This window comes from Leuresthes tenuis, unplaced genomic scaffold, assembly GCF_036924035.1.
Source record: "Leuresthes tenuis unplaced genomic scaffold, fLeuTen1.0.hap1 SCAF_7, whole genome shotgun sequence".
Classification (NCBI taxonomy): domain Eukaryota; kingdom Metazoa; phylum Chordata; class Actinopteri; order Atheriniformes; family Atherinopsidae; genus Leuresthes; species Leuresthes tenuis.
The window spans coordinates 12,971,873-13,043,961 of NW_027325361.1; the positions used below are offsets into that span (position 1 = coordinate 12,971,873).

General features: G+C 38.2%; 2 protein-coding genes across 2 annotated transcripts; one reads left to right on the forward strand and one right to left on the reverse strand.

Moving 5' to 3' along the window:
- Positions 1 to 26,154: 26,154 nt before the first annotated feature.
- Positions 26,155 to 29,932, reverse strand: hykk.2 (hydroxylysine kinase, tandem duplicate 2). The gene is made up of 4 exons (XM_072389351.1): positions 29,628 to 29,932; positions 28,678 to 28,820; positions 28,276 to 28,456; positions 26,155 to 28,022 (listed from the first exon to the last, which is right to left on the reverse strand). Exons 1-4 carry the CDS (start codon positions 29,929 to 29,931, stop codon positions 27,580 to 27,582), a joined length of 1,071 nt encoding a protein of 356 aa, XP_072245452.1. The 5' UTR covers position 29,932; the 3' UTR covers positions 26,155 to 27,579.
- A 25,289-nt stretch (positions 29,933 to 55,221) lies between these two features.
- nmur1a (neuromedin U receptor 1a) lies at positions 55,222 to 59,927 on the forward strand. The gene is made up of 2 exons (XM_072388678.1): positions 55,222 to 56,140; positions 58,907 to 59,927. Exons 1-2 carry the CDS (start codon positions 55,222 to 55,224, stop codon positions 59,290 to 59,292), a joined length of 1,305 nt encoding a protein of 434 aa, XP_072244779.1. The 3' UTR covers positions 59,293 to 59,927.
- The last annotated feature ends 12,162 nt before the right edge of the window (positions 59,928 to 72,089 follow it).

The window sequence follows — 72,089 nt, forward strand, 5'->3', positions numbered from 1 at the left end:
GTCAGCACATTTATTTAGAAGAGCAGACTGTTTCACTGAAACAACTTCGAGGGTGCTGTTCCTCTGGAATTAAAAGACATCAGCAGCCAAGCAGAGCAGAGTGCTCACTGAATCTTTTCATTTAAACTCCATTCTAAACTCCAGAGTTGACCATACCAATGCCTTTACTGTACTAAAGCAGTTCTTCCCACTTAGATTTTCTGTTGTGTGGGTGCTGAGGAATACAAAGTATTTGTACAATAATGTAAGACAAAAACTATCCATGTTTGCCAAATTACTGTGTCTATAACATCCTAATGTGCACTATTTTGGAGCCTGCTGATGACACAATAAAAACTAAAAAAAAACATGATATCATAATATATATTTTTAATAATACCAGTATCAGATGGTGGTGGAATTTCCAGACCAGACAGATTTTATGGAATGCCTTGATTTATTACTCAGAGTCCTATAAGTCCTCTGCTGAGTGTAGAGCACTACAGAAATCACGATTTCACATCTGAAAACAATGCAAAGATAGATATGGAAAGGAAAGTTTAACTGCAATTACATGATTAATATTTCAACTATTTTTAGGCACTTACTGCCAATCATTCCATGCCAGTTGGTGTCTGAGCCCCTCTTGATATCTGACTCCTCTGTGCTACCCAAGTTTGAAATGTATTGGTATGAATGTAACACTGCTTTTATGCTCCATTTGAACTTGTAACTGTCTGGCTGAGGTAATGCAGAAACTGTTCAGCTGCTGTCTCCACTTCAGAGCCCATCGTGCACTCCAACTCTCATAACAAGCCTTATTACATCAAGGTTTCCCTCTTGAAATGAGTGATCGCTTATCAGCAGGGGATCGCTTAAGATTGGAGTAAATGGGCAGCAAGCTGAAGGCATACCTCCATATGAACAGGAGATACTTGAAAAAAACACCCGAGTAGGAGAGGAGAAAGATGAGAAGATATGAGAGAAAAATAAATTAAGAAACATCGGAGGATAAAATAACAAGATAAAAAGAAATAAAGCAAGAAGACAGGGCATGGTCACTGGTCTTCTTTCCTTTCTTTGAGTTTATGGTCAAATGATGACAGCTACCAAGCTTGTGAACCACAATCCATCAGTAATATGATTTGTAAGTAAGGGAGAGGATAGCTTCTGGGCAACAAGCACACATTTGCAGACTGCAGCTTAGTCCAGCCAAGCTCAGCTAATATTGCCTGCCTTTCTGAGTCCTGGTGCTGTTTATAGGCAGGGAGTCTGGAGACCGGAGCTGTCAGTGCCTTGCCTACGATGCCAGGATCTCTTCCCTTCTTTTGCCCACCCGCAATATCCCTGGATTCCAGCTCCCTATCCACCATCTCCGCTGCCTCAGCCTCCCCAGCCAGCAAGCCGGCACGGCTCCTCAAGCCCCTGTTTTGACAAGCTCTTTAGACATAATGTCACAGGAAACCCCCAGCCTGCCAAAAATGCTAACTAACCATAACACTAATTAGTCAGCGGGAGAATGGGGCTGGAAATGGTAGTTTGAACAGTGAGCCATACTGGTGGCGGCCATTGTGGGGAGACTTGGATCAGATCCTGATTGACAGAGGGAAAAGAGACCATGAAGAAATAGGGGGAGGGTGGAGGGGGCAGATAAATGCAGGGCCAGAGTGAAATTTCATGGAGTCCATTTCCCCAGTTCACAGACAACAAGGTGGCGAGCAGGGCTTTCAGGGGGTGGTTTGAGTTTCACATTATCTGTCCCCGGTGTGCTCCATGCAAACTTATCTCTTAAGACCATCAGTGTCAGCGAGGTCACGTCTCGCATACGTGTTTAATGGTTTCATCACTCATGTTCCTTCGACATTTTATAAGACAAATAAAGTCTTTTCTCTTGTTACTCAGAGGTTTCTTTTTTCCTGACACAGTAGGATCTTTTTGGCCAAAATGTTAGACCTGTCAAAGAAGATGGCTAGAATATCAAAATGATTTAATCGTGGGCAAATAGTTGTTAAATGACCATTTTTTCATGGCAGTTGGATGGCATTTAGTCTTCCAAATGGAAAAAGTATTTATGTGAAATGTAAAAGATGGAAATTAAGTGACATAGACTAAGCAGAGAATCAAGCAACTGGTTCAACTTTTTTTCCAGAATGATAGAGCAGGATGTAAGTTTACGGAGTGCAATATTCTGCAAAACTCTTGAAGCAAAAAAACCGGAAGAAAAAGAGCATTTGTACTTTATTGCTTATCGAAAATAAGCTGATAGTAGAGGAGTCATGAGAATGGCCTGCAGTTGCTCTCAGAATAACAAACACATCTTCGTAGCAGATTAATGACAATCTGATTGGACCCTGGAACACATACTCAGGACAGTGGGGCAACCATCTTTGTTTCCAAAATGGTGTCTTCAAGCTTCCAGAAAGTAATGTAGCTCACCAAGAGAATTTTCTCCCTCCAAAGTCATCTTCACCGGTAAACTGACTTACAGTATTTGCTTAGATTGGCTCACTGCAGCCAGTGATGGAATGGAGACTAAAAACAATGCAGTAAATGAACTCTGTTATATTTGTCTCACAGCATGCCAAAAATAAACCAGAATACATTTTGCATAAAAATGTCATGTGAAAATATACACAGTTCAGTGAGTCCCATTAGTTTTCCCAAAATGAAATCCATCACATCCAGCGATTCACAAAGTGCAGACTTAGTCATGCAAGAAGGACCAGTAATAGCCAGCAGAGACTGTGTGTGTGGTTTCTTGTCACACTTTATCCATCAGAGTCCAACTTAGAGAAAACATGATCAAGCAAGAGATTTTATGTGCTTAATGTTTAAAGCTAGGGGAGGTTTGTGCTTGCGGTGGGGTTAAACATCATGCAACCGCTACTGGAGTTTATTGTTAATGGCACCATCTGGGTTTCCAAAATGAGACATAGCGCCTTCCTGTTACTCATCTAGTAGGATCATGAGTGTCTCCCTTTAACTCTAAATTTGAATATAAGAACCAATATATAAACTGTCTCAATCCAAAGTGTGAGTAAGGCGCCTCAGTAAAGCAAGAACAGCTACAGTACTGTCCAGAGGTGCTGAGCAGCCCCTCATTTCTTTACTGTTTGCTTCAAAGGAGCCACACTTTCTGAAGGTCCTTTAATGTTTTTCTTTTGATTTTGACTGTTTTTTCCTTCAGTTTTAGTCAAGTGCCTGACAACTTTTAAAGGAATGTGGAGATTTTTTGTTGTTGTTCGTTTTGTTTTTCTTTCGAATCAGGTTAATTAGTGACTCTAAATTGTCCCAAGGAGTGAGTGGGAGCATAGCCCCGAGGCCCTGTGATAGACTGGTGACCCTGCCCCTCACCTAATGACAGCTGGGATAGGCTCCAGCCTCCCTGCAACCCTGAGTTAGATTAAGCGGGTACAGAAAATGGATGGATGGACCATGCATTGTCAAGAGTAGTGTCTGGATCTCATACTTTCTCAGCTTATTTGATGATGAATTAACAATAACTACATAAATAACATGATAAAAAAAAATTATACAGGCTAAATGGCTTGATCCAAGCTTGCGCTGTAATCAGTTCCACCCACTGTCACAGACTAAGCTGTCACTCATGTCTTAGTATGTCTATACTCACGTATAGCATGTTTAAAGTTGCTATAACTTCTATTAAGTGTGGCAGGTTGTGAAGTTGCTATATTTGTTGGAACATTTTTACTTAATGAGCCTCGTGACATTAACATCTAACAGCAGGCTACTGATATTATCATATAAGCAGAGAGGAAACATACCATCAACTAAAAAACATGTAAAACTGTTCACTGAAATTTGTGAGCATTAAAGTAAACCCGGTTCATTATTCAATCATGAATGCACTGCAACAATACAGCACACATTAGAGCTCATGTTACTTTTCTTACACCACACATTCTGTATGGGATGCCTGAGAAAAGCTAGTTTCTTTAGTTAAAAGATTTCAAAAGATTTTTTTCCCTGCAACCAAACTGCTGTTCACCGATGTGGAGCATTAAATCATTAAAACATTGCTCTAGTTTCAGTTTACCTAAAACCCCAAATCCCAGGATGGGTTCAAAAAGAAGCAATTGAAAAAATGGTATTGGACAATGTTGAGATTGGGTGTTTTAGTATTGATTGAAAGAGCATTCTCTTAACAGAATGTTCCTTTTTTTACAGCTTTGGAAAGCAAAGCTCTTTAAAGAGAAATACACCACATTGAAGAAGTGGAATCATTAAGACCGTAGAAAGTAATATCCTTTAACAGTATCCAAAAATTCTAGTAAGTATTCTGTATGTATTTCAACTCCTCTTATTTGTGTATTGTATCAATCAAGAGCTTCAATGGTTCAGGCTGGCTCAGTCCCATTTGAGCGGCAATGTGATGTGAAAAGAGTGTAATCATATCTCTGCTTAGTTACTCTCGCAGCTTCTGTGTCTTATCCTTAAGAGATTGAAAGACAAGAATTTGGAGCAGATGGTCCTCTTGTGTTATCTGAATAACAGACTTTGTCAGGAGTAATATTATACTTGGAGGTAAATTGAAGGAAATTTTTTGAAGCTATTCCCATGGATCCCTCCTCTATCACTGACACAGGGTAAACAGATATGAGACTAAACTTGCGTGCCAAATTATACTATCAGCTACGTATAATGTAGGAGTATCTTTCCTTTCCTTTTACTGACTTAGTGCTGCATTCATTCAAACAAGATTAAGATATTTGGTATTAGTGTGACACTAAAAAACACTGCAGATGTGGTAGACCTTGATTTGCACTGGGTTTGATCTGATACCACTGCTCCTACTACATACAGTCCTTTTCACCCTTCCCATCTCTTTAGCCCTATGCTACATGCCAAAATTAAAAAAGCCTCTCAAGCTTCTGTCATGAATAAAGAATTGAGCTTTGTCTCTCTCCGGGTTTGCTTCCATAGAAGTCATCTGTTATGCAAACTGTCAGTTTGTATGACTACTGCAAAACCCTGACGTGCCACTAATGCCACTAGTTTGAATAATTTAAACTAGCACAGGTCAAAACTGCGCTTGTTGAGAGGTCACATCCTCAAGCTATGCTCCTCGAGGACATGGCATAAAGCAAAGTGGCATCACTTCATCTGAGCTGAGAAACAACCCACTGTGTTGTTTCCTCTGTAATTTGAACCACATGAGAATGGAGCCAAAGGATTAAACCTATGGCTAAGGGTCATCCCCAGAGTGCATTATTACTGGAAAAGGTTAACAGCACAACAAAGAAAATCTTTCATGTAAGGCAAGAAACAAATAGAGCCTCAAAGAGCGGGGCAAAGTTACACCACTGGACAGGATTAAAGCATGAGTGCCTCTGGGTCCATTGTCTGTTTTGAAAATGGACCAGTAAGCAATTCTCTTGCAAACCAAATATAAAATTTCCAGTGTGTGTCAAATGCAAAGGACAAGGGAAAACATAAAAGGATACTTTGTTTTAAATTGGCAAAATGATGCTCAGTTTCACTGCACATATTGATGTAGAATTTGACACTGAGTTCATTCTGTTAATTTCAAAACATCAGAGCAAATTTTCTATTGAAGTCAGTAAACAAAAAATATGACCTATCTCTAAATTAGATCCAAGAAGAAGCTGATCCCTTCCTGGAAAAAAGTAAGTCACAAACACAAATTAATTAGTTGCATCAAAACATTCACGAGCTTTCTATTCTTTTGCTGTTTGAGAAGCCTGAAAGAACTTGATGTATCTCTATGGGTCATTCACTGATGTTTTATAAATGCTGCTATCTGATTTTTGGGTATGCAAGTAAAAATTATCTTGCAGATATCATCTTGGGGCAGAAGCATAAAATTGTGTGCAGATTTATGATTGAAACTGTGTGTAAGCACAAAGGCAGAAATGTGCATTTGCATTCTTTACGCCCGATTTATAAATCTCTTATATAAATCTCAATCATTGAGAAACCATGCATGTGTACAAACATGATCTCCACTCCCATTTCTGGCCATGAACGGAAGCAGACACTTCTCTTTGTTGTCATTTGCATTTCTAGACATGATTTGCACAACAACTAAATAAACAAAGAATAAGTGCAGTCATGCCAAGTACAAAACTTGTGAGTGAAGCAGGGAAAAGTAATCCGTTATATTTGGTGATATTAGTTCTGTAATCATGAACAGAACAATAACTAAATAAAAGAAGACAAAATATATCAGCTCTATAAGTTAAGAACAAAGGCCCCTGCAGGGTCTTAAAAAAGGTCAAAGGAGGCCTATGAGAAAAACTTGTGCCAGAAAATTCAAGACGATCTCTAAATAGTTTTTTCTTTTAAAAGTCTTATTAGCGAGATCTTCCTCAACCATTACAAGTGACACACAGCTGCAGTTCCTCATACTGAGGGAAGTTCTGTGATATGATCGGTTTTGTTTTATGGGAAATTATGTGGTCTCCCTTCATATCAGGATTAAATTGCTATGAAATTGTGCAAACGCAAGGTCTGAAAAATGCATGAGGTGCATACATTCTTTCAGCATATACTTCCCTTACAAATACAAGCCTGAGAGCAGGGAAAGGTGTATACATGGTTCTTGTATGTATGCATTGTTTATGCGTCTGGCCTCTGGAGACAGGCCACATTCCACTGATGTGATGCAGACAGAGACATGAGGCTGAAGGCCTTTGTACACCAATAGTTACTATTGAAATGTATTATTACTTCTGTTGCTTTTGTAAACGTTTTTAATTCATCTTCTGACAAAGATTGAAACACACAGACAGCTTGAACAGCGTGTCAGATGTGTTATATTAATCTTTCTGTTTGTATAATACAACACAAATATTTTGAAGGACACTGTATCCGTGTATTTCCACTTCTCCTTGCTGGCTCCCTGTCCACTTCGAACATATGTGTCCCACATTCTTACACCACATTTTCTCCAAGGCTTGAACTGACATTACACAAAACAAGGGAAATAATAAATATTGGTTTGAGATTTTCCAAGAGCAGAATCACTACTGTCTAAACTTTAGTGAATCCTTTGTCCCGTGATCAGTAGCCTACCTACCATTTCCAATTCCAAGCTGTTTCACAATAATTCAAAGCAGCCTGCAAGCATGATGTGCATTAAGAGACTGCATGAGAAAAAAAGTTACACTGACAAACATTTAATGATGACAGTTTGACAAAATGCAACAAAATCAGACATTTAAAGTGCATGTAATCTTGTTAGTCTGACTGAAACTGTACCAAAGTGAATTTTTCAAAGTCAAATTTCTCCCACGTGTACACTTTTAATGGGACTTAAAATGGCCTAGGTTATACACCACTTGGCAATAATTTTCTGCCAACTAAATTATTTATAAAATGTTTTTATATGTGATCTTAAATGTAAACCAGAAAAAGGCTAGTGCTAACTCGCTGAAAAGAGGAGTAGTGGAGTCAGACATCTGGGGTAAGGACAGTAGTCCAGTTAAATAGCTACAACCAGAGCTCGAATTAAGTGTGTATGTAAATGTTCTGGCTGATTCCACAACAAACAACAAAGAATAATAAGAGACATTTAAAAAAATCTATCACGTCACTATTAATTCTAATGATGTTCTTTGACAGTATAAGTATAGACTCAAGCATGCGTATTCATACACCCATGCAAACTGCGTACAGGAGCGGACGTGATGAGATTTAATGATCCCAGTGAAGAATTTTTAAATGCACAGCAAATAAGTAAACACTACACACAAGCAGTCACATGTAAACATAGGACTTAGGGCCGTTTGTCTGCTACATATCCAGCAGGCCAACAGACGCCTCTGTGTCCTCACAGTAAAACCAGTTTATACAGTCTCTGATTTATGAGTGTGCTGCATGCAGCCAAAACAACACCTCTGACCTCTTTTCCCACACTATCTATCAGCAGATGCTGTGTGAAGATTTTTTTTTTTTTCATAGCTGGAGCAATAACAGTCGACCCAAGTCACATTGTGCTTGCAAAATCATTTTGAGGGATGTTTTTACAAACCTAGTTGCTAGCGGAGTAAGATTTTATGCGTACCACCACACAAACAGAGCCACACTGCCCTGTTGAGTTAAAGACCATTCATTATGCTTTATTACTTGTAAGTTACTGGACACAGTCTTGATTGTTTTGATGCATTAAAGCATGTTGGTCATGTAAGATCAACAACCAAGTTGTTGCTTTTTAAGTAACTATAAGACTTGAATTTTTAAAAAAAGAGAAGCTTACACTGTGTAATGAAACTGGTCAGAGTGGGAGAATGGAGTTGAGTCTGACTACCTGGAGGAGGCAAACTCACAAAGAGAAACTGGCAGTGACGCAAGAACAAAACAAGCTCACACAGAGAAGGTTAGAGAGCACATGTCGGAAAAATGCAAGTTATTACTAAGAGAAATATAAACACAGACATGGGTCTAACAGTTACAAGACCCAACTGGTCTCATAAAACAGAGTTTCATATGTTTAGTAAGTCATATAAAAGAAGTTACAATAGGCATAAAAGATATGGCAAACTAACAAATTCCAGTATGAGCATGTCTGACCTGCTCCAGTATGATATGAAGCCCCACAACACTGCAAACACTGTTCAGGAAATGCTCACCAAAGAGCCGTCTGCATTGACAAGCTGCCAAACTTCCCATGTTCTGCTCCGATCACTTTGTTTCACAGAACAATTAGGAATCGTTGAGATATCCCTGGATCTATGTACCACTCACAGACATTTGAGTGTTTTCTTGTGCTTTTGTTTGGTTTAAATGAAATCATGACCCACGTTGTGACATCATTGATCTGACTGCATGTGTTGTCATTTATTGTAAGTAAATCCTTTCAAAACACTAACGCAGTATCAGATCACTTGCTATGATAAGGCAGTTTTTGGAGTTCAGAAGATGCTATGAAACCCTAAGCAACTGATCTGGGCTGTGTTCTACAGGGGAACCTCACAGATCTCACAAGGAGTTCTGATGCTGGCTGAATAGAAAGGTGGAGGAGGCCAAAAACAGACTTCAGAGGGATTTTGCATCTTTGAGATGGGTATGAAGGACCATCAAGGGCCATGCTGACCCCCTCACTCCTTCCAAGATATTCACAGTTTAGATGCTTTCTGCTCCCACTCACATACTCTTTCTCTCCTGATCTCTTGCCATCTTTTCCCCTTTGTTGGCGAGTTCCTTCCATCTCCATCTACACAGCTATTTATTCTCAGACTATCTATCTGTAAACACATATGATTTCATAATCACACATGCACACAGCCAAACATCACACAATTCCATCAGGACTCCTATCATAAACATGTGCTCTGGATGGAACCTGCGTAGATCGCCAAATTAATACAGAAGAGAATCAAAATATTATGTTCCCATTATGGGCAGTGAAAAACTAATGAACAACACCAGAGATGACAGAGTGTTAATTCGGTTTTATCAATCTTGCCAGCAGCTGGGAAACAAAAATCAACCTCACGTCACCTCAATTTCTCCCCTCAAAGAGTGAACAGATTTTCCGGAATTACTGGAAATTACATGTTGAATTAAACTTCCATTTAATCTTAAAATATAGGGACTGTGACAGAGACTAAATATTATGGAGTGTCAGCAAAAGCTCTCTTTAGGCTTAACTACTCCTGCAACCCTGCATAATCATACCATCCTTTATTGTTTCGGTAAAATAGCTTTTTCCTCCCCATCAGCTTTTCTCTGAATTTCTCAACTTGCCTTTTAATGGACTGCATTTGTCAAACGGGCAAAAGATAAACACGCTTTTCAAGAAAACATCATGACGCTTCTGCCCTCAAAACTTTTTTTTCTCTTCTATTTCCATATAATGACTTCAGTTTCTCTGCAGCAAATCTCCCAGTACGGCTCATGGGCGGTTGTCCAAACTGACAATCTGTATATCCAACTGTCCAACATGCATTTATGCAGTGGTCACGCACACACACACCATCATGCATGCTGACCCATCTTCACTTGCAGTGAGCCAGATTTACACACCGAGTGAAAGTACTCATGCTGACCCACCCACACAGCCTCCTACCTTACTTTCAGTACACACACACACACACATTATGCTGAGCATGTTGAACTGTGCGTAACTCTTGTGTGTGCAGTTTCTTCTACTGAATTGCCCACATCTCATATTCAAAGTCTTCTGAATCACAAAGCATGTTTGCATACACTCTGATAATGCAGTATTGACCTCAGGAAGGCGATACCTCCCTTTCTTTACACTCATACACACACACGCATCCACACACTTACACTTAACCCCATGACATAAACCAGATACTAGAACGGCTGGAGGAGAATAAAAAGAAAAGCTTGTTTTTTAGCAAAGAGAAATGCAGCTGTCTCAACACAACACATAACAAAGCTTGAATGAAGTGCCTGAAACTAATCAGAGCAACAAACACCAGCAAAGTCCTTCCACTTCGAATCTTCTCGTTAATTCGATTACCCGTCCTGAGCATGCACAAGGTAACAATGGTGGGGAAAGCTCCCTTTTAACAGGAAGAAACCTCCAGCAGAAACAGACTCAGGTGGGGCAGATATCTGCGTTGACCGGAGACACAAAGAGCATTCACTGAAGAATGTAAAAGTGCAGATGTGTTTTTTGAGTGAGAAGTGAGACAATCACATATAGTCCAAGAGGATCAATTAGAAAACAAATGTTTAATTTAATTATCAAAAGAAACTAGAACAATCTGTCATAATTATCAACATGTAGAAGATGCCGGCATGCTTATGGCACTGATTCTTCTTTACGTTTTTTCCTTGTATCTAATGTGTCAATGCTGTCTTCTCACCTGACAGGCTTTAAATCTGCTACCTTGTTGTAATAGTAAAAAAAAAAAAAAAAAATCTGTCATTATTCATTAGCACTTTCTTTTCTTTCTTTTGGTCAAAACTGTTATACTATTCCTTCTAAAATTCTTATCAAAGTGCTATTTCTGTGACTGGAATTTTGCATGGCTGACACTGCACAGCTTCCAGGCCAGATAACTTTGCATTGCTTTGTTGAACTTTCTTGTATTAGCAAAGACTCTCCCGTAGACAAAACTATCTCCACAGCACTGTGTCAATGCTGGAGAATAGTGTGGCTGGTCCCATTATCATCTCTGGTATAGGACAAAAAGTCTCTTAACTTGCAAGGCAGTTGAAGAGCTGCCATCCTGCCAGACTTCAAGCAGCATATTTTTGGTCAAAACCCACGAGGTCAAACTGGCAGCAGGCACTTTTAGCTGTGAGTCAGTTAAAAATAGTGATGGGCCAGGTTTGCTTGTGTCTGTATTAGAGAGAAACAAGAAAGTCTTCCCAAATTTTTTCTTGCATCAATCCATATGGCTTGGTGCAACTGCAAAACAGTATCAAGATCAATTTGTATTAATGGAGCTGTTTGGCAAAGAAAAAGAGGGAATATTTTTGAATATTTTCTTTGCACATACAAGATACTTACTCAGACAAAAGTAACCAATCATCAATTTTCAGCTCATTCTTTGCTAAGTTTTGAAATATTGCTTCTGGTGTCAAAGGATATTTCCAAAACAGTAGCAGAAACTAAGTTAACTGTTTAAAATGCATGGCCATTAACAGGCTAATAGGAAAAGTAAAGATCTGGTGAGTCAGACATGGCACTCTCACTCAAATGAATAACAGTGCCTTTTTCACTAGGGCTTACTTTTAAAATAATACTTTACATAAATATGAATACTTTCCTTACCACAGTGAGGAAAGTCAGATTACTGATGACTAATAATTTTTTACGGTTATACAGTTAGTCTATACACGTTGTCTAGATGTGACAAATTGACAATCACAGCCAGTTACTGATAAATTTCTCCTTCACAGGGAAAATTAATTTCTTGAGATGGCAATAAAGCTTTGCCTCTGACCCTCTGCTGTATTATTTCAGAATGAGAATATATGTTGCCCACTCTATTCTCCTCCTACGTAGTCTGCTAAAAACATCAGAGACAAGGTAGTTAATGACCTGAAATCCTGGAGGGTGCAACATGATACAGCTGTCTTTCACTCTTTCCCTTTTTCCTGCCCTGATTTTGCCCTTGCTTGTATCAGATGTATTTCTCCTGCGATCTCACACTTTCCTTGCAGTTTGGGTGTGTTGTGTTTAGGGGCTCTGCTCTCGGCACTTTGAGCATAGAAAGCCACTCAAATTGAGCTGTGCTAGCAAGATGTCAGCGTCAGACAGCAGAAATTAGCAGTGCTTGAAGGGATATATATCCAGCCTGTGATGGGGTGTATTTTTCTTCTGCACCTCTCGCTTCCATGAAGCCCTTAACGTCACTCATCATCCCACCAAATACAAGAAAGGAAGCATACATTAGGCAAGGAGTGAACAAAATCTGGACAGCTTATCCTCCATCAACAAGAAGCAAAGTGCTGCTATTAAATGTAACCTGTGGCACACTTTTAATTGTGAATATGTTGTGTTGGCTGGAAAGCCTCAAGTGTCTAGCACCTCTACCATCACTCAGTATCTCCAGTGGCACATATGATCACACCCATCAGTGATGAAGCAAGGGGGGGGGGGGCATTCTGAAGAATCTCATTAGCTAACTAATGAATATGTGGTCAAATAAAATCTTTGAACCTTAACTTTGTCTTCAAAGACACCAGCAGCAACAAACATAATATTTCATCTCTCTGTTCCATAAGAAATAATATCATATAATATATCACATAAAATGTCAAAATGCTACGGACATCAGATACCAGCAGTAGATTACAAAGGCCTTGCCTGGAAAAGACTATTTTCCATAGACACAGATATTGCCAAAGTGGGAACATGTTTGGAATCTAAAGTAATTTGTGTGTACTGTGTGTACAGACCTGAAATTTTCAAGACATCACCTTTAGGAGCTGTATGTGAGAATATCTGGATCAGTGGGACTGGACCTTGTATGGACTACATCTCTCCAGCTGGCAGTACAAAAGTCTGCATGATAACTGACCCCATGTGTGGTCAGAACAAATAATTGTATGGAGGATTCACAGGGATCGATGGCGAGTGCAGATAACATTTCTATTTATGACGCTAAACTGTAAGAATACAAGCACAGGATGGAGAAGAAAAGGAGTCATTAAACACGAACATGCAAACTTCTGTTGGTAAATGGCAAAACAGAAACTGTCAGATAAATTCACTCTATGGCAAGACTTAATGACTTGAAACGATTACAAACTAGAAAAATGACAGCAGCATACTTTTTGCATGGTGTGCTGCTTTTTGATCATTCGTGACAATAGTTTGCACCCCATAGAATTCCTCAATGAAAAGGAACATGCATGTGAGCTCATCCACCTTTCTGCACTGTTTTTTGTTAAACATGTTGGGTTTTTTTTATTGAGAATAATACTTGGACTGTGACTGATAGCATTTCACAAGTCTGCAACAAAGACAAGTTCAGACAAGAATGCTGGTTGCGAAAGGACTTCTCCTCCTCCCTCCGGTAAGAAATATAATGAATCACTTTTTGTACTTTTTCCAGCACTGCAGTGTTCAACAGATGCTGGGGAAACATCTGTAGGAAGTATGCTAATTAGAGTTAAAAAGTTTTATTTAACCTATTTCAATACTAAGGTTTCTTTTACCACTTGTACAGTCTTTAGTGGCAACGGTAACACATATCTGATGCCATCAGTTCAAGCAGATATTAAACAAGAATGTCACAGTTTAGTAAATAGATAATGTGAGCTACAATTGTTGAGAAAGGACTTATTATAGGTAACTGCCTCATCTCTTCTCTGTAGCTTGAATTCTTTCAAGCAACAGTTCTAAAAGATTCAGAAAGTATGACGTTGGTTTTAGTTCTTGGTAGCACAACCTGGTCAATGTCAGGAAAATTTCGAATGTTTGTACAACGTGTTTGAGCAATCTCATGTTTAGTAAATCTTGCAGTGCTGCTGAAGGAGAAGCTGAAGCTTACTGGGAGTTATGAGTCCACCATGTAGCTGTAGGGCTTGTGGAGGTGTTTTAAACTATGTCCAAGAGTCAGACATAATGGACGTATTTATATTACGAGTTTAGCTATATATGTGCTGTGTGGGTGGATCGGGGCCACAGCACCATCAAGTCAGACGTGTCAATAATGTGAATCACAGGAAAAAGTTGAGAAAAAAGTGTAATATTTCACTCATGTAACAGTCTTTCTTTAAACAAAATGTTTACTGCAAAGGCTTTAGTTTGCACATAGTGTGAAAGTATTGTTTCTTAACTTGCCTGTACATACATTTGATGAAAGCAAAAACAGCTGACGTGAGGGTTAAAGTCTAAAGAAAAAGGCAACGATGAGCTGATACCAGTAAAAAGCCTCATTATTAAGCTTATTTTGTGTGGCAGCAGTGTGCTGATAATACAGTACGAGGCAAGAGGTTCCACTCCATACGTCCCCCACTGTGATCACAGTTCAAGAGCATTAAAAGCTCATACTCTGTTTTTGGATCATTATCTCATGAAAAATTGCTGCTTAAAATCTAAAAAAATTCAAAAGATTAAAAAATAAAATGCTCTTCTTTAGCACTGTTAGGATGAATTACAACTTCTCAGGGGAACCATTACAATTGCAACATATTTCCAAGTAAGGATGCACTTATTCAGTCCTGCTCATTTTAGATCTCTTCATTCTCTCCCCTCCATTAATGGCCTTTCAATGGGATGTTCAACTTGAGCAAATCATACCATTTGTGTAATTGAGATAATGTTACAAAGACAGTCAACCTCAGAACATTATTCCCTAATATTAGATGAAAAGGTTGAGAGTGAATTTTCTTTCTACGTGCCTCTGTAATGTCCCTGTATGTAGAACATTGTGGGTTGTAACTAATACGTATAAAGCTAGCTTCAGTTGGCTTCACAGACCTGTTTAGAAGAAAATAAAAGACTGCTGTATTGAAAGAAGAAATACAGATTATATTCAATCACATGCAAAAAAAATAAATAAATAAATTCCATCTAACTGAGCTCCGAGCAGAAGGATACAGCATTATCTCTGGATTTTGCTTTTTCTCCTTTGGCTGCTTGAGGTTTAAAATGCATCTGTGGAAGCAGAGATGAAATTCACTGGTTTTCAGAAGTATTCCTAAGGACATGTAATGATTTCCACTCAAGATTTGTGCCTTTTTTTCAAATTCGGCAATGCCAAAAGATCAAAACCATTCAAAAATAGTTCTCAACCTTGTTTCTTGCATACAAATTGCTCTGGATTTGATTATAATATGTAGGTTAGCATAAATGATTCAATTCCACAATCCCTTGCAGGTTTAGATCGGGAAAAATTAGTCACTGTGTTCTATTTTAAGTTACAATTTATTCTGAAAGAACTAATTAACTAATTACTCAGTTACTTAAACATGCGCTGTTTTCATAATAGGGTAGTCAGTTCCCTAGAATCAAACAACTTCCTCCTCTTCCTCTCATGGACAGAAACATACACAGTTTTTCTTTTTTTGCCCGACTTTGAGACTCAGTTGGCTCTGCAAATCCAGTCTGTCCAATCGATTAGCCATCCCTCTCCAATGTTGGAGCTCTGAGAGGCCACTGTACTTTCCACCTGTTTGGTGTAGATAGGCCATCCTAACGCCTGTTACAGCAAATTAATTTCCAAGACGCACACTGAAAAGCGTCCCGTGATAATGTGTGAAAGTCATAATGAATTCGTGGCTGTGGTTTTTATTTGCTTTCCCAGTGGTGAGTTTTGTGGGTCTATTGTAGAACACTTCATGAAAGAAAACTGAGAAGAAATCATGTGAAACGAACTGATGAGGTTGAAGGAGCTACTGTACCACAGCAGCTTACTAAGTGAGGCCAATGTGTTCTGCTTAGCCTTATTCCTGCATGTGAGGCGCATCCATTTATTGTGCTGCGGTGATTTTGTCTCTGGAATGTTTTCACACTTACAGGTCACTTTATCTTTTAATTACACTTTACACTGAATTCAGATTGCATGTCCTCAGTTAAAATTCACTATTTCATGTCCGTGATAAAGGCATCTGTAGTTAGTAATCAAAGTTAATCAATAAACTTTTTTAAATTGTCTTTTCTAAATGACAGATAAGTATTGCACACACAGTTTTGTGTGAAATGTGTTGTTCCCGACCATGCCAAATTGTCAGATACAAAACAGACGAGAAAGAGAAGCGAGACCCATTCAATTTTAGCAGCTCTGACAGTTTGGGCAGTATAGATCATCCAGCTATCGGGCTACAAATTATACAAGAGTCTGTGAGGGATCCATGAATTAAATGAGTCCTAACAGGTTAGCTTGGCAGCATTGAAGGCTTGAACTGCGTGTCTGATTTAACTGTATTAAAGACAGTTGTTATCAATAAAAAAAAAAAAAAAGCCATACAAGTAAAGACAAAACCAAGGAGCGTGGGACTTGCTTTCTTTTTCTTTGAATCATGATGCAATAAATGACCACGTGTGCCAAGAAGGTCTATTTTCTTTGCCAAGATGGGGGAGGCGGGGCATAATTCGTGTCACTTCTTTGTTTGTGAGCAGAATCATGTAAAAAGTAGACAAGTTTTGTGAAAAACATAAAATTGTCAAAAGAAGAAACATCAGTAAAATAACCTGTGAAAGGGATAGTTAATCTTTTTGAAGTGGGGTTATATGTAGTACTGATGAGTTGTCAGTACCTTACATGCAGTTGACGGCTGTCAAAGCGCCTTCTGTAGAGAACCAGAAGCTTTCCCGATGGTCGAGCTAAAGCTAAAAGCTGCGGAGAACAGGAACAGAAGAAAAGGAATGTTTTTTTTGAGACTCAAACATACCTAAAAATGTCATAGTGGTTCAAGCAAACGCTATATTGAGGATATTTTACATTTCATCTGTTGTGCATTGGACAGATGAACAGACTGAGACCTCATAACACGGTCCATATTGCCAAATGGTGCTGCGACCAAGTCTGTTCATGAACCAGTGAGACATAAAGAATTCTAATGCAGAAGCAACGTGGTGTAAATATCTAGAATATAGCTCACGCTTGTATATTTTAGGTTTGATGGATTGCTCATCAGTCTTTTAAATGGATTTTCCTTCATTTGTTAAGTTATTATAATTGTAATGGGAGTAGATATGCAACAGTAAACAAAAAAATAAAGAAACATTTATTTTCAAATTCAATTTTTCATTCGAAATACAAATTCTGAGACTGACATTTGAGGAACCCAGTCAGTGATTTCTCTTGATCCAGCTGCAGTCCATTCCAGTTGCACATGGTTTAAGTATTTACTGGAAATCTGCTCCTCAGCAGACTCATTTTTAATGCAGGTAAAAGTTGTTTTGGCAAAGCTTTTTGCATTTCACAAGAATATGAAATAGGTCTTGCAGGTTATTTAATGCTGGCTGAAGAAGCTTTGTCACTTTAAAGACGAATGTATAGCAGTAAAAATAACTCTGCAACCTTTATCATCTCTAATCTTCTCTGTATTCAATTTTTTTAAATGCAAAAAGGTGGGAATTCCTTTCTAAAAGATTTTCTCTAAAAGCCACTTTAATACATTCCATATGTCTGATAACAAAAGCAAAATCAATCTTAACTTTGGCTGCATTTAAATATATTCTAGAAGATTACAGCTAAAAGGAATGAGTAGTTTAGCGGTAAACTAGATGTTTTATCACAAAGTGACAAATGTCTATAATTAGGTTCAAATTCAGTCACTATGGGTATTTATAAGTGAAATCTATGCACGTTTATGTGGGAAAACAGGCCAGACATAAATATATATATAACAAAAAGCAAAGGATGTAGACAAGAACTAAAAGTAATATTGCTGTGCTGGTAAATGCTGACACACTAGCTGGACTTATGTCTCTGTCAGCTGTAATAGAGTCTGAATCTGCGGGTGCCTGGTGGACAGTAGAACAGTTTATAGTATCAGCAATCTATTAACCAGGAGGATAGATTTCCACAAACAATAGACCACTCTCTGCAGTGAAGTGTTGAGTCCATGAGATGTTTTCACTCAAGTGATGTTTGCATGGCTAAAATTTTCAAAAACACCTGATAAATTCACCCTGAGGACTGACGGACATGTACTTTAATGGAAATAAGTAACAATGAGCTCCACATTGGAGGAGAGTTGTGACTGGCAATCAGACAAAACAAACCCACAACAGTGTTGGAGGGGGAGGTAAAAGTCCTGCAGCTTTTTCTTGTTTTTCTTTGGAGACATTATATCCTCTAGAAAACCCTAAAATGCTGGAATAATTTTAGACTGCATGAAGGTATGTGTGAAAAGCTGAATAAACGATGATTAACAAGTGACTTACAGTTTTTGTTAGTCATCCAATCAAATTACAAAACTATGAGATTCTTCCCCTAAAAAGTTTGGAGACTTTTTAAAATCCAAATAAAGTACAATGAAACAATTTGCAACAACACAAAGACAACATGTAACTGTTCATTTACACATAATAGTGACATTCAAGTTAGTATATTGTCTTAGAAAACTGCAATCCAGCTGTTGTCTTTATTTTTTTATGTTCCATTATCTTCATGTTAATTGACCTGCATTATGCTGTCTTGGTTGAAAAGGGCTGCAAAAACATTTGCACCCATAAAGTGAAGGAAAAAAGTAAAGGTAGAAAACATTCAAGAAGCCTGACAACAGGTGAAGCATCTTTTAAACAACAATTACTGACATTAAAAGCAGCCAGACTGGTGATCTTTTGAGTATGAATTTAATTTCTCTGCTGTATTTTCAAAAAGGTGCTGCATAGACTGAGAGCTCTATTTTGAAATGCCAAGAGGATTAATGGCATTGATAAGTGGGGTTGGTGTATTAAGTCCTTTGAGTGTTGTCAGTCCTATAGCAGTTATAATTTCTGAAGTGTGGATTAAAAGTATTACAAAGACAGACAGGGAAAAAGGCAGAGAGACAGGGAAGCAAATGCACCTCATAAGAGATACGTCACAAAGGTCCAGATAGACTGTGCTCGAATGCTGGTGAACGACAGAGAAACAGACGGAAAACAAACGTGAGCCCAGGCAGACATTCACAAATGCACACTGTGACTTTTTCTGCATGACTGAAGGTACATATCACGCGCTGCTGCAGCGGGGGCAGAGGGCAGATGGTGCCTTTGAGGTGGGAGGTTGAAGATACACGAGGGGTCTGCGTGTGTGTGAGTGTGTGTGAGTGTGTGTGTGTGTGTAACCAGGCTCTGGTTGAGGTGTTTGCAGCACAGCAGCTTTAGCAGGTGTGAATCAGCCAAAAGGAAAGAAAAAAGAAAGACACTTTCATATGCAGCTGTGCATTTCCCCAAGCTTTCTAATTTGGTTTATTACAGATGTTGTAAACTATGCTTTCATCATTTATTCTCCTTCAATTGTTTAGCAGCTGTTTAAGCATTTTCATCATCACATTGCTATTTTACTTCTGACCTACACACAAAGATGAGCCCATTTCCCACTTTTGAATAGGTTGTCCCGAGCGGAAAAGCTTTTAAAAGTCCAAATATTCCATGTTTAGAAAAAAAAAAAAAAATCAATAAAAAGGATGACGTCTGACCAAACCTCTTGGGCTGTAAGAAAATATTATAAATGTTTTAAAGCCAGAATGTGAGCTTGAAAGACTAAACCATCTTAAAGACTCCGTCTGTGTGCTGAGTGGAATAGTAGCTCCATCTAGTGTTGTACTTAAGATCTTTTTATGGAGGTAAATGATATATAAATGAGAAGGTCCACCTTTGTGAAGTCCCTCAAAAGTCTCTGCCTTTAAAAAAAAAATGTTGCCCTGACATGTACAGACTAATTGCTTATGGTCATGTGTTCGCAGTTGTGGCCCCAAAGTTCTTTTTCACATAGTTTCATGTACACGTTTGGCATTAGTGGTATTTATAAATCTTGAAGTGTACATTAGACTAAATTGGATTGTGCAAGAATACAGCTTAATTACAAAGACAAAAGAAAAATATACAAAACAATCAGTATCATGAATAATATATATTAAACTAAAAGACTACAGTACATAATCAATGCAGACATGTTATGTGTATTACCTTTTGGAGACAGTCGATTAAGGGCAGCTTATATTGTCTATAGCGTTCCAAAAAAGATCATCTCCAAATATGATCTTTGTTGGAGGAAGTTAAGGTCTGAAAATTCAGCTGAAAAATCAAATAATTCCAGTTATACCACATTTCATTTTCTTTTTTTTTTCTCCCGAGACATATTTCTTTATTAATCCCCCTAACAAAAAGGAAATGAACAAACCACACCAACTGCATATCCTCCTTGTCAGAAGGAACAAGAGAGGTTCACTTCTGTAAAATCAAGCATCCAGAGCCAAATACCAATCAAGAGTTAATCATTTCAAGTTGTATCACGCCACACCGCTTTTAAAATTTAGAGCAATTCACTCATAGGAAATACACTGAAAGCGGCATTAATTCATTTTCTTGCAACATTTCCAGACACCTGACAGCAATAAACTCTCTAGCTTTCCTTCGGTCTTCATAACGTAACTTTTGGAGCTGGATGTAATAGAAAAATGCCTTTAAGGACACACCTGGTTTTTTTTCTCTCTTGACCAGAGATTGTCCGGTGTTTACAATTCTCACAATCGTCTCAGTTTGTTGCTCTACTCCTCTGAGAGTGTGTCACTGTCAGGCAACTCACATTTATGAGCACTTTAAAAAAATAAATCCCACCCAAAGTCAGCTGTGGTTACAGTTTCCTTTGGAAAACACTACATTAATATTTGCCCAATGTTTGGTGGTATCCAGTGGGGTTTTCAAGCTTTTTAACTGGAAACAAAACAAGTCCTACAGCCAAACAGTTGATCTAAACTAGGTTTTTGCCAAATCTTTGGATTATTTATTATATTCAAATTTTTTGCCTCCATATTTCTTCCCTCTTTTCTCCCACCAGTGAACCAGAGACCAATCACAGCACAATCGTGCTTTGCAGGTATATGAGACTTTAACATTCATGTTGTAAATCAAATTTAATGTAAATTTACACGTTGTCAGGAGTATGATCGTCTGACTGTAATCACAGTAGACAGCAATAGGTTGTAACTAAACGATGAACAGATGATGCAGCTGTGCCTCATGTCATCTGTTTGATGCTCATGTGGCAGCTATGAAACAAGATTATCTGGCATTTTCAAATCCCTGTTACCTCAACTTCTCACATCTCTTCCTCACCTTTTGTGCTCAACTCTGAGATGAGGAGTCCAATATGACAGCAGATGTGTCACAGATAAAGGGCTCTCCCTACCTGTCATTTTTTAGCTACCTTGTCGTCTCCTTCCTCCCAGCTGTGACTCAGAAATCAATCTCATGTTGAAGGATTACTCAGTTTCTAAAATGCTTAAAAAAGTGAGAAGCGGCTTGCCGGATGAGGTGTGAGAAGGAAAGCAGATTCATACAATTTTCTGCATTAATAGTGTATAAAATCAGCATGACACATCATACCAAGTAATAAGTTACTACAAAAATGTATGCACCTCGGACAGAAATCGTAAAAAAATATGTGTAGCCCATAATAAAACAATGCACAGATGATACAGCTGTGCCACACAAATTATTTAATTGCCATCGTTACATCCTCAGCTAACATCTCAGATGGGATGGGACAGAGCCACTGTAACTCCACCAATCACCATTTATCTTTGGAGTCTCAATATCTATTCTATTGTGGAATTTCTTCCAAAATACCCACCAGTACAATTCCTATGACTTGCAAGAAATAATTAGAGTTGGTATTTAATGAGTAGGGGCTTTTTTGAACTGGAGTCAGGTGAAGTCAGACTCTAGGAGCAATCACTGGTACTCCACTTTAACTCACTTTTGTGTTGGCTTGACTATTGACAGTGGATGACTACATACATCTTTTATGAAGAGTTCATCATTAAAACTAAATCATGGTTAACAGCAAATGGCAAGCACAAGTATCCAGTCGAGTGGCTTTAAAGGGAAGGAACCTGGATTTTTATAGCTTCTGTTAATTCACTGTTTTAGTTTTGCAATTTGGAAAATACTGTTTTGGTTAACTCTCATTGCTCTAATGACATAGTCCTTGACCACAGCAAAGAAGCTCTAAAACCACCCAATACATTTCTTGTTCAGTATGTTCATAAAGATTGATTGCAAACGTGCTGACGTTGTAAAGATCCTGCTGTCCAACAGAAGGCTCTGCTGCCCTATCATGTCCTGATAATAATAATAACAACTATTAATATCATAAAGTAATTACATGCCATGAAGTTACATTAGCAATTCATGTAATACAATTTAAATCGAAGGCCTAAGCCTGTGACACTGGGCAGAGCTGGAGGTGCTGCTTTCTCCTCATTCTAATTGCAGATGTATTCAGTCTGTCAGCTGTATGGATTTTCTGATTTCTTAATCCCCTCAAGCACTTTCCATCCCTACACATGCAACACTGGCAGTATCAACTGCATGTGATACTGCCAGTGTTTGCATGCGTTTACTCTAACTGAAACCACAAACTTTAAATGCAACCACCATTGTGCTTAAGTCTAAACAAAATCTTGTCTAGAAAGTTAGAAAATTTAGCCTGATAACCTAAACATCACCATCTGTGCCACTATAAACAGTTGACTTGAATACCTGAAACACTGCAGATGGATTTATTGCTTTTCTCCTTCTTCAAATGACACTCTGCAACTCAGCAAGGATTTCTCTGAAAGAAGAACCTCAGCTGGAGTTTCTAGTGCCAAAAAGGCAGCAGCAAGACACATTATAGTTGTTGAAAGCAGCTAAAATAGTCCTTCTCTTGATTCTAAATTTGCAAAACATTAAACACTTGGACTGGGCTTCGGGTGGAGGGGGTGGGAGGTGGGTTAATGTAAGGTGATTGTAAGGTCAGTGGAAACTACCTCTGTTCATTCAATTCGGTTCAAAAACAACATTTCAGCTTTCCGTCTATAGGACAAGTATCCGAATATCTGCTAGATGCTATAAAATATCAAAATTAATCTTAATCTGCAGGTTACATTTCAAGCTTGAGTGCAAAGCTGTTAGCCTGGCACAGACGTAGACAATAAAAATCCTCCTAATAAAATATTTATAGCCCAATAAAGACAGTGTTGTTTAATAGTAAAAATGAAAGTAAAGCGTCTGTTGTTGTTCATTCATTATGAGCTAAGGTGGCATATATGAAAATGATAAAACTGAAATGAGGAGATCTTTTCTTTTTTTTTTCTTCCACACTCACGAGCAATCCAGTGGTGGGTATAGCTGTTTGTGAAGGTACTGCATGCTGTTATAGAAAGGACATGACGGGAGTCTGTAGGTGTTCTCTCTGAAGCATAAGTGTCAGTTTAATGAGGAAATCAAAAGAAACTCATTGTGGAAATCATTTTCAGTCTAGAGCCGTTTCTGTGATATATTACTCTTTTCAGTGTGCAGTTCAGGGATCTGTTACTGCTTTTCCCACAGCACAGTTCTGTCCGGTCAGGTTTATGAACACAAAAAAACTGTCACCTCAAAACTCCACTGTGGTTCTTCCCTGGATCCCTATAAAATCACTGTGAGTGAGAAATCACTACTTAAAAGAACAGCACCTACAATCGCAGCTGTAGTATCCAACATAAATAAATTAGTTACAATTTATAGAAGATACTACTCTCATAGCCTCTACCCCAATACTGATTAAATCCAGTCATGAAATGCAGTGTCTGCTTATGGGTTATTACAAAATCTACACCAGACATGAGCAAAAGAAGGTGGACAAGCCGCCCATCGACCATCTCAATCCAGGCATCAATAGCCTAAAATGAAAAAAAAAAGAAGAAAATAAATAAAAATCTGTAAAACACAGCCCATTATTACTTAATCCTGACTGAATACAAAGTCTATACTGCCATTTTACCAGATTCCAGCAGACAGCCTGGTCTAGGTCTTGCCTAAAAGTTACTCTTTCGGGTTGTCAGAGATCATGCTGGTAGAACCAGTTTTATGACAAACTTAAAAACTTAAAAAAAATAGAAACACCAACTGCAACACCAAGAGAAATATTTCAAGTATGTAATAATACAAACTTACCAAAAGGAAGTAAAAGCTCTTGAACTGTTTTCCAACATGGCTGCTCGGCTCAATAACCTTTTACAAAACAGTGAACCATCCACAAATCACCAACGAAAGTCTTAGCTAAGAAAAGCAGAGTAGGTTTGCCTTTGTCATGACAGGGATTTTTTGTAAGATAGTAGATTAGATCTGGGGAGCATAATGTGCCCATGTTTTAATTTAATTCAACATGTGGCCCTTTGATTACTTTAACAAAGTCAATGGAGCGCGGTGGAAAAAAAACGTTGTGTTCACAGCACAATATTTAATGCAAAGTAAATGTAGCAAGTCATTTTCCTCCACTGTGGCTAAACTAAAGGTTGCTATTACTGTTTCCCAAAGGCTGAATTCAAACTTCACGGGAGATTTGGCACGCTGCGACTGGATAATTGGATGGTTGTGAGTGCGTCTGTAAAATAATCAATCGAAGGACAGTCCCTTTTTTCCCCCTCTGCCTGCCTCAACATTTCCTACTTTTAAGCTTTGTTTACAGCAGCAGGATGGCTGTGCACAAATCCATGAGTCACTTCCTAGTTTTTCCTCCACCGAGCAATGCACTGTTTCTATTCAAAACAGAGCTGAGGTCAATCTTTACCTTGGAGAGGAGGAAAACGTTCGCATCAGGATGTGGGAAATCTCCATTCACCATCAGAAACAAACCGTGCTCTGGATGACGGCAGGCCTGGGTTTAGCTGCGTCTGGGGCTCAAAGTCCCCACTGCTCGGTCCGAGGAGTGCAGGCTCTTCTGGAAGCAGCAGGATATTGCTCCTGACAGCAGAATTACAACAGATGCCACTGTGTGACAATTTCCTAGATGTCAGAGAATCTAAAAAACGTGCCCAATATAAATGAGATTTTACACTAGTACTATATGCAATGTCATGGAAACATCTGAAACGGTGTGTTGTCCAGTGCAGCCGGGGTTTAGCCCGAGTAGTGTGGTTTGATGGCAGAGAGCTCTCACTGCAGGCATCAAATCACGCACAGCACAGTCTGGATGATGTTGTGCGGGAACCGTGACCGAGAGATTTGTGTTTCCTGTTCTTTGGCAGCTGTTCAATCTTTGTATTTCTGTGGATTGTCACAGTTCGGTTATAGGTATTGGAAGCATCAAACAGAAGATGTATTTTTATCTATATACGCCAGTGGAACAAGTACACATTTAAAATATATAGTGTGGGCACCCACTGGCAAGTTGGACAGATAAAAAAAATCTGTTGCATACATTATGATGAACCTCTCCTAAAATATTAATTTACCTAAAATACTGCAATGTGTCACAAGCAAAATACCACAGCAAATGCTTTTTTGTAGCAAGCTAAGAGGCTTTAAATTTTTAATTCCCTTTGACATTTCTTAAACAGATTACTGCTATATTTTTAGGCTGTGCTGTGTGTGTAACATCAGCTGTGTTTCTGTCAGGAGACTGTGACGACGTCTCAAAAGCTTTTCCTCGCATTTCTCGAAGTAGCTCAAGGCAGATTATAAAGTTTCCTTTCCATGGCAATAACAAGCCAGCATGTTTTCAGTTTCAGTATCTTGACTGCCTGTGAGCCATTAGTATCCATAATCCATCCATGCCTAAAACATTGTTTTTTTTTACAAGAAGCCATTAAACCAAAGATTTTGACCCGCGCCATTCACATACAGATTATGTACGAGTATTGTTTCAAACACAACATGTACTTTTGACCAGGTTGCAAGTAAACAACAATCAAAGTCTGTGTCTGATGCATATTCATGACCAGGTAGTTGTTTTTGTTTTTTTTAACTGTCGAGCTGCCCTTGCTAGAAGTGACCACATGAGGGCATGGTTACACCATGTTTATTAGATACATTACAATTCAGATACTGACATGTGAAGAAGCAGTGATCTTTATGTCTGAGTTCAGTCATTTGCAACATGCTTATTGAAAACCGTGACTCACTCATCTGAAATTCAGTCTCTTTGACGCTGCAACAATCAGCCTCGACTCATACTGCATAGTCATCGAACTGTATCGCGGCAGAGAATAAGCGTGACAAACCTGCTGACTCTTTAAACACCAGCAAACAATGAAATTTCACAAATTCTGGTTTTTTTTGGTTGTTGTTTATTTATCTTTTTAAATAAAGGTCTTCATTGTTTAACAGTTGTTCCAAATATGTGTTTTAACATACAGGTCAAAGATCATAAGCATCAATTATTTACCTGGTGACAGATAAAGGCACAGAAAACATGATAATGCCAGTACAAGACTTAGGATAATACCCTCTAGTGTTCAGTTAAACATTTTCTAAAAAGTATACCTGATGATTGCATGTGTAGTTTCTCTGGATCATGAGCATTAGGGCTGAGCTTCAATAAGTAAGCCTGTGGGCCAGAGGTCATATCTTATGGCCACATGAGCTCTCTTGGTTCCTTGACTGGTCATTTGACATGTCAAGTAGTACATATTGAAAAGTTGACAGACTGTTGACATATAGTACAAATAGAAAAAAAAAACATTGACTATTGCTTAAAAAGGAAGGACAAGAAAAGTGTCTTATAAGTACAGTCCATTTACTATTTATAAAAATATTAAATTACCCTTTGGACCCATAAAGAAAGCACCAATCCTAATTATGAATGCCTTGTTTGTACAGTCTTTAGAAAGAGGTGACAGGACCAAAGAAGAAATTGTCTGAAAATGTATGTGACCTGAGATGTTTTTGTGCAAATAAGAACGGTGAACAAGCCCCATCATCAGTTGCTGTGGATTGTGCAGCCCATTCAGTCCTTCACTTCTTTACATACTGTACATACTTCACAGGAAACTGTTTCCCAACTTTGCTTTAACACTTGTTAATCATTGTCACTTTATGTCATCACTGGCAGTATCTGCTTCTAGAAAATGTGGAGCTTTGCATTTTTGGAGAGTTAGTACTCCTATCCTACTGTATACCTTCTGAGGCAACCACTATACATAGTGGGTACATTTACACGTGAAGAATTCAGACAGTCACTCAATGTGACGTAAGAATATGAAAACTGAGGGCTGATAAAATCAACCCAATTGAGTCCACAAGTGGTCAGCCATCATTCAGAGATAAGCGCCTTTCTAGGCAAGTCCATTTAAAAGCTTAAGCCAAGAAGACCTCAGGCACATTAGAAATTGTCTCACATATTCTAGATCATTTTGAAGGATTTTAAATAGTACCTGGTCAGTTACACTTTGCCTGATGTAATAAACTGACTGTGTAAAATTACTACACAGTGCTTTTTCTCTAAATGCTTTCTTATTTTTAACTCTAAGACATATCGATGATTGCTTTTGCTTTTAAAGAACAATAATTGTTGTTATCACAAAGTATCAAAGCCTGCTCTTAAGTGCAGTTTGAGTCAGCATTGCCGTATTCCTATTTCAATACATCTGCTTGTGAAGGATGAAATGGCTTTGCTTTTATTGTCAAAATGGAATTTGTCTTTAAAACTTCAAATTATGTTTGATTTGGGAGAATTGCAGCTCAGTGGAACCATCCTTTTTGTTTTTAAAGATCAGCTCTCTTCACATTTTATCTCCGAGCAGAGCAGCGCTCTGAAACCACACCTTCTCCACGTGCTCCTTTCCAAGTTCCCAGAGGTTCCTGAGAATGCGGACCCCACTCTTGGATGATATCATCAGGTACTCTGCATTTTCAGGGTGCATAGTCACAGAGTAACGGGCTATAACCAGCGACTGACAGAAGCGGGACAGCACGAGAAAATACAAGCAATCTTTCTCCGCCTCATTAAGGGGATGGACACTTTCCCAACCTGCAAGAATGGGCCCGCCCACTTCAATGGGTTCAGGGTGCTCAGTCATCATGTACATTATGGCGATGGCGAGCTCATAGATGTAGTAGCCACTGTTCATGTCTCCAAAGTCAAGGATGCCAGAAATCTTGTAGCCATCATTGTTATCAGGTTGCACAAGCACATTGAGATCATTGAAGTCGCCATGATTAATGCCTTGAAAACATAAATGAGATGCTGTTGTTTATCAGGAACAAAGTGCATCATATTAGTAAGGATCCAGAGTCGTCCTACTGGATATATCAGCTAAGAGGAAGCCCTTGAACAAGGTCTTGGTCTTGTCAAGGCTGGTGAGTGTTTAATGACCAGCTCTCAGGTAAACATGTTTGTGATTAAAAACAATAAATCTCAAACGGGATCTCAAGGCTGAAAATCCTATCAGAAACCATATCAGAAATATCATACTCACATTTGCGGAAGTTAGAGCGTTGAGGGGCCACGGAGGTCTTGTAATGATGAATGACGGACTTGACAACCGGCTGCAGAGGATCTCCGTCCAAAATATTTATGTATGCTTCCAGGAGGACAACATTTGACAGGCTCCATAAGAAATTTTCCCTCTCCAGAATACTAAGATGAGGGTGTTCCATCTGAAAAGAAAAAATTAGTTGAAGACGCGAGGAAGAAAGTCTTGTAGCAAGCTAAGCAAAGCAAATGGCACTCAATCACCAATAGCCAACCTCGTAATTATTGACTTATTCAACCCTAATTTAAAAGAGATTTTTTAAAAGTAATGGATTCAATCATTTTGGGAAATTCAATAAAATTTGCTTCACACTGAATCAACGTAAAGGATCTAAAAGTTTCATACCTTACAGAGGATTTCATCCATCCTCGCTGCCGTCTTGCCAGTTTCATACAACAGCTTCGGGGTTAAGGGAACTTTAGAAATAGTGACCCCGGGTAAATAAGTCAACAGCCGTACCAGGTACTTCTGACGGCCGTAGCCACAATCTGCAAAAAGTAGAGACAGAATTGGTTTTTACAGTCATTTACCTCAATTTCATGCCTTGTGAAACATGAACCTGTGTCATGTGGCCTCATTCAAGGGCACATTTCTTATTACTCCAAGGAAAATTACTGAGAATGTGAACTCGCCACAGCCTGATATTCCGCATCGATTGAAGCAACAAATTTTGTTTGGCTTGAGGATGGATGTATCAAGTCTGCTTCCTTCACTGGTCAGCGAAGGCATCGTTTATTTTTTATTAGACCTGTCAAAACATCAACATACAACACGCACTGATGATGTATAATATATAGTGTCCTATATGTCAGTCAAGGTACAGTCAAGTAAGTCAAGCTTCTCTTTAAATCTCAGTGGAAAACGCTCAGGTTGCCAGTAGTTCAAGAAAAGGTCAAAGAAGCATGAAGATTAAATGTGATTTAAAGTAATCATGTGACGCATATTTAATAGCTGGAATTAATGTTGCCTCACATCGAAAAGGTTACCGGTTCAGATCTTTAGTGGGGCTGCTATACTGTGTGGAATTTCCATGTTCTTGATTGTAACTGTTGCAAACTGCACAAATATTTGTAAGTGACCACATTTTGAGGTAGCTAAAAGTCGGATGCTCTCTGTGGATATGACACGGGACACAAGGACAACGTCTAATCCAGCATGATGCCAGTGCTGAGATGAGTCCAGGAGAGTGCTGTGGTGGACAACCTGTAGAACAACAGTCTGTGGTACAGTAACCTTTTTGAGTCTTTCTCAAAGAACACAAATCCTCAGACCTAAAGTTTGTTCTAGTCTCATACCCATTTCTTCCAGACTCATGAGCTCTCCTGAGCTGGTGGGCACAGCGGTTTGAGCAGGAAGTCCATGCTGGTGCAGAAAGGACATGGCGTGTGTCTGCACCTCGATAATGGTTAGGTTCTTGCTGTCCTCAGAGTTCATGATCTTCAGGACGTACTCGCCACCCTCAATGGACGCTACATAAAAGTTCTGGTCATCGTAGCTGGGTAGCGAGCGGATTACTGAGGGCGTCAGGTTGAAGAGCCTCTTCATCATCTCAGAAACCTGAGACTCGCTGAGCTTGGGCTTGACATGCTTTGCTGCCATTTTTTCTAGGAAGAAAACAGCAGAGTTTAAGTTTTGCATCAAGTGAATCATTCATGCAGACAAATATAATAGTTACCAGCAAACTATGACAAAGAATGCATACAGACACTAAAAATACCATATGTACACCCCCAAGCACTGAATTTGCACGTGTTGAGAATTATGCAATTATATTTCATATCCATGCATATTTAGGCTAATTTATTGGATCTTCCTACGGTGCAGAAATAGTTCCTGTAGTGAGTTCTTATCATTAAAGACCGTTTGTTTTTCCTCCAAACAAATTCCTTCACCTGAACACAAATCTGAACTGGATGTAAAGCAATTTTACTCTGAAAAGATTCGTCTCAACGTGCTCGCTAAGCAATGTTATATATTCTTATATAAACTAGCTTCCTCAACTAAATGCAAAAGGTAAAAGAGACGTTACTCTGAGCGGTAACGTGTCAGGAGAACAACCTTTCACGCTGCATAAAACACCAAAAGTAAGGAGGAAGTCTGACTACCGTGTTCATATCAGTCACTCCGTGTCCCCTTCCACGGTAGCGTTTTATCTACTTCCGGTGGAGATTGTCAAAATAAAACTAACGCAACCGTCGCAGACAAAATAACGTAAAAAAATAAGAAGCGCTTTAACGCCGGATGTCGTAGGACTTACTCTGCTGTTCACTTTGTTTATCTCTTTTCGTCTGTTTTTTTATTGTGAGTCCTGGCATCAGAATAAGATGACGCACTTTTAAGATACTTACAAGTCGATGCAGTGTCTCTGCAATGAGTTTTTAATAAGGCTGCCATTCTAATTTTGTTTTGCCTATTTTGATTGTTTGACATTGGGATGGAACTTGGAAACAGTGAAAATAAAATAAAAAGTGCAGAAGTAGTATGTTACCATTAGGGAATAATTGTTTTAGGGTTTTGATGAAAGCAAACACACATTTTTTTTATCTTTGGCAAAATTATTACAGTTATAATTTTTGTTTTTAGCATAGATTGTCCGTGTGTGTGTGTGTGAGAGAGAGAGAGAGAGAGAGAGAGAGAGAGTGTGTGTGTGTGTGTGTGTGTCTGCATCTTGTGTGCGTCTTGAACAGATTGTGCATCTCTTCGGTTGTGTGTATGCATTCACGTCATGCACATGTCAGTGATTGGGAATGAGGTTCACTGGCCACTAAAGCTTTTGCGGTCATCTTCGACAACCTGTCACAAAGCATTTCCCAACCCAACACCAACATCAGAGGCACAACATGATGTCAGCTGGTCCAGCAGAGCTGGAGATAGCTCTTGATAGATTTTAGCTTTGTCTGGCTTTTCTTTTTTCTTATTTTTTTTTTCCCAATGCAGCAATGGATCACTTAGGCCTCTATTTCAGAGTGACCACAAAGTTGTTTTTCGTGTATGTTACTGTTGAATGAATTTGCAAGTATCCTTAAGTATGTTTTCTGCAAGGAGTAAAATGTGAACTTGTGTCAGCGCTGTGTGGGATTAGCAATCTTTCCAAGCTGAAGCCCATCTCTCATTGACAGGATAGTGTCCTGTGCTCTGCGACCTTGAAAAGGACAAAGTGAGTTTTGTTAAATTTTGGATCTTCATTGAGATAATGTTACATTTTCAGAAAATAAAGCAATAGTTGAAAAAAAAGTCTTAATGTGTAGTAATCTGAGCAACAATTTATGAAACAACATACTTTCCAGAAACAGTTTACATGAACTTGTTTTGTATGTACAGGCTAAATATTTTCTTGGTCATTTATTTGCGTCTGGAACTACTGATGCACACCAACATATAGTTAGCCATCTGAAGTGCATGAATGTTGATGTTTGGGTGATTAGCCACGATGCATGTTATTCATTATTACTGCATCTTACTGCATCCAATGATGCAGTAACCATCAGATTTCATAATATTACCAAACTCAGCAGCTGTTCTGGCCACTTTTGCTGGTTACTGATAGGCAGGAGTCAGGAGGCAACTCACATGTGTAACTAAGCAACCCACTGAGTAAGCAACATACAGGTCAATAATATGTTGAGCAATGGTGTAGTGGTGCTCAGAAAAGTCAAGCCAAGAATAAACATTAACAAGTTGTAGTATTATGCCTTATTCAAATTACCCAAAACAGTTGAAGCAGTACTGGCACCTTATCACATATATATATACATAAAAGTGATAAAATTCCAGAGAATCACATGTTAAAGGAGCCATAGAACAGTTTCACAAATTTTAGTATATTAGCGCACACAGATCACATTTTCCCTTTGATATTATCACATCTGATGTGAGGGAGAAGGCTAACAAACTTTTTAATGCAATGACATCAAAGTCCAACCCTTTGTTAGCAAGACTTTCAGAGGTGTTGTTACAGCGGTGTGTCTGTATGAAAAGCAGATTCTGGTGAAAGAAACAATGCAGATCACTTCTTTTGTATGTGTATAGCAACAAAAACTAAAACCAAATTTCCTACTATTGAAGTGGACACCTCAGCCTATCAACTGGCATCACCTTGACAAGCAGAGAACATGGTGTTTTCACTGAATACTAACTTAACAAATTTGCCATCTAATAAAGAAAAAATGCCTTAGTCTGTAAAGAAAAGCATATCAGCAAAGGGTTTCTTTACACAGAAGTGAATTTCAATTTCTCTCAAAATTTCAATTTCCTTGAATAAGAAAAGCAACAACAACAGCAAATGGTTTTAAAAATATATATGTTGTTGAAGTTTTAAGAAATGTACTAAATTTTATAGACAGAAAAATCTTTGGGGGCTGCTCCTGTCAGTCACCTCTCTTTCACCACTGACTTTTTTTAAAAGTGATGGTTAAAATGCATTGTGTTTGTGGACTCCATCTGCCATCCTGTCCATATTTATGATATGGCCTTTGGCTTAACAACCCAGCACCATTATTTACAATCTTCTGCTCATGACTTGATCAAATGTGCCACAAGCAATGCCTGCCTTGCTTGACAGTTTTGAAACAGACACTGTTGATAACCAGCTTTAGTGCTCTGCATATGAATAATTATCAGTGACTAACAATTACAACAACAGATCGCATTTCTTGACAGCCAAGATACTGTTTACATGCCTAGTTAATTCATATGTATATGTATGTATATATATACCTCAGCAATATTTTTTAATTCCCTTCCAGGAAATGAGAAATTTAATTACCGTACTTGAATTTGTCTTTGCTGGGTCAGATATTTGTGTATAAGTGATGTATCATGTGCAAAGCATATCACATAAAAGCACTTGAAAAATTTAATCAACCAAGTTTAATGTTCTTGGACAGAAATGGTCAGTTTTCTAATAAAGGTTTATGTGGATGATTCCTGTTTGAGAGTTTTATCAAACACACCAAGACCACAGAGGACTTTTACCCGAGATCAAATTCTCAAATTCAGGTCTTGTGAGAGACTATTATCTTTACATTTTGTTTCTTTATTTTTATTGAACTAGTTCTTCTGCATATACTCCCACCTCAGAACAAAGTTCCATTCAATTTGGCTTGGCAATCTTGACTTATTGGCACAAACAAGACAGACAGGCAGTCAAAAAGAATTGGCACGTTTCACATATGTCTGGCATGGCTCTTGCTTTGGATACAAAAAATAAAAGCAAATATTAACACAAGTGGCACAAGGCAGCTTTCATTTTCTCACGTCAGCTCATACGGAAATATGGTTGGAGACCTTTCATGTTGAGTGTTGCTGTGTTTTGTTGTGTGTTGGAACTTGAATCCGTTGGATTTAAATGAAAATGGCTGGAGGCGGGAGAGGTGGCATGTACATAATAAAGGCACCTGTCTGAATGAGTTCATGTTTGATACTGGGGTTGAGGCCAGACAACTGACATCAGCCTCTATGTGTGAAGCAAACAGATGTGCTGGTCCCAGGGGGTGCAAAATTAATCTCTATATCTCCCAACTGTGCCAGCATTTAGGGCCATTGTCATTTTTGTGATTTACAATTTAAATGCTAATAGATGGGGGTAAAGGGCTGGGCTGGGTTGGGAGTTTATAATGCTTCCTTTCTCCTTATTACCTTTAGTTTTGTACTTTAGATTTGCAATTAACAAAAGAGACAGTCACAACGCAAATTGTTCCATTCATCCTGTCTTGTGCTGAGATGGGTAAAGATTTAATAACATCTGTAAAATCTGAAACCCACAAAATTAGATTTTTCATTACCACTACAAAAAGGTAATTTTACAATTCAGATAGATAACACAAACGCATTATGAAACTGCATGTTTTGCTCAGCTCATGTAGAGAGACAGAAGCCAATCAATACTGTTTAATGTATTTCTAACAACTTGCTAGTGTCCCTGATCCATATTAGAGCCTCCTCTGCATATGGCTCAGTTGCAACATCTGACTTCTGCTAAATTAAACAAATACTATAAATGTTATGTTCTGAGTAATAATCTGTAAATTGTGTGTGTACCTTTAGAAAAAATAGCTTGCACTTAGAAACATTTAGTTGTTCTGGAGTAACTGAGAGAAGGGCAGAGAGTGTTGGACCCTCCCCATTCCTTCAAATGTTTATTAAGTGCAAATTGCATGGTCATATAGTCAAGAAATATTATTTTATCTATTCATCCATTCATTTTCTAAATCAGCTTAATCCAATTCAGGGTTGTGAGGGGGGGGGGGGCTTAAGTTTATCCCAGCTGCCATTGGGCAAGAGGCAGAGACAGTTTTATATTTGTAGATTTTATTCAACTAAGGATTTATTTGCCTAAAGGTAACCCGGGTTTGTAATACTAAAACACAAGAACGATTACAATTTTAGGCTTTGAATAAGGGGGCTGCACAGTGGTGTGGTGGTTAGCACCGTCGCCTCACAGCGAGAGGTTCAGTTCTCAGCTGGGGCCTTTCTGTGTGGAGTTAGCATGTTCTCCCCATGTTTGCGTGGGTTCGCTCCAGCCTCTGTCCAAAAACATGCATGTTGTCTCTAAAATTGTCCTTAGGAGTGAGTGTGAACAGGTGTGTGGTTGTTTGTATCTGTGTGGCCCTGTGATGGACTGGCGACCTGTCCAGGGTGTATCCCGCCTCTCACCGCTGGGATAGGCTCCAGCCTGTCCCGGCCCCCTCGCGACCCGCCCAACGGATTAAGCGGGTATAGAAAATGGATGTATGGATCTATCTCAAGTCACACAAATAACCATGCATAACACCACCTCGCACACACAGTGGCGCAGCCCAAACAAAGAAGAGCAAGACAGCACATGGGAAGAGGGAGACACCACTACTGGAAAGACCCAGCCACCAGCACAGCTGCTGAAATGGACAAAGAATATCCAAGTAGTGGGTCAACTTCAAACAAAAGGACCTTGTGGCGGCTCAGCAATGACAAACATCACTGGAAATCAGCTATAAACAAAAGGCCTCATGAGAAAAATTGAGAAAGCAGTTGAGAAAAATCAAAATTACAACACATGAAAACAACTATTACTCGCTCAGATTAATACAGTCACTTAAGGGGAAGATGACACAAAACAATTTGGCAAAACCAGTCTCTCGCTCTCTCTCTCAGACACGCATGCACAAGCACATACACACTAATAAATTCAAAATAAGAATTACAGTTCTACAGCGCCTAACATGGTGCAGTACTCTAAATAACTGCAGTCCTCTAAATAATCAAACCAAGATTAAATGCATGATTTGATGTAGACAGTTGCCATATTCTCAGGCATACATGTACGACCTAAATGAGCTCAGTCAAACTTGTGCCATCTTGACCTTGATAAATGACATTTACTATAATAATGCACATGAGAAACAGTATCTCTGCAACAGGAATATTTGCAATTGGAGGGATAGGGAGTAGCACAGCGGAGGACAAAGTCCTGCAACTCTTCTGCCATGATTTGAATCAGTGCCAACAACATGTACAAGTATTAACCCAACAGTACTGCGTACTGAGTAGTTGCTTTTTTAAATCAGAGGAAATGGAACATGTGGCTCTACTTCTGTAATCACTGCAATTAGCCAGACTGTGACAAAGTGCTCTGCAAATGATGTCATTCTATCAACAAACAATTTTTTAACTGTAAAACAATATTTTTAAACTCTGATTACTCACTCCCTAAAGACAAATGAAAGGTTCAGAGCTGAGCAAGGAGAAGTTACCTGTTAGGAGGAAGGCTGACAGAGGGGGGAGGGCACCTCTAGCACAAGTCATGCAAATCACCCACGGTTCACACCTTCGTACACACATTGTGGTACAACCCAGACCTAGAGGAGCAGTAAAGGACATAGCTCACTGGAAGAGGGACACACCAGTGCTGTAAAAGCCCAAAGGCACCTCAGTTGTAAACTCTCAGCGCCTGAAAAGAACAAAGAATAGGTCAACATCAAACAACACCTTGCAGCTGTCAAGCAGCAGCTGTAAACAAAGGGAGTCCTGTCTGTAGTGCAGCAAAATAGAAATGACATCAAAATAAAACGATATTTACTCACTCGGATTATTCCATTAATCCTGGTCACGTAAGAAAAGACACAATGCACAAAACATTCTGAATACTTGAGAAACTTCAATTTAAGAAATAAGGAAAAGAGCAAGTAACTCTATGACTTACACACAAATGTTCAAATTTGCAATCACATACTCATACACATACTCACACCTAACACATACAGCTCTGATAGAGACAGTCTGCTCCTGATACCACACAAAGGTCAACTATAAGGTAATTAAAGCCAATAAACTCATGAGAAAAAGCTTTTGGGCAACACACTGACATAAATCCAGGTTTACAGTCCTCAGCCAGCATGAACATCACACCAATGAGGCGGTTTCTCTTGAAAAAAAACAAGCTAACCTTACACATACCTGGCTGTCATCACTGTTTACCTAAAGCATTACACCTACTTGACACCAACACAGTGTGATTGTGCAAAGACAAGGAATAGGCAAACAATGAGAAAACAAATAAGTAATGATTCAAACAAGGACAAAAACCTTGACAAGTTAATCCCCAAAAGTATAAATATCTAAATATACTAATGTTTGTCATGCTAAATACAGAGACCAATCCTACACAGTATTATTCACTGTCTTTAACATTTATAGTTAGGCTTAGGCACCAAAATGATTTGGACAAAACCAGGGTTTTTTAAATTTAAAATACAGCCTTTTAAAACCCTGCATATTCGCACATCACTACAGATAAAAAAGTAGCGTATGTGACCATGTGGGAAGGACGCTGGGATCCTTTGGTTTAGCAACATAGATAAAGATAAAATAGAAATTCATCTCATGTTGTGTCTAAATCATGAAACATAAACAGGACAGAGCAAGGCTGTGGGCCTGAGGTGTTATTTCAGAAATTTGCATAAAATGCTGCTTGTCACTCAACAAGTTGCCCAGCTAGTTGAAACTACAGAACTCTGTGGCCCTGATAGAAGCAGAAGAACAACCTCTGACTCAAAGATCACCAGACACATGTTCTGTTGTTCATGTCACATCCTCATGCTTTGACAACAGTGATGTTCAACATCATTGATAACAATGACGATTGTTACAATTTGCTAATAGAATCAATTTTACTGATAATAAATAAACTGCAAAAAAAAAATTAACAGATGAGGACCAGAGAAATAGGAATTTAAAGCTCAGTCAGTCTTTTTCTCGCGGATGTGTGTGGATTTAGATCTCGGCAATCATTTGAACAAGGCCATTCACACACACATCCAGTCTTTTTCTGCCACTCAAACTGCCTGCATCAGTCCTGCCAAATTGCACTCATTAAGTTTTTCCAGCACTGCTGTATGAGAACTATCTTTTCAATTGCTATACCAGTGTGTTTTCATTCAATACACCTCTGATGCAATAAATCATTCGGACTGTGCAGCAGTTATTCTGGAAATTGGTCATTTCATGAGAAATACCTTAGACGGTGCAACATTTTTACTTTACTGACCCTACATGTCTTTTTATTTGACTCTCTAGTCTCATAAAATACTTCCTTACCCACACTGATTCCCAGAAACGTCTTTATCTTCCAATCAAATAAGAATTTTCATCATACTCTCTTAATCACTTATTTGATTTATCAAACCATCCTGCAGCTTTGACATATAAATTGCTGCTAAGTCATGTCATGTTTCTGCTCCAAAATCAATTTCTAAAAGACAGAATGATAAGTTAAGCATGATAAGCTTAATTACAGCCGGGTAATTATTTTAGATGGGTTCTGCATACGGTCATTGCAATCTGGTGCCATGAATAAGCAAACACTCTGAACCACTTTAGAATAATGGTGCTGCTAATGGACAAAGGTTGTATTTTATGAATCAGCTCTATTGTACAATACATTGCAGCTTGTCATTTAGTGATACCTTTGTGCTCTTTCTTGTCTCAGTATAACAATGAACACCGCACAATTTAGAATGAAACTGCAAGAAAGGTTCACGTGTTGAATTCAAATTCAAGTCTGTAGAGCAAAACCGAGAAAATTCAGCAACCACAATGGGTTCTGTTCAGTATTACAGAATACAATCTGCTGAACATTTCATCAAGCAGTACTCCCTGGCTCAGCTTGCGGCACTAACACTGCACCAGTGACATGCAGCACACCTCCCTGATAAAAATCAACCCTCCCTATGCCACTGCATGTCCACACTATTAAACCTGCCATGTTATCTTCCTCGTCAAAGAATGATAAGGAAGAAAATAAGACTCTTTTGGTGTCCAAGCTGACAAGAGGATATTACCAGCCTCCATAAAAATGAAAATTAGTTCCATTCAGTTCTCAGTGAGACAGTGACCAAGCAAACATTAAATTGAGTCATTTCCTACTTTGATATGTCAAAATGTTTTCTGTCAAGCACAGCTGTGACATCAGTTAAGTCACTGGGGGTGACTAATTACCCAGGCACACAAAGGTGGAAATCTGGGTTTGGTTGACTTTTCAAAACACAGAGATAAACTAAAAAGAAGAGGAGCAGTAAAGGACATCTGCTCGCAGAGCAGATTTCTGTCAAACACTGCTGTCAAGTCTCATGCGGTCTAACACTTGTGAATATGGCTCACAGCCCTGGCTGAATGGCAACACAACAGAAAGAAAATCTAGATCATTGAATTAAAAATAAGTAAACATTAGCTTTACATAAAGTTAAAGAGGATCAAAATATTGTTTTTCTACTGTAAAACAATCTGAAGAGATTAATTTATTCTCCAGCCTGTTTATTTGTGAAAACTGAGGTTGAGATCTCTAAAACATGAGTAGTTAGTGTCACTACCACTACCTGAAACGGCATACATTTGCCACGTGAGCTGGTTGAAACCTCTCAGCATTTCATCCAGCTGATATGTAATACTGTGGTGTGGTGAGACAGAAGCTATTTGTCACTAAAAAAGCACATAACACCATGCTGGGATTTGGCCAAAAGGCACCTCAACAACTCTCAGACTGTGAATTGTAAAACCATCTGGTCTGATGAAACAAAGATTGAACTTATTAGCTGCAATGCCCAACGGCATCATTTTGATTGAAGGGTTTTTTTTCTTTTTTTTTTCTGTGGAACAGACTGATAGACTAGTCAGGAAAGAGAGCAAAATGAGAATTCTCTGAGGCAAAGATTTTTATCTCATCAAGACAGTGATCCAAACTCTGAAAGTCCTGGAATGACCCAACAAGAGTCTGGCCCTGAACTCAGTAGAGCATCTCTGGAGTGCAAAAAGACAAGCAAATTTCAAGTAATGGACCTTAAAATTTCCAAAAAAAGGGAGCTTTCTTTGTGATAAATCAATAAAAGCCCATACATCCTGTTTTTGCATTGTCAATTATGAGAATTGAATTGATGAAAAAAGTTAGATGAGTTTTAAACATAACAAAATATGAAAACTGTAAAAATGCATTGAAATATGGTTAATTAGCTAGTGCAGCCGTAATAACAGCAGATATCGAGTAGGATGTTTCCAAAGACCACTCTTTTTCAAAAAGGGCATAAGTGCTAATGACTTCATCTTTCTGTCCAAAACTGCACAATAATCTTCATTTTACCACACTGACTTTTTTCTATTTATGCCGACTGAAAAAGATTTTCATGCAAGATAGTTGCCTTGACATCTTTATGTAGATCAAGCAGACAATGCAGTGCAGATGTAAATGTAAAAACGTACGGTATTCAACAATTTATCTTGCTTTCACATGAGGAGTTGGAAATTTGCGGAGTTATTCATACAACCATAATATACATAAAGTACTTTATGTCATAATTTTCCTATAAAATTAGATGTGAAAGAGAGTGAAAGGTCACTGTGGTCCCTTATTATTATAAGTGCAGTCTTGTCAGGGGAAGGTTAACATCTGTTAAGGGATGATTTTTCATTCACAGAAAACAAAGCTGCTATGTGATACCTGTGTGCTACTAAATTATTCACTCTGTTAAACCTGAAAATGAGGATGATACATTCCTTAAAAATGTCAGGTAATGTCATTACTTACAAAATGTCAAGCTCATCACTGAACGGGAAATCAGGCCCTTCGTGCTGCGTGATCTCGGGCATAGATTTAAAGAAACGTGTGAGATGCAGCTTGCGCCGTATTAAAATCATCATACCTGAGGCTTTTGAAGTTAATGAAATACTAAACTTTGAGTCTTTTTTAGCAATAGCAATCAGAAAATCAATCATTTTTCTACCCATATGACTTTCAGCAGCATTTCTCAAAAGATATTTTCTCTTTTTTTCTATTTTAAGAAAATTTAATTATCCCCAGATGCTGTGAATAAAGATTTAAGCACACCTCTCAAAGGCATTAACTAACTTAAGCCTACTGACTCTACATTAAAAAGTTAAACCTGGAGCTTGGGTTGGAAATTAACTGATTGGTCATGTTGCATTTTTGAAAGAAATATCATTTCTAAATGTAATCTATGCTTTGGGCAGCTTCATTATATAAACATCTCTGCCCCCAATGCAACAAATGATTTATCGCCTGGTTAGAGGCTTATAACTAATCATTATTCAATCATTTCTACTGTCATTCAAGGCAAGTGACATTTAAAGTTTGTCTTTTCAAACTTGTCTCTTTGAATTTCAATAACTTCACGTTGTCCATTGTTCGGTCCAAAAGGCTGTTGTAGTCTCGGAGCAACTTGCTAAAAGACAACCAGCCAATCATTTGCTGAGCTGTATGAGTAATTGCCGTCTGTCTGTACTATTTCAACCATATATTGTTTTGTATATTTATCAAATACACATGTTGCGCCACTTGAACCAATCATCACCAGTCAAAAGAAACAATGCTAAAACGTTTTGCTTTCAAATCTGCAGTTACTGGTCTAAATTGGCAAACACTTACAAAGTTACAAAGAGTGTGCATGATGCTACACGATAGGTAAACATGTCTCCGTCCCAACTTTATTGAAACATATTTTTTGGCTCTGTATCATGTCAGTTGGATATAGGGTTGAAAACATCCCCGCATTATGTTTTCCCATTTCACACATGTCCTAATTTGTTTAGAAAGAGGATTAAGTTGGACCAACTTAAGGTCTTGTACCTTTAGTGTTAACTTATTTAACTTTTTTTCATTGTTTTATTTGAATGTTAGTGTGTGAAAATGCACCAAATGGCAAAAGAATTTGGCATGAGAGGATATGTCTTGGTTCATAATGGATATTTTGAATGTATGTCAATTTTTTCTGGCTAAGTTACTTGTCAGTCTGGACCAAAACGCGGATTGACCACAATCACGACTACATTTAATGATCGGTTGAATATTAATAGATATATGTTTCAGGGAAGAAAAAGATACAAATGTGTTTAGTTTGGTTGAAATGGTGCATTAACATCTGCCAAAACATGTCAGGAGCTAGACTGTGAAGCATTAGTGTAAATACTCAATGCAAAGCTTTAGATTTGCATGTTCAGCACTAACATCAACCAATCAGTCACAGTGCAAGATGTGGGACAAAATTAGATGAAGGGCAAATTATTCTGAAGGAGAAAAAAAAAGTAATCTGGGAATATCAAGAGATTTTAGTTACATTCATTGTCACTTTGAGTTCCAGCCTCTTCATTTTGAACTGTATTTTCTGTGATGTGAAGTGGGAGGCGAAGCTTTAAATAAGTTCCCCCTCGTGACAGCAAAGTCAAGTGTGATTACAGTCAGAGGAGCATACTTCTTTCTTTCTGTTGTGAGACTTCTTCCTCAGAAAACGCTAGAAATAAAGTAGTGAAAATGTAATGTCATTAAATGTGATGTGATGTGGTAAGAGTCAGATTATGGATGGTGTAGACATAGACACAAGCTGCATCAGTCTCCTCTTTTAATGGTTCTTTTAAGAGGGGAAACCTTTATCCAGTCACGTAACAATTTAATTACAAATTGTTACCTCTGTTACTTCCACGACAGCAGATGCTTGTTTACCTAATTTAACACGCCCTTGCCATTTGCCTGCATATAATCCACCTATTTAAAAAAACACCAATTTAATTGTCCACTATATCATTCATTGATTAAATTTATTGGATTTATTTGATTTTTTCTCCTGTGCATCCAGTGCAAACAGCTTTAGGAAAACTTCCAATACAGCTGCATAACAACTGAAAAAAACATGACCTGTGAATGTTGCATCATAAGTTGTGTGTGAAAAGGTCAAGTTGAACGTGTGATAGATTTCCTTACGTCAATTAAATTGGCTCTACAGTTTAAGACATTTTCTTCGATCAATTGAGTCTGTTCATAATCACTGCAAAAATAAACTACTGACAGCTGATAATATATATATATCATTAATCAATTAATGGCTGTTGGTTATAAATTGTTGAATGATGTATTAAAAAGTGGAATAATTCCCTTGAATTTGAGTTGTATTAATGCAAATTCTCAACTAAGGGAAATGAACAGCTTTGAGGTACTTAGTGCAGTGCTCAAGTTAAAGTGAAAGGGCTTGACGTTTCAATTTTTCACTACAAGCTATGCCACAATCAAATTCAGAAGTCAATTCAGCAGTATAAGACGTCTTACCATCAAAATGAAGAAGCATAATCCCTAATGTCTGAAACACGTCTGTGTAAATTCCATCATGAAGTGTGGTTGAAGGTAAGAGGACCCAAAGGCAGAACCAATGATGCAGGAAGCTGGTGAAAAACAGATTCAAAAGTTATCAACTCACGGATCTGAAGCAAAAACCAAAAGTGCTGCCGGTGGTGGATATCCAATAATCATTCTCATGAATAAACCTGACATTGGTCTGGCAGTTATCAAAAAACAATGGGGAAAAAATATATTGCGGGGACTGATAACAAAAGAATGGGCGAGTGGAAAACAACAAACGAAAGACCTGGTGTGAACTAATTTAAGTGAAGTAACCGAGAAAGACTATATCAGAGCTCCACAAAATGATACAGGCAGTGAAGTAAAGCAGAATATAGAACATGCAAATGCTTACTAGACTCTAGAGTACAACTAAAATGAATTATTATATTGATAAAACCAAGGTTAACCTTAGTAAAAATCAAAAACCTAGAGAGCAAAAGACAAAATCCAAACTTGAATAGAAAAAGCCTCAGACTACAATAGAATGCTGCCCAAAGGCGTTAAAGCAAGCCAACCATAACACATTCAGAGCCTTTCAGCAATGGAAGCCCAGTGCTAAAAATCAGTGCTCCCTATTCCTTTGACTCCTGTCAATCATAATCACATCATATGTTGACTGTTTATCGAAACAAATGGATTTCAAGTTAGCTACACGTGTACACATGATGCTTCAAGTTTAAATCAGTTGACTCATGGGAAAGACTGTTAAACTTGTTTTAAAAACAAGTTCTACTAGGAATTGTCTTCATGTGACAAACTTATTTCAAGTTTACTTTGTTGTGTGGATGCAAGAAGGATTTATGTGGAGTTATGTGTTTCTACGTCGTAAATGAACAACTGAAAGGTATAGAGTGAAAAAAAATCACCAGGGACAATTTCATTAAACAGGACCTTTTTTGTGCTTTTTCTGGCCATGAGGATGCGATAAGTTTTTATGATTGCAAGTGAAAAAAGCTCCAGACCCTATAGAAGAAAGACAAACAGAGATGGGCAGTAATTACCAATAGCTGTTGCGTTTCTCTGAAGAAAAATACTGTAAATGCAGCTGGGTGGTCAATGTGCCCATAAACCACAGAGGAAAACAATCACAGTTAAACAAATTGATAGGTTCTTAAAATCCTTTAGGCTTTGCTGAGTCTACTTACCCAAAGATTAATCTCCACTTTCTCTGGTTATTTAGTTTATTGATCATCGTTATTAATTACCCGGTCAACAGTTTAATCTCAAGGTTGAGTACAGAGACTGCCTCCTCTTCATAATGTGCCCATATAACGTTTGTTCAGGCTAGCAGATGTGCCCAATCATAACATTCAAAGAAAAGGCGACCTCTAGTGGCGCCACATGCATGAGAAGGTGACCATGATTGTTTTTTTTAACAATAACCAATGAATGGTATTATCTAAATCCAACCAGGACGTATCTCATGTCACACAAAGCCCCCCCTCCCTTTTTACAGTTTGAGCAGACTTTCCTGTTACCAGGTTCAACGGCGTGAGGCACAAATCTTCTGATCTGTCTACAAAGATGCGGTGATCCCCTCAAAGCTTTATAAACAAAGGTGTTGTGCTGCTGGAGAGCTCTCTCTCTCCAGCATCTTGTGTCTGTCTGTGAGTGGAATAGATTGTTTTATTGGACAAATACATCAATGGGGCTTCCACTGAAAAAAGGACATTGGTGTTCGTTATCCATGTTTCACGAGTATGAACTGAAAATTCGTATAGCCATGGCTTTAGGACAAGGTGATATTCTCATTAGCTAAAGATTTACAAGTCACTTTATGCATTTCCACTAAAACAAATAGATAAATAGTGGTTGACCTTTGGGATATAACAGCTGCTGACAATCAATGAGTGTTACACACTTGTATGAAATTTCAAAGCAGGGAAAACTAGAAATGTACAGATACCTATATATCTACTCTTTGCTCTTTGCTCTCAGCTGGATCAGCCCACTGTGTATCACTATAGCACAGCGCACATATAGAAGAGCTGCACACCTGTTGTGCATTACCCTGTATGGAATTAAGTCAGTCAGCCCAAAACTATTGAAGTGGGATTTGCTTTGCTCTTACTTATATGCTTGCTGTATGCATATTTAATCTGTCAGGTCACTATAGGTCCATGGAAGACGGTGCAGAAAGCTGGCACAGTAAAGCAACAATTATATTCCAGAACACAGAAGACACTGCAGCCTTGTAAACATGCATTCACTTCAACACATTCAGTCACAGGAGTGCTTTTGCAGATACTGGATAAACAGCATCAAAAGTGGAAAAACAGAAAAAGTTGCATGTAAGCACTTCAAAATGGAAAAAAAAAAGAAAAGAAAAGAAAACATCAATATTGATATTGATTGGGAGGTGAATTAAGGGATCTGTTGCCCTGCGGTCATGTGTGTTTGCTACAACATAGCATCCCTCCAGGTAGGACAGTCAGCTTACCTCTCTGTATGGGGAGATAAACAGACATCAACAGTCACTGACTGTTACTGACTGTTGTACCACGGAAGCCTCTGCTGCTTCCTCCCCCCCTGATGGAAAACCAAAAGCACGCCAAAATCTCACATCAAGGCTTAAAGAAAACTCTCCCTCATATATGGAGCAAGAAAATATCATGAAAAAATAACACAGACCGTAGAAACCTTTCCTTTTCTTTTTCTTGTTATCATTTAGGAGTCTTAGTGTGCCATACCCCTGACAGCTCATATTACCTGTGACTACATTAATCACCACTGATTAAAGTGGAAGTGTTGCAACCGGACAGAATTACACATGCAAGTTTAAATTCACACATTTGTGTGTGGGGAGGACGGTGGTGAGGGAGGCTGACAGAAAGAGGGAGCGTGTGTGTGCTGTATGTATGCACATGATTCTGAGTGAGGCTTGAGGAGAGAGCGGCAGACCAGGAGTGGACTCACAGAACAGCACATTGCTCACACTCGAGACACTGATCTCCGCACGCCAAGGAACACGGACAAGGGAACTCATTTGAGGTAAGATTTATGCTTTTTGTAAAGCTAAACATTCTGAGTCAAGGGCTGAATCCCTGTAATGTACATCCAACATCTTGTAAAGAAATCACTTCATCATTTATTACTTTTAGAATATAGAGGACCTTAATGGGTATCGTAACGTAATCAACCAGTTGATATAGCTGCTGGGTTTTTTTTTGTTTTACTTTTATTTCAAATAAACAACTCTTTGACCTTTAATTCACAGCCACATATTAAAATCCCAAATATCACACTATAACCTGATTGTTTTCAAAAATGATACTGCACTAATGGCAGTATCTGAATATTTCAACCATGTCTCTGTTATACTTCAACTATCCAACAGTTAGTCAAATGATTCTATTCTTTCCTATTCATTTCTTTTTTTCTTGTTTGTTTTTAGATGATTTTTCTACCTATTTAGTTATCTTTGTTCAATCATTTATATGGCATTATATCACTTCTCTTTGATAAAAGGAATTAATTAAAAAAGAATTTCAGTTCAGTAAAGTTAACATTAAGGATTGATAATGATAACATTCTGTTGAAGCACTAAGTTAAAATACAGCTTAATGAATTAATATATCGGTATATATATATATATATATATTATATGTTAGGAACACTGCAGAAATAGCTCTGTGATTGTGATATTTAAATATTCATAACACATGAAAAAGGCTGTAACCCTCAGGCTATAATTTAATTTGTGTCCAATCTTTTACATTCACGAGTCTCGGTGGTGTCTTCCTGCTTAGGCCAGCTGCACATTAAGCTGGACATTTGAAAGGGAAAGTAATAGAATTGAAAAAAATATTAGATCTACAAAATCTATATAGGAATGATAAGAAAACATTATCACCACAAGTAAAATAAAACATGGATGTGTCACCTCACAGCACGAGGGTTCCTGCTTCGAATTCCGGCTGGGGTCTTTCTGTGTGGCGTTAGCATGTGTGTTCTCACTGTGTGTGTGTGGGTTATCTCCAGGTACTTTCTCCCTCCAACCAAAAAACATACCAAACATAGTCTGAAGTGAGTGTAAGAGTGGATGGTTGTTTGTCCCTGTGTGGCCCTGTGATGGACGAGGGATCCATTTAGGATGTACCCTGCCTCATGCTCAGTGGCTGTTGGGATAGGCTCCAGCCCCACCTCAACCCTGAGTTGGATTCAGCGGGTATAGAAAATGAATGGATGGATGGCTTTGATAACTTTTATTTTAACTTTTGTATCCTGATGATTCTCATTATGTAAAATTAAGTTCAAGTTAGGTCAGTTAGGTTTGTTGTTGACTGTTATCTTCCATGCCCTCTCCTGTTATCCTGCCAAAAAAAAGAACATAAATATATCAATAAATTCAAAAAAGCCAGAGAGTGAGCAGCAAACCTTGTTGATTCTGTGTTATATGCAGAACATAAAAAAGGTGACAAAGAGGAAATATCTAATGAAGTCATGAAAAGGTGCAGCATTTCCATATAGTATAGAGTGATAGACGAGTTCTGCAGATCAAAATTTGAATCTGCTGTTATTAAAGTAATATCTTAAAATGACTCATGGGCACAGAGGAGTTCAAGAAATTCCCTGTTCAGGTTTTTCACAGTTCTTGAGTAACCTGCGCTATTCATGTACCCAGATTCAATTTATCCCAAGAAGAAATGACATTTTTGACTTTTATAGAAAGCATTGTCATGTCGACTTTGTCTGAACAGGATGTTATTTTAGTCGGTTGACTTCTCCCTTGGCAGTCGTGCATAATTCAAGCTGGTGATTTTGATTATTCATGACATCATACTAGAGAAAAGACAAAAGATGTCTGTGTTCTGTGGACAATAACTGTGACAGTTGTTACAAACTGGCAGGGTTTCAGGCTAAGATGTTTTGATAGGTGTTTTGGTTTCTGATGTATGAAGTATTAACAGCTGAAAGATGGATTATATTTTTTTGTATTTGAATAAAGACTGCTTTCTTTGAAGACTGATGTTTTTTCTCACTGGTCTTGAATAATTACATCCCACAGCAGAGCAGAGAATTAATAAGATATAATTTACTAATTTTCCAAGGAAATTTCCATGACTTGTCTACATGTGAATATTATTGCCTTTCCAAGAAATCTTCTTTCTGTAATCAGTTTAGTACATGATAAAACTAAGTCTCTCTTTCAAGGTACAAACAAGTCAGTAAGGCAACAGTATTAAAGAGGCATTAGCTCTCCTAAAACGATTTAGTTGCATCGTGTATAAATACCCATTCATATCCAGTTTAAATGAGTGCAAGTTTAAGGATGACTGTAAGAATTCAGGGTAGGGTCTGATCCTCTGATAGACCATAGTTCATTTAAATGCTGATTTGATCTGTAAATCCGTTTTAAAACAAACGAGAGTTGCACCAATGTAGTTAAAGTAAAATGTAACAAATTCAAGTGCAAATAAGTAACATCCCATAAAAACACAGTAATGACTGGAATCAATTAAATAAATAGAAGAGAAATTTTAAAAATAAATTAAAAATAAATAATACAACATGAAGTATAAAAATAAAGTGTCAAATTCTACTTGAGTCAAACACAAATGAGAGAAAGTCTTTCACGTCTGAGATATTATGTGAATAGATAGCGGTGGTCAGCATTGTCTCCTGACAGCAAGAGGGTTCTTGATTCCTGGGGCCTTTCTGTGCAGAGTTGGTATGTTGTACCCATGCATGTGTGGGCTCTCTAGGAGTAATTCAGCTTCCTCCCAAAAACATGCATATTAGGTTTACTGGTGATTTTACATTGACCTTAAGAGAACATCTGCGTGTGCATGAATGTTAGTCTGAGGATGGATAAATGGATTGAAGTTGTTCCACAGATTAAAAGCAAACTAATCCAATGGCCAGGCCATTATCATAGGAAAACATCCATCCATTTTCTATACCCGCTTAATCCGATCCAGGATCGCAGCGGGGCTGGAGCCTATCCCAGTTGTCATTGGGCGAGAGGCAGGGAACACCCTGGATGGGTAAGGAAAACATTAAATAGCCATTGTCCACATGGCCAAAGTTGCAGTAGTGTCACAAGATAGGGTAGAATTTGGGTAACTGCATTATTTGACTCATAAATTAAATCAGCAATCAATCATCCTATTTGCATTTTAATTTTCTTTTTCAAGAGTGCTCAATCTTTCACTTAATTAAAATGAAAAAGAAATAGACATTTGAGATTTAATTTTCAAAATATGCCCCAGCAAATAGATACCAAAATTTGAAATGTAAAATTTGAAAATTAAAATGCATTTGCAGAAATGCTTTTTCATTTTAAGAATGTGGCTGCATTATTGGACTCATAAATAAAATTAGTAATCAATCATACCATTTGCATTTGCATTTTCTTCTTCAAGACTGTCCATTTTTGCTTTTTCCTTTTCATGGTCTGCCCGCAAAGTACTGCCCATAATTCGAAATCGAAAAGCAATCTGAGCGGCGCAGCAGAGTGACGTCAGCTCTTCTTCAGCTCCCTGCTGACCGAGCTACCCATCTTGATCGGTAGGGGGCGGTGTAAACATCTGCATTGCAAATGTGCCGGGAAATTAATTGAATTGCCGGGTCTTTAGAGGACGCATCATAGATCATGGCTCTCCCTCAAATTGTGCAAACACTGATAGAATTAGCTGAGCAGGTAGAATCTAATAATATATCTCAGTCTGATGCCCGTAACTGAGTAGAACAAGTCATAGAGAGCTTGGCTGCATACTCTGCCATGACAGATTTTACACATTAATGAGGTTGCCATAGTAAACCTCTGTTCAGTCCTGAAACAGCTGGATGCTGTGGAGCCTCAAATGGGACGAGGACGACCAACCATCAACATCCCGTTCAAGTCCATTAAAAATGATTTATCAAATGGTTTAAAAGTAAAGGAAATAGCAGAGCTGTTCGGCGTAGACCACCAGACAATCCGTCGGAGGATGCAAAGCTATTAACGGATTGATGTAACGGACTCCTTATGACTATTATTTGTAAAGGGACCGTGTTCCCAACTAAACATATTTGTTGCCATTTGATGCTTTGTGCCAAAGTTATAACCTGATCATTGTTGATGTGACTGTCACTAAAAATAACTTTTAGAAGTCCAAGTCCAAGTCCAAGTCTTGTTTGTCCACGTTTGTCAAGTCAGGTGTTGCCTCTTGGCTTTTTCATACTCTTGTCTTTGTTTCATAGCCCCAGTCTTGTTTTGATTTTCCACTGTTTTAAGTTTTTGATATCTGGCTCAGCCGCGTTTTCTGTTCTTGCCTTGTTTTTTGGAATAAGCCTTCTGCATCTGGGTCCTCCCCTTTTCGCACCAACGCCTTTGACAGATCTGGGTGATCTCAGTGTTCTCGATGGTGTAATTGTGCCTCCACACAGGCAGTAACCAGAACCTTAGGAGCCTTTAAAACCAGCCAAAACATTTTAGGTTGAGTACACACATGTATTTGTGAAGATAAACCAAGGCAACAGTGGTGCACAGTCTGACATTGCAAGCCAACAAACGCAGTTTTTCAGTCCACACAAAACATTACAGGGCTTATCTGTTTGTGAAATAAAGAAAAATAAGCTTTCAGAGATGAGATCAAGGTAATGCAGAAGATAAATTACATGAAGGCAAAGGAAAACTAATAGTGTGATCTATAATGTCTGATCATGAAAAAAAAGATTATTTCAGTCTTGGTTTAATTAAGATTAAGTAAGTTTTGATGCATTGGCTTCATTTCAGCAAAGATTACAACAAATCTTTTTTGTTTTTGCCATTTTACGTGCAGATAGAATTGAATATCAACTGCAAAGCAATGGAAGAGAATATCATATCTTTTTTAAAAAAGTATCCCAAAGGTAACATTTACATAGAGAATCGCATAGGGACAACAACGGAGCCTCAAGGAACTCCACATGTAAGCAGGGCTCATTTATTAACTTTCCACACCCGCTTTATCCTATTCGTGGTCGCAGGGGGACTGGAGTGTATCCCAGTTTCCACTGGGAACAGGACAGGGTACTATAACAACCAATGCACGCTCACACTGATTCCCACAGCCAATTACGTAGCATGTAATTAACAAAACATGCAGATTCGTAGACTTTGGAAGAGGGCCAGAGTACCCGAAGAGAACCAAAGCATGAACAAGGAAGCCATGCAAACTCCACTCAAAACGGTCTTAAGCTGTCATCAGATGAGACGTGAGGTACACAAGTCTAAGAAATGTAAGGAAAACATATACAGTAACCCAACAGTAGTGACATCTACTTTGGATTGACAAGAAGAGACACTGTCTAAAGAACAATTTGTCAGCTACAGATGGATAGAGTTTTTAAATCAAAATGTGTTCTAAAAGTTCCCTACTTGTCTGGCTTTAAACATCTACTGTTAAGAATACATATCTGGAATTTATAGGTTAGTATCACATATATACATATATATATATATATATATATGTATATTTACACAGTATATATATGTGAGAGAGAGAGTGAGACATCAGCAGTTATCAGGAGTTACTTGTACAGAACCTGTATTCAGCTTTATATGAGCACAGCTTTTTACAAAAAGCATATATGTTCATCAAACTCTATATAGAGTTTTGTTGGAGGAAAATGCTTATATAATAAAACACTTGAGATTTGTTCCTGCTTATCATGGAAAATATGTTAAAGTGTATCAGCTTGATGGATATCAAAGTATGAACATACTCCTCACACAAAAGTAATTAATGGCACAATGGGGACTTCACTCGATCAGAGGGGACGGTGGGCAGTTCATTGTGATACAGTGGGTGTGTATTCAGTCCATTGATGACGTGTTGTACTGCTGATTGTGTTTCAAGTGTTTTTTTCTGTCTAGATTGAAGGCGTTACTGAACAGGAAAATAATCCTGATGAAATGCGTTATTAGGTGAAACCGCTGGAGAGTTAAAAAAAAAAAAAAACTGCTAACCAGCACAAAAAAATCCTTGTTGTATTTTCCTGCCATATGTCAAAAAGCATTCATTTGCAAAAAGCATCAACCTTCACTTTTAGCTTTTAAAAGTAAACAGTACATTTTGCCTCCCACTCATAAATTCAACTTCTGCCGTTGACTACTTTCTTTAAGACATCAACTCAAGCATTAAAGAAAAGTAAAAAAAGACTCAAATCCTTGTTTTAGTCACACCCAGAAATTTCCTCGCAAACGATAATCATATCCCTTCTGTGATGAAACTAATCACAAATATCAAAAGTCCTTTACAGGCAGACATTTTATTTTAGAATGCAGTTATCAAAACCGCAGATGCTTTTTAAACTTTCATCTTGTCCAGGTTCCTGTAAAGTCCTTCACCCACAGTATATATTTATTCGCAAATTACTTTTCTTTGACCAGATCTTCAAACACCTCCAAAGGTTTCATATATATAATGAGTTTCTGCCTTCAGATGTGTGCTGCTTTGAACAGCGGGTGCAGTAATTCTCAAGGAGACATTGCTGGCAGTGACAATCTTGTAATGCCCAAGCAGCGGTCTGAAGGTTAGGAAAAGGCCGCCAGTCTGATCCCCAAATGGCAAGAGTAATCTGAAATAATATGAAAATGCAGTGCAAGCAGTCTATCATTAAAACTGTAAAGACTTCTTAAGAGGAACAGAGAAGACGTTTTAAGAAATATGTTTATTTGCATGCAGTGAAATAGACATAGGAACCATCCAGTTTTAGCAACAAAACAGAATTTGTTCCTGAGTAGGATTTATAAATGCCGGTAGAAATGATTTGTTTTTCTTTATCTTTGAACAGAGTAGTTTCCACTCTTTATGCTAAACTAGTCTAAAAGGCTGACATATCTTAATGGCAGCAGCTTAAACCTCCTAACTGTTTGTGCTAACTGTGACTGTATTGGGTAACTCACAGGTCATAATGTATGGCACTCAATGGCTTACACGTATACCTGATGAACATAAAAATAAGACTTTAAAATGACTGTGACTCAAGACAGATCATGCTTTTACACCAACTGTCCTGGTCCATCTCAGACAACATACAGTATGAATAAAACTGACTCCCTTATGAAAAAGGAACTCAAAAGAGCAGGGGCACCATTTATCATGTAGCTAATAGAATGAAGACCCACTACTGTTACAGATATTCCCACGCTCCACCCAATGGGTCACATAGAAGTCAGAAGAAAAAACTTTCACTGCAGTTTTTCTGGAGGCTCTTGTTTCAAACCCTCCAAGAGCTTCCACCAGTGAAATATTTGATCAAACAGTTCAAAGGTATGCTAAACAGGCTAAAGTATTAGCTCTTGTGATATTCTTGTAATACATTTTCTGAATGTCAATAACATGAAAAGACCAAAAGAAACAATGACTTTAATCCGCAAGTGCTGTTCAGGCACGCTATTTGAGACGCGTTTTCTCTATCTTCTGGATTTTTGTTGTCACTGGATATTTCCTGGAAGAAGTATGAATAATTAGGTCTGGATGTTTTTTTCAGCATTTGCTGTTTACACAAGTATATCCCAGCAGGAGGTTTTCTGCTTTCTACTGGAACTATGAAGGTGGGGGTGTGGGGGGAACAGCTATCGAAAGCAAGAGGCTGCATATGATGCCGAAATGACTCTGTGGAAATTGCTGTGTTTTCTACACCACACCTTGAGAAGGCAGACAACGCTCTTTATTGTGCTGATATGTGTACTTGTTGTTTATGTATTTTGCAACAGTAACGGTAAGCAATTGGAAAGCAGCATAGAGGTCGAAAAGTGACACATACAACTATCAGAAATACAATGAGTGATGGTATTTACGTTATCTAAGTAATTCAAGGATTCAAAACATGCTTTGGAAAATGAGAAAAATAAAATATTCACCAGTTTACAAGGTGCGTGAAGCTCAAGTTCACCCTTGAGTGAACCTCCTGCCCTGTTCCCTCAAATGGGCTTATCGATCATTCCCAGACATGTCAGTCAAGCTATACATGTTCCCTTTCCTACCTCCATTTTGAGGAAGTATATCTAGTATGTGATGGAATTATTTTCAGGTGGACCACCATTGCAATTTTTAGGATTGAAAGTAAGTAGGTAAGATATCTAAGTTACAAATGGGAAAAACTGACTTAATAGAATAAAATTAAAGCAGCTGCTGCTGTGACAAATGAAGAAGACAAGACAAATAAACCAGAACAATAGAGCTATGGGCTCACAAAAAGAATTCAATGAAAGAAAATTACATGAAGCACTTTTATTCAAATCTACAGATTTTTTATTTATTCCAAATGAGAAAAATGTAGATTACACTTCACACATACATAGAACTATAACAACACCAGTATTATTCTACTTAAAACTTAAAAGTTCAGGTTCCAGTTCCCCTGTGTAGCTCCCCTTAAAACAGATTACAGTGTGATGTATTTTAAGGCACGTTGGCTGGCATCAACAAAACAAGTTGAGCAAATTAGTTTCCATAAAATTCTGCATATCTTAGTCCAATGAAGCAAGGAACACACAGTTTTGGAATTTCCTCATAAACAGCAGGAAAAAGATGATCATTCGAGCTTAACCGGTCGCTCACTCACAGAAGCAAACTTACAACATATTTGCAGAAACAGCAGCAATAGGTGATCTTATGCTGAATCTGGGGTATTTGTGTACATTTGCATATATCATGAAAACCTCCATCTGTGTGAAATTATTCTTAGAAAAAGATTTTTGTCACTTCCAGCCACTCTATTGTTATCTGAGTGTGTTCAAAATGGCCGAGATGATTAGCCATGCATTTGGTCTTAATTAGTTCAGCATCAGTTTCCCTCTAGGTGCGTTATCAGGTGATAAATCATACCGAGCAGTTACTAAATAGTACCTCATTGCGTCATCATCATGATTAGAAGCTGCTGAGCTTCCTTAACTGGAGAAATTGCTTCCTAGTTTTCTTTCTAACTATGAGTCTGATGGAGATTTAACTTTTGTTTTTTTCTAATCATCTGCACACACAAACATTGTCCATTGCTCCCAGTGGCTTAGTAATCAGAGGACACCTAAAGTGTTCTCAGGATGTCTCTATGGTACAAAATCATCATCTGCTATATCCTACTATCCTTGGTTTGCCGAGATTTATTCAGCAATGAGTCATGAGTCATTCCTTATCAGACTGTCCCTGACTCACGCCTCACAGGGTAACATATTGTTGTACTGCAAAGTGTTGCCACTGTCATCCAATGCTCATAACGCTTTCCTTGATTTCTTTCCAGATTGTGAGCCAGGCCACTTAGGCAGGATGTCAGCTATCAACTGCTCTTTTGATCTAATGGCTGAAAAAGAGGAATGGCTTTGTCCGCCAGGACAGAAGTGTGTCAATGTGACCTCTGGCATGAACAGCAGTCACATTGATGTGGACGATGCATGTCTGACAGAGGAAGGGTATCTGGAAAAATATCTGGGTCCTCGTCGATCATCAGTGTTTCTGCCCGTCTGCCTCACCTATTTGGTTATCTTCTTGGTTGGTGTCATGGGGAATGTGCTGACGTGCACTGTCATTGCACGCAACAAGGTCATGTGGACGCCAACAAACTACTACTTGTTCAGCTTGGCGGTTTCCGACCTGTTGGTGCTACTTCTTGGCATGCCGTTAGAGTTGTATGAGCTGTGGCGAAACTACCCCTTTCTCCTGGGAAAGGGGGGCTGCTACTTTAAAACCTTCTTATTTGAGACGGTGTGCTTGGCGTCCATCCTTAACGTGACTGCACTGAGCATTGAACGATACATCGCTGTGGTGCACCCACTGCGAGCAAAGTATGTTGTGACGCGTACCCATGCCAAGCGGGTCATCCTCACGGTGTGGGGTGTGTCGGTGTTGTGCGCCGTGCCGAACACAAGTCTGCATGGGATCATCATCCTTCACATTCGCGCCACTGGCCCCGCTGGGAGCGTTAATGTGGAGATTCCTGACTCAGCCATCTGTACACTGGTGAAACCACAATGGATGTACAACCTGACCATCCAGCTGACCACCTTCCTATTTTTTGTCCTGCCCATGCTCACGATCAGCATCCTCTACATGCTCATCGGGCTGCAGCTGAAGCGAGAGAAGATGCGACAGGAACTGGAGGCCAAGTGTAGTTTCGGACAGGAGAGCTTCTGTAACATCCGGACACAGCAGCAGAAGGCACGACGCCGGCAGGTCACAAAAATGCTGTGTGAGTATGATGATCTGTTAAAAAGAATGCCATTGAAAGTTTTCTAACCCAAAGATAGATAGATAGATAGATAGATAGATAGATAGATAGATAGATAGATAGATAGATAGATAGATAGATAGATAGATAGATAGATAGATAGATAGATAGATAGATAGATAGATAGATAGATAGATAGATAGATAGATAGATAGATAGATAGATAGATAGATAGATAGATAGATAGATAGATAGATAGATAGATAATTGAACAAGATTTCTACACCATCATCACTATTGCACTATTGTCAAGAACGCCTGTTTTGAACATCCGTTTCTTCAACCGAGCATGGAGTGCTGCACACATTGTTGTCCGTGATATAAGGTTCTGCCAGCTCGACAAGAAGTTCTGGATCTCATTGCTTACATTATTACAGCATAAGCAGGGTTCTCTCTCTGTGATTATTAATTAATATGGGCAAAAGCAACAAATCGTCAACACTTGTCCGAATCTTGCACTTTGCTAGATAAATGGACTTAATCAAAATTCAAAATCAGCATAGTCTTCGGGGACTAGTTGTTTTGGGGGAGACAGATCGGGACAGCACAAGATTTGGTTTTCTGCCATTTAAAAGGTCAGCGTATTCCTGCAGAATTTTCATCAATATGACTTAAAGGCTGGAGGCCTGAAGGTCAGAAAAACACAGAGAAAGGATATTAATGTCTCATCAGTCAGGAAAAGTCACGGACAACTGTTGATCATAGCACCAGAATCAAAATACTGCTCCAGCTGTTAATGCTACAACTGACTTTGTGTCAATTTGCATAAGAAAATCTATACAGACACACATACACACACACTGCATGATGCAGAAGATCAATGTTCTTATTTTATCATTTTTCATTTGATTTTAATCTTGTTTCATTCCACGTCTTCCAGTATTCTGGATCAAGTAAGGTAACATTTACTGTGAAGTAATGACATTATTATACACTGTAATAGCACATATAATGAATCATATAATGATACACGTTACATCTTCCTGTATTATCCAGGTCACTATGTCACAGCAATCTTTTTAGTTGCATGAAAGATTCATAATTATTAAACATCTCTACAGAGGTGATATTCACACTGTATGAACACTGTACAATATGCTGTGAGTCATACATTGCACCACATATCATTTAGAAAACCTTCCACTGATTTGTGGTGTGTAAGTGTGGACACAGCAGCAATCAAAATGTCAAAGTTTATGCTTAAATATGACAGTTTCAGTGATCACAATGAGAGGATTTGTTTGAAAAGCTGAAATGAACTCCTAGACATATGATATTAATGTTCAAATTCATATCAAATGCTCAACTTTAAAAGATCAGAAGTTAGAAAATTTCCTTTTAATAATTTCCTTTTATGACAGACAAGGTATTATACAATTCAGTTTGAAAGATGAATGAATAATTATTTGTTTGCTAGGGGTTTATTACGGAATTGCTTTGCATTGCTCGGTGTGTTTGCGAACTAAAAGTGGAAAATATGGGCTTCGGGAAATGAATAAATAGGGATGTTAACACAATTGAATAGACTTGGAAATTAAAGCAGAAATAACTATGTCTTTTCCCATTCTGTACCTTAATTATTACACCTTTTTTTATCGAGTAACTTATATATTTTGGTATTTATTTCAGCTCATGGCAGTTTCAGTCCAACATCTCCTCATATGCATAATTCTGTTTAGGTAAATAAAGAATCTATGCACGCAGCATAGTGCTGATATGTTTATCTTAAATGGTCAATTTTCATCCAGTCTACAATTGAAGAATTTTTTACAGAATTTAAAAAAAGTATTTTTGCTTATTTTATCATTCAAAAATAACATGTCACTGTTGTTTTATGAAGCAAAATTGCCATTTAAACTGATCGTGCTAACTATAGGTCAAAACTAGATTTATTTTTCCTCTCCCACATTGGTATATTTGGCCTAGTGCTAATTATTGTATGCACATGAAGACACTGTGTATATAGGTGATCCCATACCTTATGTAGGCAACAACTCTCAATAATTTTACAATTTATCTCCCAGAGCAGATAATTCTGCAGGTATGCTTCTCGAATATGGCACTGCTCATTTTACTGGGCATTGTCATGGATACAAAAGAAACAGAAGAAAAAAAAAACTACCTTAATTGGAGTGCTTCTTTCATTATATAATCTTACATTGACTTTTTGACTTTCCACGGGAAGGTTATCCATTTTTATCTTTTCTTTTTCGTCAAAGCAGCAAGCTCCAACGGCAAGAGTTGGAGCTATCTGTTCCTCTGTCATTTTTGGGGCATTCTTGAGTTTTCCTTTAATTATATTCATATATTCTCTGTTCGCACACAGCAAAACGGTTGAACTGTTGTGCAGAACAGTTATGCTGCTTTTCAATTGGGATGTTTTCACGTCATGATGGTGGTTTAATCCTTCTGTCGAGCTTGTTTATAAGAGCCTCTCTGATGTCAGGGGACTGTTGAGGAGGAGCACTGGGACCTACACAGCTGGTATTAAGTACAAATTTAAAAGGCGTACTTCCCAGTTACAAATGTCTTTTTCCCTGATGCGTAGGATTAAATTAAAGGCTGAGTGTTGAGGATAAACAGTGACATACTGCCTCAATGACACATCCTCCAAAGACACAATATAATTGAGAGCAGACAGAGCTTGCTGGCAACATTAGTCACTGTGTTGCTATTGACGTCCTCAGCACAGCGTCACGGGTGTCTTTGTCTTTTGCTTTCTTTCAGTTGTGTTGGTGGTGGTGTTTGGGATCTGCTGGGCCCCGTTTCACACTGACCGCCTTATGTGGAGTTTCATCAGTGACTGGACTGACAACCACCGGGAAATCTTTGAATATGTGCACATCATCTCTGGAGTATTTTTCTACCTCAGCTCAGCAGTCAACCCGATCCTTTACAACCTCATGTCCACGCGCTTCAGGGAAATGTTCAAGGAGGTCATGTGCCATCGGCAACATCATATCTCTCCGAGAAAACACTCGCTCAGTGTTACCCGAGTGACACTTCGCAGCACACTGAGCGACGCACCCCACAGCAATGGAGCCGCTGTCGTTGAAGCTGATGCAGAGGATGGAGAAATGAAAATGAAGGATGAGACCACTTTTTCATGTTAAGAAAAAAAATTTTTGTGAGTGAGACATATTGTTGGCAGAAAGACATTCTGTTTTAAAAGACTGGCTGGTTCTACGCCACTGCACCCATCACCTGTCATCAGCCGCCATTTTTTAACATGTATTTGAGCAAAATGTTGTTTAAGTGGAAAAACTGTCGAAAAAATCCAGCTAAAGCTGTCGCACCGCATGTGTAATCATTCCACATCTGAAAACTTAAACTTAACTGTTAACTCAGCAGTCACATGTTATATGGTTTTATAAACACACATGTAAAGGCGCGCGGTTTACACACGCATCAAACTTTAAGATGTGAACCTTGAATGTTCTCCAGAATGTTTGCAAAAAGAGAATATGTCTTACATAATGACAAGTTTAATGCATATAATAACAGAGCCATGCCTCCCACCTGAAATGATAATAATTTTTAGAAGCATTTTTAGTTTTTTTTGGTAAAAGAAATAATCACAGATGTCAGTGAGAATAAAAGTTGATGTAAAAACCGAATATTTCATTTCAACAATCCTACATTTTAAAGGCAAACTGCACTGTCTGTCAAATCAATGGTTCATTATGTAATAAGATATTGCTGTTTGTGTGTTTCTGCACTGCTTGTGATATGCTGTATTTTGTCTGTTTCTGCTTTTAATGTTTGCTGTTAATGAGTTTAATGTTTGCTTTAGTTTAACAGTTTAGATGTGCTCCGTATTTGGTGATGTTAGTCAAAACTACGAAAACGTGATGACTTTAACAAGAACAATTATTGTGTGGATGTGTTTGGTCGAACTGTTGAACTGTTGAACTACAAGTCTTATATGATGTTGTATTTCTGACAACTGTTTATAAAGTTGCCTGAAGAAAAATGAAAAAATAATGTTTAAATCCTGTTTTTATATGGCAAAGCGTGACTCATAAGTACGGAGGCTAAAACAAACAAAAACTGTTATTTAGCAAAAGTGTACACCACTGCCTATATACTTTTTAGTTTGGATCAAACTGGTCCTCAGACGGCATATAATGGCTTCATATATCTTCTCTTTTGGAGTGCATTATGACCAATACCATCATGAATGGTTGATGTTGGTCACATGGCACTCTGGTACAAGTGCAATTTTTCATATGCCTCCTTGATGTGATTAAAAAAGCATTGAGGTTCAATCTCCTTGTCCATGAAAATCAAATTTGAGAGGGGTTCCTGGCTGCCGAGGTTTGGTTGAAAATATAAAGCTGTGGGCAAGGTCACCTCATGATATAAAGCTTGCATGACAATGCAAGTCCTCGTGTGATTTTCAAACTAAACAGCTGCTTAATTCTATAAAAATGGCCACCTCAGAGTGGATCAGGAAATGCTTTGAATTTGAAACTTTTAATTTTAATGTGAGTGTAGCAGTTATCATGATTTCACAAATATCCTCTGGAGGCGTAGATTGTCAGCTTAGATTTGTAGCTTTTCACATCCAGGTTGGATGAAAGGTTTTGGAATTATAGCTCTTTAGGAAACTTTAAATGGGCTATTTGATGGAGAGGTGTGTTGGCTATTCTTTTGTTAATTTTTCATCAGTTAAGACTTAAAAAGTGAGATATCAGAACACATTCATCAGAAAGACAGCACGAACATTTCAGACGATAAGATCAACTGTCAGGTACAGTTGTAGAAAAAATAACACACTGCAAGCTCAGCAAAATAAAAGGCCTGGATGTTATGGAAGACAACAGTGGTAGAGGACTGCAGGAAAACCCCTTAACAACATCCAGTCAAGTGAAGGGCTCTCTCAGGTAAATGTTATTTTCCAAGTCAACCATAAAGAAAAGAGAGCATGAGAGCAAATTCAATCTACCACAATTTGTTTTCTAGAAAAGAATTGATAGATTATGTCTCCTGCATCAAACTGTGAAATAATTTTTCAGTAAATTTACAACATTACATGTATAACTTAATGATATCGATGCAATAGTGCACGGGGGAAAATTTTCAATGAAGAACTTTTCTAATTTTTACAGAGCTGCTTTTTTAATTAAATTCTCGGAATACTTCTTCCACGCCTGAGAAATTTAGAAATAATGAAACAATAAGATTGATCTGACTATCAAACTCACAGTCTGCTGACTGTCGCTATCACAGAATTACTTTAGTGGTATTTTGATTCATTATTCTTTATTCTATTCTTCTATTCTTTATTGGTTATGTCGAAGACATTGATGCACAAATAGATTTTGGACTGCTTTAAAAAGAGCCATATGGACAACCTAGCTCAAAATATTGGAAAATGGCTGTGTCTAATGAGGCTGAACTTTGTTTTTGTGGACAACTATTTGCCAAAGCAATGATGGAGAAAATCAGAGCAAAGAGGTTAAGAGGGTGATATAGGTTTCTCTGCTGAAGCACACATTCCAAGTTCTTCTGTCACTTGGGTGTAAAGCCAGGGGATGCACACTGAACCTGAAAATGAAGACCTGCAGCACTGCCCAAGGTTCTTTTGTTGTCATGGTCACAGCTTCATCCAAGGCAGTTCCTCCTTCCTCGTTTCCCCGCCCTGTCTATTATGTTTGATTGCAGAAGCAGTTTCTGATCAGTGCTTGTCTGCCATCAGCTGAGGCCCACCATCCCCATCCATAAATACCTCGCTGCAGCCTCCACATGCCTTCTGCTTCAGATGACTGCTTCAGTCATGATCAAGCCTGCACTTCACTTACATACATTGATGTTTATTAACCCTGCTGTCCTCACTGCTACAGATTCACAAATACCATGCAGCGCAACCAGTTGCTTCTTATTGCAGGACTCACGGTGCCTGATCCTCTGTATTTCTTTGCCAATCAGTCCACTTTGACCACCAACTGTGAAATTTGTGACTGTGACATTGGAAATGCAGACCTCTAAAATTCTGAATTTCGACTGCATGAGCCTGCATTACTTTGAATTATTCAGTAAGGAGGGAGCACCGTCATGGCTGCAATCATTGTTTAGTGCAACCATATATGGTTGTCTGGTTTAGTAACTGCTGTTTCAGGGCTGCTACTATGGCTGTGGGAGTAAAGTCTCAATGTTCATAGCAAAACTACATTTAATCACAGCCCAGACATTACCCAAAAATAGAGTGAAGGGGATATTAATTAATCCTATAAATATGGCTTACTGAGGTGAATCAGAATATTGGCTTCTCAAAATTAAAATTGTTCAAACAGAACTAAACACTTGCTGAATTTAAATGTGTGCTTGACGTGCACATTGAGTTCTTGCTGGCCTTGATAAAATGCATAATGACATATTTGAAGTGTTCAGTCTAAATACATCAGCCCAAGGCTGTGCTGGATGGTGATTGAGATCATTACTTTGTAATTCAGTACACTGAGTGCTTTTCAAGAACAGTGGTTACATTCCTGAAATATCTAGTTAAGAAGAGCATGCTAGTATTGATTAATCTGACTAATTTTAGAAGCAATAAAATGTAAAACAACTTGTCCAAACCTTGTGGAACATATCCTTTTTATGCCAAGATTGTCAACGACACATAATAAAAAAAAAGGTGTGGATGAGTCTAAACAAAGCCAATGACTCAACTTGATTAATGGAGAGATTAGAGCAAAAGAAGGCTTCAGGGAAGACACTAAACTGACGTTTGTCCTCTCAAAAGCTGCATTTGACCATATTTGAAGACCTTGACAAATCTACTAAAGTGAGTGGCAGATGATGGCAGATAACTCCTATCAGGAGGTAGGTTTAAATACAGTACACACGTGAAATAATGAGCTGTGAGCACATCTTGACAACCTTGGCATAATTTGGCCTGAAACCATTCTGATAAAGCCAAACTAGATCATAGTTTCAGCTTTGGCCTCAGGCTGGGCTGGCACAGGCACACTGCTGTCAGATTGATGAATTTGTTGCTGCATTCCTTGGTTCTTTAATGGGAAAACAGACTGCAAAACCACTAATATTCTGTGGAGTAAACTGTGGATAAACATCTGCTGACAAAACCTGGGGCTCTGAGCAACAAAAGCCATTGATCCTTAGCAACAGCGTTGGTGATTCCCTTTCCTTCTTTTGAGATGTATGGTGAAGTTGACAGAGATTTGCTCATTTTAGGCTGAAGTTGCAGATGTTAGATCAGGATGAGAGAGACTAATCGGATTATTCATATTGATTGTATTACCAATTATCACATTTTTGTAAGGCATAATTTCCAGATTTCATGTGAGCATTTTATCCTGTTCATCCAGGATGCAGGATGTGGTCTTGATGATAATTAAGAAACAGGAGGTTAAAACAATTAGCGTGCCTGGGTGATACAAATGGTGAATGCGGATTGGAGAGTCTGCTAGTTCTGAGACATAAAATTTGCCATCACAGTCTTTCTCTACAGTGGAGAATGTGGAGGTACGCCATACTGTGTTGCATGCTGGGGTTGGAGCGCCATCTTGTAAGGAGCATTCTCCCATTACCTCTGCCTGCTGTCATTGTTGCTAGGTTACCTTCTCTTTAGTTCAGCTAAAAAGTAGATCAGAATCTGATAGCGAAGGGAAGAAATAGTAAAAGGTAAGTAGAGAGGTGTACCGCACCATGAGAAATTGAAAAGCTCCCACAAGGAGCAAGAGAAACAACATAGATCCATTCACTTGGCTGCAATCCTGACCATGACACACAACATCTGCTCAAATTCTTGCACACTGGGATTTATAGTGCAGGGATTTTATTTAACAAGACTAATACTCCAGAAAATTACTTTTACCATCCCTGTAAACAGTAATTACACTTAAAGATAATTAATGTGCAAACCTAATTATAATCATAAACGAGTAAAGCTTCTAATTATTTTACTTTGCACTAGAGATTTGCTCACCTTTAAGCTCCTGAGAGAATTCTCCTCTTAAACAGAGCTAATACTCAACCTTTGTTGGTGAAAACATGTCTTCTCCTCATAAATGTAACTTAGGATAATATAGCACCTGCCTGCCCTCTGACAGAAATGGTGGAACAAACAAGACATTTTCATGACAGACCTATTGATCTTGAAAGCTCAGTGTCTAATTTGTTGTCTGCACTTGAAAAAATAATGAAGGGCACATCAACAAAGCCTGCAATTTTGTGTAACAGCCTAAAAAGCTTGTCAAGACCTGAAATGACACCTTTTCAATGTGTGAGACTTCATTTTACTGTCGACCTTGAATATGAAACTCGGCATGAGGTTGATATGAATAAACCACTCACACAATCCATCTTGAAGATCAAACGAAACACTACAGTAGTCTTTTTAACCTTTCACAGTACACTTGATGTGAATATTGTCTGTCTGTCTTGGTGCTCTGCACCACTTTTCCTGTCTTTAGTGATTCCAAAGACTGAGGCGACTTCTTGCTGTAGACTAAAGAACAAATTGCTTGTGAGTAAATTGTGTGTTTGAAAATTCCATAGTTCCATAATTCCATAATAGAATGTTTTTGTTGTTGTTTGTTTGACCTATAAGTCATTCAAGTCAAAAATACATCAGACTCAAGTGATGAGGCAATGTCATGTCGTGGCTCTATAATTCACTTGACCTATGTGCCGTTTTGCAGGGAATTATGATTTCAGAGTGGGCTGCCTCTCATTGTCAGCACAGATTGCAGCACAAAGTTGAAAATAGTGGAACTTTTCAAGTGCCAGCAAAACAAATTGCATGACTGAATGTGCCTCTGATCTCGTGATTATTGCCACAATTACAGATGTCAGACCTGCTGACTGAATGATCCTTGAGAATTGAGGCATTACATTGGTGTGAATCCCGCTTTAGCTCTGTCCATGTTTAAAGATAAATATTTTGAAGGGTGAAGAGTGGAGCACGAAGAATAATGAATGCACAACTTTGAATCCATCAGTGAACTATTAATGCAGCCTCACACCCTTCACTTAAACACATCTGAAGGGGTGTAGCTAATGCGCTCTGGTTTCCAACCCAAAGGCATGCGTGTCAAAAGTCATGTATTCTAGCTTAATTGCTGATTCCAATTAGATTTTAATCTAAAATTGGATAGCTGTCTATCTCCCTGTACAGGCAACCTGTTCAGGGAAAACTTTATGCAGCCTTTGTGCTCAGAACTCAGAAAAGGATGAAAATGTAATAGGTGGATAAATGAATTAATTCAATAAGCTTACCCCAACATATTTCTATCAAGGGCACTAGTCCTCAGCACAGTCAGCACAGTTATTCTCGTCTGTGTAAATGTCACTTCAAAGCTTGAACCTCCCATGAAATCAGTCTCAAACTATCTCTTGAACAAGCCAACAGCTAAAATATTGGGAATCATAATCACATCTTTGTCAGCCTGATCTAAGAGAATAGTGGATGTGTTCAAGTTTTTTTTTGTTTAACAAGGTTACGATTTGTCTGGGGCTGGTGATTTTGCATATTATTATTTCATAGATCCCTTAAAGTTTGGCACTATTTTCGGTGAGTTCAAGCTGTCCTGAGAAGGCGGTTTTGATGCTTAAATGCAACCATATAGTGACTACAACAAAAAATAAAAATGGCCTAAAAAAATCATCATGAGGAAACATGGTCTCAATCATGGTATCAAATCCCTCTGTCTTTGTTGAAGCACTTGCAATTTTCCCTGCTATGCCCTGCGGACTCCATTTGTGTACATTGGTTAGTCTCTATACTAATCTATACTCAATTGTACAAAGGGATTTGTGTCCACAGAAACAGAAATGCTGATTGCCTTTTCATCTCCATTTCGTGTTGCCACTTTTTTCAGGGCATCACCACTGAGTCGGCAAAATCACAATTACATCTAAACTTTGTCACCTAGTCACCTAAACAACATTCAGCATGCAGACAGGGCCACATTTTGGACTGGTCTAAGACAAAATGATCATTTTGTATAGCCAATTCAGGCAGAAGAACAGCCCAGCGAGCACTAGCTTTGATTTCAATGTTGCATGATAATCAGAACCCTTATTTAGCAATAAATATGTTCAGCTAAACTGAGGCCACCTTTTGGCAAAGAAGTTTTGTTTGTATTACTGGATTTATTTGTCATATAAACAGCAGTTAATATGCAAGATGCACTGCAGAAATCTGTCAATCATACTAAAATCTCAAAGAAAAACAATATTTTAGTGATGATTTTTGGTTGAAAATTGGTTAATAAGTGGTCCAAATTTCTTTTTAGTCACAGAAAATGCAGTTAAAACATCAGCGTGTCAAAAACACACAATCACCTTGTTCAGTTATGAGCTGAGAGAGAGACCATAATGGCAAACATGAAGATATTTTTCTGAATCATATTTTTCAGATGAATGTTAAGTCATCGACACGTGACATAATTCCAAAGCATTTTATGTTGTGGATCATTTTCAAGGTTTTTCAAGATAAGTTTTGAAAGTCACACATAATTGTATATCTGGTAAATGCAGTAGTAGATACAACTGCTGCAGTGCAAGTTAGCAAAAGCAAAACAAAGTCTAACTCAGTCTCACAGCAAACTGCTTCATCAGATGTTTAAAAACCACTGCCATGCCAGGCATTTGCTCAGTTTTTGGTTTCTGTGTCAAATGCAGATTGTCAATTATGAAAGCAATGCAATTTGAGAAGCAATTTTTAGTGTAAAGCCTCGAAAATCAAAGTAAGTAATGGAAACTCATACACTTGAGCTATGAAAGATTGCACCTAATTTTCCAGTCAGCAGCAACACAAACCTTTCCATCATAGGTCTGCATAACAGCATGAGTAAAAGGAACTAACGCTGTGATTCTGTTGTGCCCACGAATGATGTAGTCTGACAGTGTGTGATAATGTGATTTGTGACCATATTTAACTGATGCTAATAATGGGTGAAATGTGACACTGAATTATAAATGTATCCTTTCCCACAGGCTCCTATTAGTTGAACCTTATGCTGAAATGCAGTTATCTACTCTCAGCTTAAAAATGCTGAATACCATTTTATTACTGAAAAAGAATGGTTATCTAAAAGAACAAATGGAGAACAAATAGAGAACAAAATAACTGTAACCGATTATTTCTATAATTATACTAACGACTTTGAGCCTGGAAATTATACTACTGCTCATTTGACTGCAAATCATACAGTCAAGTAATTACAGCAAATTCCTAAATATAGTTTCTGAGAGTGAGTTTAATTTTCATGGCAGGAGCAAGAAAAGATGCCATCCATATGGACATTTTGAACCGTTTTTAAATACTGCATTCTGGTGTGCATAAAAATAAGTGTCAAGTCTCAGTTTCTCCGATTGATATTTCAAGTTTCTGCCATGTGTGGATCCACACGTCTGTCTTCTCAACATCTTGTTTTATTTGTTGTCTACAAATTGTTTCAAAAATGGTCATCTTATTGTGCAATCAAACAAATGAAATGAGACGAGCTCTCAGCTGAGTTCATAAAAATACAATGAGCTATTTTAAATGTTAAGACGCAACAAAAGCAATTTCCGCCTGCTGCATTTTAGAAATCATAATGCCTAAGAAAATCTTTACTATGGAAAGCACACAAGCTTATTCAATCATAATGTGCAACTTGCAGGGTGAGTAGAAAAGAAGAATTTCAATGAGAGGAGGAAACAACATTCCTATTGTTGTTATTTTATCTCTATCATTCTTGACTCAGATGAAATTTGGCCACTTTCCTGCATCTGTGAGGGCTCCTCAACCCCCCATATATGTATATAAACGGATTAAAGGGAAAATAAGCCACATCTATTTCATGGGTTTTATATCAAATTTAAATGAAAAGCACCTGAAAGGAACTGATGCAGGGCTGGAATTATGTTTGTTGTGTGCTACATTAGCCATGTAGAAAAAGTAGCTGGGACACAAAGGTTTAGATGTGACAAAGACATTCATTTTTAATACTATTTTGCAAATGAACTGAAATTAAAAAAAATAAAATACATATAACCATACAATATTAAATAACACATTTATCAACAAATTTGTTTTCCAGCTCAAGCAGCTCAGAATTATGTTCTTGAGGGCAGGTATTCGGGTACATCTGTTGGCTGTACAGCAGAAAAGCGTCAGGTGTCGGGAGATGGGTTTTACTCTGAAAAAATCAATAGACCGGCTTTATCTCTGCACTTGCTTCTGGGAATAGGCAAAGCTCATTTTTGGAGCTTAAGTGGACGGTTTAAATAACTCATGATGGCATCAACAGTGAAGAAAGCCAAGGTGTCAGTGTAATTTTTAAACAGTAGTAAACAACTAACTAACTAATATTTTCATTATAGTACCAACTATTGTACATAATTTTCACCTAAGTCTATTTAGTATTTGAATATCTGGCTTGATGAGAGTCCCAGTAAAGAAGGTCTGAAATAAGATTCCTCTGCTCTTCATTTGCATGTTTTGATGCCCTCTCATTTGTGGTTGACTATAATACATAAAGGGAATAATATGGAACAGTTCCCATTCTAAAAGGATAAGGCTGCCAAAAAAAGTTCTCTCCAACCTCCAACTTCCTCTTCTGTCCCTCCAAGTCCTCAAGTTTGTTCACTGCCACTGAAGACTTAAATCTTTAACAACTATTCAAAGATAAGGATTCATTAAAAAAAAAAGAACTAAATTATTTGGTAAAACAGTGTGGCTCTGGTGTTTGAAAAAGAAATTCATGCAGGAATGAATAAAGTATTTGTTAGGGACTATCAGTTGTGGATTTGGTGCACTCCAATAGCATGTACATGGGACTGAATTTAAATATTAGATGGCAGTGCCATTGTTTCTTAGAATAAGAAAATACATCAGTGCTTTCACAAAGAAATGACCTCTATCAGATTCTAGCTTAGTGTAAGATCATCGTTGGTAGGATCAATTTGAAGTTGGTTTTGCTATTACCACTGAGAAAATAGATTGAAATGCACAGTTCACACATAGGCAGGTAAGTCCGTGGGGATTGTCTGACAAGAAGAAAAATATAGAAAATCAGCAGCCTCATCTTTTACATAGTTTTTGTCAACAGCTCTGGATCCTCATATCTAAATTAGGAAAATGTCCTGAGAGGAAAGTCTCTGGTTTGATTGCAACAATTTACATTTAGAGAAATTCCACAACTCATTTGAGATTGTCAGTGATACCCAGGTGTAATTTGTTGGTCTTGATCTAGTTAAAAAGGAGTGTTTTTGTAAAAGCAATAACTGTAAATTTAGCAAATATAATTTTTAAAAATCCACATTGAGTGAAGCAATGTATAGATTTAGTTTTCTTTTCTGCAAATTAAATCAGTCACAGTATCCTCCAGGTGTATGCATTGTCTCACACTCCATAATATTACTTCTAAAGCAGCAGAGATGAGGAAGACGAGACCAAGATATAATGGATGGTATGCAGGCAGAGCTATGATTGCCATGAGCCCCCCTGAGTGGCAAACTGTGGCATCTGTAATCGTGTATTCACAAGGAAAAACAGCATTGAAACTGCCACTTAAATTATAAAGAGCTGCTGTGCAACATACTGCGCAAACAGTTTTGAAAGAATATAGGCACTGAAATATATTCAACAGAAACAATGCAAGGCAATATGTTTCATGAGGTTTCCTGACAGTTACAAAGCTTGCTGTTTTATATCTTTGCATTCTAATGACTAACGTTTTTGTCCTCAGGCTCACAGACAACAAGAAGTCTTTCTGAATTTCTCCCGGTTCTGCATAAAACATATCTTGATCACTGTATGCTGTTCCTGGTAAAGAGGATGCCTGGTCACCACACATTACAGAGATCCTGTAAAATGTCATATAAAGTGAAGAGAGAATTTCCTATCATGGAGAATCTAATCATTAATTATCAATGGTATGAGCAGTGAATACTGGACTCACATTGGTTCCCTGAAGGGCAGCATAATGGCACAAAGGTGTGGCACACAGTCACAGTTACAGCAAAAAAACAAAAAAAAACTTTTATCAGTATGCCCTGGTTTCCTTTTACAGGACTGGTTCTTCATCAAGAACAAGAACCAGGATTTTCTATTGTGTATGGGAGAAATGTATAGAAGAAAACCATTAGAGCTCCAGCAATCAGGCCTGTATGGTGAAGGGACCAGACAGAAGACCACAGGCTGATAAGCCTAAAAGGCACCCAAACAACTCTCCGAGTACAAGAAGCAAAAAACCCCAAAATTGTGAAAGACTGATTGAACCATTTGGCTACAGTTTGCATTGACTTGTCTGAAGAAACCAGGCACTAAGCATCACCTCAGTAATACCATCCGTGCATGGTGATGGATAAATCATTCCAAGAGGTTGTTGTTGTTTTTTGCGCCAGTGGATCAGATGCCAATCAGCAAAATAAATAAAATATGGAGCTACCCTGGGAGAAAATTGACAAAGGTTTATGTGTTCAGCATCATGGTGGAAATGTTAGTGCAGATGTGAGACTGAGATCTCAAGAAGATAAAACATAATCTATAATTGTTTGAATACAGTTACATTATGTGGAAATACATCCACATGTCAGGTTTCCACAACCTTGTGATTTTATGCGCAAATCAACTTTTTGATGATAAAGCGTGTGTGTGTGTGTGTGTTTGAACTGACTGCTGTCCTCACATCTTCTCACTCTCATTGGCCAGTGCCTCACTCTCTGCCCAGAGGATGTAGCCCAGAAAAATCAAGAAGAAAAATAATAAGAAAGAAGGGAATTACCAACAGAGGCGGTGTAGGGAAAAATACCTACATCTATGAGGTTTAAAATATGTTGGCGACTGATTACCTTAGTGTCAGTCTATATGCTGTTTTTGTATGAAGATTCTGCACATTATGCCTTTACGTTTTTTACACTATAAGTTGAAACATGACTGAAACATTTGGCAATTCCATGCTCTTTGGCTCTCCCTATAGTTGAGGGATGTAAAGCCACTGTTGTCAAACACAAGCTGAGCCCTGCACATGCACAGCTTTACATGTGCTGACAGAAAACAACTCCAGAAGTTCCAAAAAATGTCAAGAGACAATGCAGGCTAATGTTACAAGACCTATCAAGAATAAGTCTGCACATTGGTATATACTAAGACATATGCAATGAATAAACATGCACACCAGAAGACAAAGCAAAAAATAAAATGTTCAGGTTCGTCTGTAATCGTTTTCTATTTCTAATTCACATTTTTGAAGGATGAGAATGTGGTCCGTGTGCAAAATCAATACATGTGCAACGTGACTCGCTCGAAAAGGGAGCAGAGAGAGAAACTATCTTGACTATATTCTTTTCATGACTAATAACCCACACATTAGCAACTTCATTGTCAGAGCCGAGCAAAGCAAAGCCTCACATGGCAACAATGATGCCATCTCTGCGTCACTCTGTCTCCTTGTTTTGTTGGGTTTTTTCCTGAGCTCTCTTCAGCAGTAGAATCCAATCTGATGCTTTTTCTTGTCCCAAACACTCTATCTCTTCTTTCTGACTTCCTCCCATATTGTTTTTATGATGACAACATTGTCTTTTTTTTTTTCCCCTCTTACTTTATTTGTAATACACACAGTGTTTTCATTTTGTGCGCATCACATGGTACCATAAAGCAAAAAGAGGTCGTGCTGGGCTGGAAACCAAAGTTAAGATCCGTGGTACTCCAGGGCAGTTTCAGGCCCAGGAATGTGCATAACAGTGGTTTGTGTACTTAAAAACAAGTAAGAAGTACACCGTTTTAAGGATCATAAACATATCTTGTGTTGATTTAAAATAACACTCAAACAACCTATTTTTGCTTTACTACTCATTTTCATCATTTGATATTTTCTATATTCAACTGTGAGCAGAATGTTGGTTTTGATTTTTTTCTTCCTCTTTTTTTATCATTTCAAACGACATATTGACT

What these genes read in the sequence shown, in the direction of transcription:
- nmur1a (XM_072388678.1), top strand. Translation starts at nt 55,222, where the DNA reads ATGTCAGCTATCAACTGCTCTTTTGATCTAATGGCTGAAAAAGAGGAA. An exon ending in GCAGGTCACAAAAATGCTGT is followed by an intron (nt 56,141 to 58,906) that starts GTGAGTATGATG and finishes GCTTTCTTTCAG; the next exon opens with TTGTGTTGGTGGTGGTGTTT.
- hykk.2 (XM_072389351.1), bottom strand. Translation starts at nt 29,931, where the DNA reads ATGGCAGCAAAGCATGTCAAGCCCAAGCTCAGCGAGTCTCAGGTTTCT. An exon ending in CATGAGTCTGGAAGAAATGG is followed by an intron (nt 28,821 to 29,627) that starts GTATGAGACTAG and finishes TACTTTTTGCAG; the next exon opens with ATTGTGGCTACGGCCGTCAG. An exon ending in ACGCTCTAACTTCCGCAAAT is followed by an intron (nt 28,023 to 28,275) that starts GTGAGTATGATA and finishes TATGTTTTCAAG; the next exon opens with GCATTAATCATGGCGACTTC.